We start from the raw sequence: 72089 nt of genomic DNA, 5'->3' as shown, positions 1-72089 counted from the left end.
AGCAACTCAGTGGATACGTTTCCAAATAGAGTTGGCCAACAAATGGAGTTTCAGCACAATAACATATTCAATCAAGGCAGCAAAGACTCAATAGAAGCACTAAACTCAACTGGAAAAAAATAAGCAATGGACTGATGCAAACAAGGCAGCAGAGAGTCAGCCTATGTGTGGACCAGAACCAACTAAACTTCCACATAAACAATCTGAACAGAATCATATATATTATGAATGCAGTGGAATAAGTGTAGTTCAGTCATTACAATCATTGGCCAGCAAATGAAGCAACAAAACAGAACAAAGCAATCAAAAAGCGGCAATTGCAAGTAGAAAACTCACACACACAGATTGAAACATGAGCAATATAAGGAGAAATGAAACTCGAGCAGTGAAAAATAAGGCACTATAGAACAATTTGCTAATGATCTAATAGCAAATTTAGAACACGAAACATATAACATGAACACAGAATAACTCAACTAACATAAGAAAACAACACACTCGTACTACTTCTATGAAATTCAGAACATAGAAACGAAATTACACAAAACCTAAGACAAAACAGAGGATTTTAAAACATTAAAGCTAGGTAATCAAATTGAAAATAAAACCTAACTGTGACATGCATCAAGTAGCAGAATAGAAATCTATACAGCGAGGAAATTGATTCAAGACCATTGAGAAAAAATATTTTCGAATCAATTTTAAGAAAAAAAAAATTATTGGAAGAGGAAGCACACAGATTCACGCACAGTAGCGAAAATAGACTCAAACAAGATCGCACCAGACAGAAATCAAAGACATATGAAATCAGAAATGGAGATAAGTGAAGAAACTTATCTTTGAAGACCTCCAAGCTCGAAATCGGCACTCTGATTACCACATGATGAGTGAGCCTCAGTGAATCTTCGACGGAAACTCCTCGCAAGGCTGTGAATCGTCAATCGTTCGGTGGAAAACCACCAAACAGGCAGCGGAAGACTGAGTTCCAATGGGGAACTCTCATTGGTTTAGGGTAACCTGACAAGGTTAATACCTTATCTAGGGTTTAGGGTTTGAGCTAACGAATGGAGGGGGGAGTAATCTCAACCACGATTTCATTCATCCTAGCACCTTTTATAGATTAAGGGTAGCCACAAAAACAGAAGGAAAAAGGAAACCGTCTAGGATCCTAATGACAAAGATGAAAAACAGGTCCTAATGGTGAGGATCCTGACAGCGAAATGATTGTCAACCTAAACTGTTGGTGGAACACATGAAGGGCCACGAGAGGGTTGTGAGTGAAACCCAGCGGCGTGAATCTGAACCCTAGTACAGGGTGCGCGTTTCAAAGGAAAATGAGAATCTCCTTTGCTTGGATTGTGCATAAAATGAAGTTGGGTTGCTGGTTGTAGGCCAAGCCGTTTGAAGCATCCTTGCTGCAGATTGTAATTTGGGCTACCACTTTGCAAACCCAAAAGGAGGACTGAAGACGTGAAGAAAGATTAATTCATGGGCTGAAATACGAATTAGGCTTCAATAAAGCCCACACATTAGACTCAAAATAAAATATTCACATATTTATTTAAGAACAATAATGAAAGAAATAGGCATAGGCATTGGCCCAAGCTAAAAAGCCCTTTAGGTGATATTCATCATGATGAAAATCTATGTTTTCTACATTACATAATTCGAAATACACTTATAAATTATACGATCTAGAAAATACTTTCACATCTAAAAATACATTTTAAATTTTATAATCATGTTTACAAATTTCACAATCTAAAAGTTTAAAGCACAAGTATTTTAACGTTAGATTATGGAAATATAAAAGAATAATAAACATAGAGTAAATTGAGCGGTTCTTAATACCCAAAGAATTTAATGTGGAAGCATATTTAGATTGAGATTGACCATTAGGAAAAAACAAATGATAAGATGATATTGGTATCTGGTGTTCAAAATGTAGAGCACTTGAAGTTTCTCTCTTGATTTTTTCTTCTGAAGGGGAGGAACAGAAAGAAATAGAAATATTATATGTGCTTTCAGTTCATATTCCTAATTTGGTCCCTTTAACAAATTAGAATATTATGGGTATCTACACTTAATGGTCCTAACACATTTAATTATTTATCACACACACATATATATGCATATATATATATATATATATATATATATATATATATATATGTATATTGTTATGAATTAATGGTCGTCCATTTATTTGATACAATTACTCATATGATTGATACTCATATGATTCATTACTCTTTATATAAATATTTTTATTAACTAATTAACTATTTGTATCTATAAATAAGACTCTTCCTATCAATAATACGACACACAAAAAAGTTACTCCATATTCTCTCATTCTCTATTATTCTCTCTGTTATTAGCTCTATTTTATAACACATTATCAGCACAAAGCTCCAACCAATTTAGGACTAGTGGAAGCTTTTTCCGTCTAACGATAGTGCTCTGCGTGTCTCAATCCAAGCTCTTTCTAATCCTTTCTTCATTTACAATTTTACCTTATATTCTTATTCTTGTGATAAGAATTGTTTGACTTTATCAATTTTCATCTTCGTCTTATTATTTTTATTTTTATTATGACAGTGATTATTATTATTATTATTATTATTACTGTTATGAATTAATGATTGTCCATTGATTTGATATATTTACTCATATGATTGATATTCATATGATTCATTACTCTTTATGTAAATATTTGTATTGACTACGCTGATTTGTTTCCTTTATGGAATACATGTTGTATCTATAAATAGGACTCTTCCTATCAATAATAAGACACAGATGAGTTACTCTCTATTCTCTCATTCTCTATTCTCTATTGTTTCTTCTCTTCTCTATTATCTATTATTCTCTCTGTTATTCGCTTTATTTCATAACACGTTATCAGCACGATGCTTCAACCAATTGAGGACTAGTGGAAACTTTTTCTCTCTAACGACAGTGCTCTGCGTGTCTCAATCCAGGCTCTTTCTAATCCTTTCTCAATTTATAATTTTACCTTATATTCTTCTTCTTGTGATAAGAATTGTTTAACTTTGTCAATTTTCATCTCCGTCTTATTATTTTTATTTTATTATGACAGTGATTATTATTATTATTATTTTGATGATGATTACTATTATTATTAATATTATTTTATGTGCTAGTTCTAAACACGCTAAATGTTGCAAAATTTGGATTTGTGACCCTTATATTACAAGGAAGAATTCCTCATATTGGATTTTAAATGTTGAAATATATTTAAATGCAATGGATATTGGGATACCATTAAATAAAGAAATAAAGCATCTAAGCAACTAATTTGCTCATGACAAAAATATTGTGAAAAGAGATTTCATAAATATTATGAATTTATTTCATGCCTATGTATGGTTGGCAGGACAAAGCAATAAAGCTTTTGATGAAAAATCATGAGATCTGCCTAATATGCTCCATTCCCATACGTGAATGCAGCAATAATATTATGAATTTATTTCATGCCTTTGTATGGCTGAACAAAGCAATGAGCTTTTGATAGAAAATCATGAAACCTGTCCAAATTGATTCTGCTCCAATCCCAAGAAGTGAATGCAGCAATATTTAATTTATATTTTCATGATCGTGATCGTGATATTGATTATGGACATGCTTATAAAGCAAATTTCAAAGACACATTTTTGTCACCAAAAGTGTGAAAATATATATTATCATTACGGTGGTGAAGGCCATTTGAGTTGTACTTATTGTACACCAAAGCATCTTACAAATAATGAGAAGAACATAGAAACACACTTTGCTTATGAAGATGGTGATTCTGATTATGGCCATATGGATGCTACTCATCTTAATTATTTTCTTTGCTAAAGCAAATGGAAACATTGATCACCTCATTGATTATGAGAGTGTTAAAAAAATCATATTGATATTTACGTTTATATGAAGAACGGATGTTGGCACTAGTACCAAAGGTTGTGTCTTATTGATAGTGCAACAACTTATACAATTCTCAAGAGTAATAAAATGTTCTCTTGTTTGATAGTGCAAGACATCAATGTTAGTATTATTTATAGTACTACAAATATATTTGAAGACTCTAGAAGAGTTATTATACTTCTACCAAGAAGTTGAATAGAAACTTATTAAGTTTCAATGATATTTGTCTAAATGGATATTATATTGAGACAAACAATGAAAAAGATATGAAATATCTTTATATCTCTATGATTGAGTTGAAAAAGAAAGTGTATTGGAGAAATTATCAACATTCTCTTATAGTTTGTACTATAAGTTTATTAGTACAATTGAAATGCATGTCATGGTAAACCAGAAGTTTACTAATCAAAATGATTGCCTTGTTTGACATGATCAATTATTATGATGCGAAAAAAATGGTTGAAAAACTCATGTGGACACGTTTGAAGCGTGGTAGACCTATTGGTTCCAAATATAAAATCTCTTGAATGAGAAAGGGAGCTAAAATGCAAAATGACCTAATCGAAAAGGTTGAAATCCCAAAAGATTCATTTGACATAATTAATTATTCAGTTCCAGAAGAAAATGGTTTGGAGTAAAACATATACTGCGTTACTTTAAGGGTACTACGAATATGAGCTTATTTCATCCAAATGATTCAAATTCATACGAATGGGTTATGTATATGCATGTTATTTTACATATTCTCACAATGTCACAATGGTTGATCACAAACAAGATGTTTGTTCACATGTGCTAGCACAATGGTTTCATGAAGGTATATGAAACAAACCATAGTAACAACATTGTCTAATCATACAGAGAATTATGAGGAAAGTTGTGAATATGTTTGGCTAAGGTCTATAATTCAACATGTGCAAGAAACTTATGACTATCTCCGACAAAGATGGAATCAACAACCATAGATGAAGACAATAGTGTATTGTTCAATTGAAAGGATGATATAGATATCCAAAAATTCATTCATGTGAAAATATGGCAAGTCTATTTATGAAGTTTTTGCCAAGAAGAACTTTTGAACAAATGATTCACAAGTTCGAACTCCGTCACCTTAATGATATAAGTTTACATGAGGGGAAGAAATATAATATGTGATGAACAATATTGTATTAAAGAATACAAAATTTTGTACTCTTTTTCCTTCACTAGGTTTTTTATCCCAAAGGATTTTTCCTAGTCAGGTTTTAACGAGGCACATTCTTTTATCAATGGACACTCAAGGGGGAGTGTTATGAATTAATGATTGTCCATTGATTTGATATATTTACTCATATGATTGATATTCATATGATTCATTACTCTTTATGTAAATATTTGTATTGACTACGTTGATTTGTTTCCTTTATGGAATACATGTTATATCTATAAATAGGACTCTTCCTATCAATAATAAGACACATATGAGTTACTCTTTATTCTCTCATTCTCTATTCTCTATTGTTTCTTCTCTTCTCTATTATCTATTATTCTCTCTGTTATTCGCTTTATTTCATAACAATTACTATTATTTTATGTACTAATTTTAAACATGTTAAATCTTGCAAATTTTGAATTTCTCATCCTCGATATTACAAGGAAGAATATTACTTATATTGGATTTTAAATGTTGAAATACATTTAGATGCAATGAGTCTTGAGATACCATTAAATAAAGAAATAAAGCATATAAGCAACTAATTTGCTCCTACGACAACAATATTGTGAAAAGAGATTTCACAAATATTATGAATTTATTTCATGTCTTTGTATGGCTGAATAAAGCAATGAAGTTTTTGATGAAAAATCATGAGATTCGCTCAATCTGCTTCATTCCCAAAAGTGAATGCAGCAATAAGTATTGTGAATTTATTTCATGCCTTTGTATGGCTGAACAAAGTAATGAGCTTTTGATAGAAAATCATGAAACATGCCCAATTGGTTCTGCTACATTCCTAGAAGTGAACGCAACAAAATTTTATTTATATTTTCATGATCGTGATATTGATTATGAACATGGTTATAAAGAAAATTTCAAAGACAAATTTTCGTCACCAGAAGTGACATAATAATGTGAAAGAGGGAAAACAAAAATGTGAAAGTATTGACAAATAAGATGAAAGTATATATTATCATTACGATGGTAAATGACATTTAAGTTCTACTTGTCGTATACCAAAGCATCTTACAAATAATGAGAAGAACATAGAAACACACTTTGCTTTATGAAGATGGTGATTCTAATTATGGCCATATGGATGCTACTCATCTTAATATTATTATTTTCTTTCGTAAACCAAATGGAAGCATTGATCACCTCATTGGTTATGAGAGTGTTAAACAAAAATTAAAAGAGAAGATTTTCTCATATTGATATTTATGTTTATAAGAAGAATGAATGTTGACACTAGCACCAATGATGATGATATGTCTTATTGATAGTGCAACAACTCATACAATTATCAAGAGTAATGAATTTTTCTCTTGTTTGGTAATGCGAGAAGTCAATGTGAGTATTATTTCTGGTATTATAAATATAATTAAAGGCTCCGGAAGAGCTATTGTACTTCTACCAAGAGGTACAAGATTGCATATTAAAAATGCATTTTATTCTCCTAAGTCTAATAGAAACTTATTAAGTTTCAAAGATATTCATCTAAATGGATATCATATTGAGACAAACAATTAAGGAGATATTGAATATCTTTATATCACTCGAATTGAGTCGAATATAAAATGTGTATTGGAGAAATTATTAGCCTTCTCTTATGACTTATACTACACAAATAGTAATGCAATTGAGACGCATGTCATTATAAGCTAGAAGCTTACAAATAGAAAATAATTTCTTGTTTGGCATGATCGATTAGGTCATCCTAGATATATCATGATGTGAAAAATAGTTGAAAAACTCATATGGACACCCACTTAAGAGTCAAGAAACTTCTTCAAACCAATGAATTCTTATGTACTATATGTTCACAAAAGTTGATAATAAGACCACCAGCAAAATTAAAAATGAGTCAATCTCAATTTTAGAACAAATACATGGTGATATTTATGGTCCAATACACCCACGATGTGTATAATTTATATATTTCATGGTTTTAATTGATGCAGCAACTAGATGGTAACATATTTGTTTATTATCAACTCGCAATCAAGTATTTGCAAAGTTATTAGTATAATTAAGATCCCACCTCCCAGATTATCCAAGTAAGAAAATGTGTTTTGATAATATTGGTGAAATTACATCTCATGTTTTTCATGAGTATTGTATATCAATTGGAATGGAATTTGAGAATCCAGTAGTACATGTTCATACTCAAAATAGACTTGTGGAATCATTACTAAAACGTCTAAAATTGGTTGCAAGACCATCACTTATGAGAGCTAATCTTCTGATGGCTACTTAGGGATATGCAATTTTGAATGTTGCATTATTGATTCGCATGAAACCAACAAGTTATCGCAAATAATCTCTTTCGCAGTTGGTTTTTGATCAATGACCTAATATTCTCATGTAAAAATTTTTGAGTGTGGTGTATATGTTTTCCCCACCAAAAGGGACTATGATGTGTCCTCAGAGATAATTGAGAATATATGTTGGATATAATTATCTCTCAATAATGAAATATCTTGAACTACCAACAAGAAACTTATTTACAGTTCGATTTTTCGATTGTCACTTTGATGAATAAGTTTTCCAACATTAGGGGGGAAGAAAACAATTAGAAAAAGGTATTGGTTGGAATGAATTATCATTATCTCGTCTTGATCCTTGTACAAAAGAATGTGAACTAGAAGTTCAAAGGATAATTCATTTTCAAAATTAGTCAATCAATTACCTTATGTTTTATTTTTTCCTAAAAAGGGTAACTAATATCAATTGCTAATGCTCCAAAGATAATTGATATTAATTCATAACACGCCTAAAGCGTGGAAGGCTTGTTAGTTCCAAAGACACGCTTGTAGCGTGGTAGACCTATTGGTTCCAAAGATAAAAACTCTTTAATGAGAAAGGGGGCTAAAATGCAAGATGACGTAAATGAAAATGTGGAAATCCCAAAAGATTCATTTGACATAATTAATTACTTGGTTCCAAAAGAACCTCAGGTACCTGAAATTGTTCAAAATAATGAAATCTCAATAAATCATGTCATGAATCATATAATATGGAACCAAAATAAAGTCAACATTGATGAAACTTTTACATATAATATAGTGATGAATGATATGAATGATAAGGAGGATCAATAACCAATGATTATTGAAGATTATTGACAAAGAAATGATTGGCCAAAATGAAAGTATGTAAAGAAGCCTAATTAGATTTGTTTGTTAAACGAAAGGTTTTTGGACATATAGTTCGCACACCTAAAGGTTGTTAGATAGTTCGCACAATTGGTTGCTCAAGGTTTTTCATAAAACCTTATATTGATTGGTGAAAAGACATATTTATTGGTATTGGATGCAACAACATTGCAATATTTGATTATCCTAGTTGCACAACAAGGTTTGCATTTACATCTAGATGATGTTACAGCCTATTTATACGGTTCTCTTGATAATCATATTTATATGAAAATCTTTGAAGGATTTTATTTGCCCAAAGCAAAATTCTAAAGAGGGTTATTCAATAAAATTGAACAAGCCCTTTCATTTATTAAAACAATCGAGACGTGTGTTGTATAACCGTCTTATTAAGTACTTATTAAATGAAGGATATAGAAATGATCATATTTGTTCTTGTATTTATATGAAAAGATCCAAAAATGAATTTGCCATAATTATTGTTTATGTATATGACATAAACATCATTGGAACTCCTAATGAGCTCACAAAGGCAATTGATTGCTTAAAGAAAGAATTTGAGATGAATGATCTTGAAAAGGCAAAATTTTTGTTTGAGATTACAAATTGAGTATTTAAATAAAGGTATTTTTTATACATCAAGAGCCTTATATAATTAAGGTGCGTAAAATGTTATATATAGACAAGTCATATCCATTATGCACTCTAATAGTTGTGACGTCGTTAGATGTTGATAAATACTCTTCTTAGACCTCAAGAAAATGATAAAGATCTTCTTGGTCCAGAAGTACCATATATTAGTGTTATAAGAGCACTAATGTATCTTGCTAATTATACTTGACGTGATATTACATTTGCTGTAAATTTGTTAAGCAAGATATACTTTTTCACCTACAAGAAGACAACAGATTGGAGTAAAAAATATACTTTGTTACCTTAACGGTACTACGAATATGGAATTATTTTATTCAAATGATTCAAAATTGGATCTATTAGATTACGCAAATGCATGTTATTTATTATATTCTCCTAATGTCACAATGGTTGATCACAAACAAGATATTTAGTCATACGTGGTAGGACAATGATTTCATGACGATATGTGAAAGAGAACATAAAAGCAACATTGTCAAAATCATGTTTAGTTAAGGTCTATAATTCAACATGTGTGACTAACTTATGGTCCATCCTTGAGAAGAATGGAATCAACAACCATATATGAAGAAAACAATGCATTGTTCAATTGAAAGGATGATGTAGAGATCCAAAAGATTTGTTTATGCGAAAAAGCAGATTTATTTACAAAGTCTTTGCCAAGGAAAACTTTCGAGCAATTGTTTCACAAGATTGGACTTCGTCATCTTGATGATGTAAGTTTACATTAGGGGGAGAAATAGAAGATGTAAAGAATGATATACTCTTTTTCCTTCACTTGGTTTTTATACCAAAAGGTTTTTGTAAGACCCAAGAAAATTAAATAGTTAATTAAGTAATTATTTAATAAATGCGGGTAGTATAAGCCTTTAAGGCATTTAATGCGGAGTGCTATGACGTGTAAAAGTACTAGCTCAAGTGGTCGAGAGTACTTAACTATGTGAGAGGACTTGGGTTCAAGTCCTATGTATGCCAATTGTATGTTATTTTGATTTGTGCATTATTTTAATGATATATTTGAATGTGAGTCGTGATAATATAATCCAGGTAAGGGGATTTGTTTTTTTGTGTTTCTATTGTAAATAATGTACACTGCATTGTATAATCCTTATTGTATGAAAATTCTCTTTGTCTGAACCACATTTCGCAAGTTTTTAGGTTTTTGCCCAGAAACCGCTTGGCGAGTATGCATATACCACTAGGCGACACATCGTTCTTAACCCAGTTTTGGGTTCTGTGGCATGAGCTACCTGGCGACGAGATTGAATCGTCAGGCGATGCACGGCGTTGACAATGTTTTATTGTGTTTTGTGAAATTGATGATATGTGGAACTTCCAATTGGGTTCCTATGCTTGTGTGGCTGCATAACATTGTGACATCCTTCTATGGTCTGGGGTGTTGTACAAATTATAATTCAATTGGGAACATGGGGGATTCATATTAGAATCAAAGAATAGCATAAAATTGTGGTTTGAGTATGATTAACATGCGATTGGAAGAAATCAGATAAGTAAGGAGCGATATTATAGAGCGAGGGTCTAACAAATCATGATTGAGTTAATTGGGTTGTTTGAAATTGGAGACTGGATCAAATTTTGGGGGTAGATGTTCTTCGCAGGTACGAAAAGTTGGGTTTTTTGGCCTGGCACTAGTATGCCGCCTTGCGGCGTCCCGCTTGCCACCAGGCGATGGTAGGGTGCATACCTAGTTATGTGCAATCACATGATGACGAGAGAAGAGGCAAAATTTGTGGTTAGGATTGGCTGGTAAATTGAATTGAGAGGAAATTCAGTGAGGCAAAGTGAGTAAGAGAAGTGAATAGGGGCCATAATAAACAAGGAAATGCAGGGAAATAAGTGAGGTGCAAAAGGCAAAGTGAATTAGATTTAGGAATGGAAATTGAGTGATGGTTTAATAATCTAAAATAGGACAATGAGAAGAGGATGGATAACTAAGCTGGAATGTGGGATTTTGGCTAGATGGAGTATATGAAATTGGGCATAGCATTTGAATAATGAAAGGTTGTGAAAAGAATTGGTTAGTTATTGGATCGCTAATTAGCTAAATTGATTACGAGGGTTGAATAAGAGATTGTTTCTGCTATAACATGATTGAGTCACGTTGCAACTATATAGTAGTGGTTAAATCACGTAGTTTGAGATGGTTGAATGTGGAGCATGAGCTATAGGTTGGAACCAGGGAAGATTTAATATAACAGATTAAGGAATACACAATGACTGTATAACTTAATTGGAAGGTAATTGAGGGAAAAGTGTTAATATCAATGCAGAGTAGTAGTAATAAACTATTTAATTGTAAGGCATTGGATTAGTGGTTTTATAGGTCTTGCTTGAGGGACTTGACCATTATTCTACTGGTATAGCGCCTGAAGGCACGGGTATGTCCGCCAGGCGATAGGCAATCAGGGAGGTGCGTTGTAACGAGTGGCGCTTGGCGACAAGGCGTGTTCCGCCAGGCGGCAGCCCTGCAACAGTGGGTATGGAATTGACTGGCGCCCGGCAGTAGAGAGGTCCCACCAGGCGGTTTGCACTGGTTTCGCCTAGCGGTGCTTGGGGTTGCTCCAGGCGATAATGCTGCTGACTATGTCTTGTGTGTGTTGTTTTATGCAATGATGCTTTACTTGGATCGAGAGATGTTGTGCCATGAGCGGGTAGGTTCATGGATGGTGGTGGACATGTGATGATATGAGCAGAGAGGTTCATATCCAGTTACTCTTGTGTTGGGATACGAGCGAGGTAGGTTCGTATGTTTCATGCTCACACTTGAGAGATGTTGCGTGCGGGGAGGTACGTAGTTGGTGGATCACATGTGTTGGACTACGGGTGGGCAGGTCCGTAGAGCAGGACTACGAGCATGGAGGTTCGTAGAGTAGGACTACGAGCGGGGAGGTTCATAGAGGCAGGACCACGAGCAGGTAGGTTCGTGCGAGCATCATATTCTTGAGACCAAGGCTAACTATTTGTGTGATTAAAAGATTGAAAGCCTTGGGGACTAAGGTCTTGGCTAGAACTAGTTAGAATGAATAAGATGGGTGTCTTATCTATATATTCTGTTATTTTACATGATTATTTCTAATTTTATCAGCTCACCCTTTCTGTTTGTGTTTGGCGATGATCATGTGATTCGTTACACGGGAGCAGATGATGATACAAGTGATGTTATGAATGCATAGACGACGAAGTGAGGGCTAGCTGGGATTAGAGCTAGGGATTTTTTTTACTATGAGTTCATTTGTGTTAAAGGATTTTGGAAGTTGTAACACTTTTACTACTACTACTTTATAAATGTTGGTGCGTTGTTTGAACATTTTTAAATATTCCTGCGTTTGGGAATAATAATATTGCGACGTTTTAATTTCTTTTTCCTTATTTATTTATTTAATTAAGTATTATTCCTTAGGGATGTTACAGTTTTTCCTAGTAAGGTTTTAATGAGACACATTCTCTTATCAATGGACACCCAAGGGGGAGTGTTATGAATTAATGGTCGTCTATTGATTTGATACAGTTACTCATATGATTCATTATTATTTATGTAAATATTTGTATTAACTATTTGATTTGTATCATTTATGGGTTACCACATTGTATTTATAAATAGGACTCTTCCTATCAATAATAAGACACAAAAATGTTACTTCCTATTCTTTCATTCTCTATTGTTCCTTATATTATTTATTCTTCTCTCTATTATTAGCTTTATTTTATAACATATATATATATATATATATATATATATAAAATTATAAATCTTCATAAATGTGTTAGACTTTATGAGCTCAAAATTATCATTATATGCCTTGAATATATTCAAAAGATCTCGTCCAATGATTACATCCGCATATAGAACCAAAACAATTTTAATTGTATTAATTGCAACTAAACCTAACAATGATCATTAATGTTGACATAAATAAATGACATGGACTCATCAAGAAATGTGTAGCATGAAATATTACGTGAATGTGACCTGTACACATCTATTTTCAACTAGTCCTTACTTTATCTCAATGAGATCAATATAATAACCTTAATATACAAAGTGTAATTTATGAATAATAAACCATATATTTATAAAACCAAATATGTCCAAAGACAATGTATGCATACATAAAATCAAACATAGAACACAAAACACACAAAGGTGACTAACTCCCACTAAACCAAAGATTCCTCAAAATGTGACACACTCATATGAGCAACTTGCTCATGAAAGACCTTGGGTGGAAGTCCCTTGGTAAGAGGATCTATCATCATGGAGTTTATCCCTAAGTGTTCTATGGAAATTTGTCCTATATGTAACCTTTCTTAACAACCTGGAACTTGATGTCAATGTGCTTTGACTTGTTCGAGCTCTTATTGTTGTCTAAATACAATATAATTGATTTGTTGTCACAATATAACTTAAGTGGTCTTTCAATTCCTTTCATAATGTGCAACCCTCTAACAAAATTCCTCAACCATATTCCTTGATTTGATGCCTCAAAGCACGTTACAAATTTTGTAGCCATAGTGGATAAAGTTGCAAGGCTTTGCTTGGCACTACACCAAGAAACTGCACCACCAACTAACATGAAAATGTAACCTGAAGTGGATCTAAAGCTATATTGCCATCCTACAAAATCTGAGAAAGAATACCCAATGATCTCCAATTTATTTGACCTCATTCAATTTGATTGAGGTTTCTTCCGGTCATCTGTATTAAAAAACATGACTTCCGATGTTTATGTTTGAGGGTGGGGATTCAAGGTTTGGTGATCAATTATCTAGGGTCTAAAGTCGATTTCAAATAGGGGGAACTGGTTTTTTGATTTGGTATAAAGTTGAGGGATGCCTCCATCAGCCTCCTACACCATCTCCTTAACCACAACTTGCTCTACAACCACTTCTAAGGTCGCCCTACTATCGACGACATTTTATTTTTGTTTATAAAGTTGAGGGATGAAATTAGTACATACTTTGAAGCAGAGATGAAGTACAATTTTAGTAAATAATGTGGGGACGAAAAACATATTTAAGCCAACTTTTGATATGTCTAGACATAGGGAACTAGTCCATCATATCTTGTATTAATTAGATTTCTAAGATGATATAGGTGACGAGTTTTTCAAAGAGATACACTCGGAACATACAACAATGTTGTGATCAACTTTCTCATTCATTCAACCTTCATATGGTACATTTACTTGAGTATCTCTTATTTGTACCACAATTCATCATAATGGGTCAATTATAAAAATGAACCTTGGCTCTAATACTAACTAAGTCTTTCAAGGGGGATTCATTGGAGAAATACAACAATAATGAGACATAAGTTCAACCCATAAAAGGGATTGACAACATCTCTAATCCAAAGCTTTAAGACAATAGATATATGAGTCTTCTTAGATGCTCAACTTTCTCATATATACCTAATGTGAGACCTAAATCACTTAGATTCCCAACATTAGGAAACTTTTATTTTGTCCAATTTATGGTACACGAGAAACATATGCATGTTTAAGCTTCTTTTGTACTTTGTTGGTTTTACTTTGTATTAGGTTCTGAAATTGTAACATCCCTAAGGAATATTACTAGATTTTAATAAATATAACAGAAAATAAAAAATAAAAACATTACCTCATTTAATATAATACATTTTCCCCAAAAACATGGGAACTTTAAAACAAAGATAGTAATTGTAACATAATTCAAAAGTTCACTATCGTTCTGTACAAAAGTAAATATAGTCCAGCATAATTAAAGTTACATCAAAAACCAAAAAATAAAAATGCTTCAAAAGCCCAAGTAGCCCATGCTCTCCGTCTTTAAGCATCTCCTGGCTTACCTGTCAAATCGTCTGCCCCCAGATAACAAATTATCTGATCATCGCCACACACACACAGATAGGGTGAGTTATGCAAAATATATAACATATACATGAAATGAATATGACGCCCACCCCAAAATAACATAAAGTACATATCATGCTTTTCAAATAACCCAAGCATGACCTCATAGTCCTTCATGAGTCATATACATGTACTAGGTCTTAGGACTTCCTTGTGCTCCCACGAATCTATCTTATTCGTGGTCCAACCCTATGAGCCTATCCCGCTCACAGTCTTGCCCTACAAACTCCTCGTCTGTAGTAAAACATCCAAGTCTCATACTCAGACCCTAGCACGCACGCAATCACCATACTATGGACTCCTCGCCCAATAGTAGCCGACGGGAACATAACAACTCCTTGCCCATCGTGCGCCCAACACATGCAATCACCATACTAAGGACTCCTCGCCCATTAGTAGCCGACGGAAACTCAACCAGTTCCATGCCCATCATGTGTCCAACCACCAAGCACATCCCAGACCCCTATTGGACATAGTCCTTCAAGCCCACACACCACAACACATGCATATACATCCTATACTTAAGAAAAGTAGTCATTTCACACACACCAGGTCACACAAACATGAGAAATTCACATAAACTCGTTTAAGCCAGGGACACTCGCCCAAGCTAAGCCCTCCGCTTCGCTTAGGCTAGTTCGCCTCGCCTGGGCGAGCTTAAAACAGTGACTACATCACGTTATCTCGCTTAGGCGAGATCCTCTCGCCTGGGCAAGTCACACATTCGCCCAAAATCACACCAAAACATCGCCTAGACGAGTATTCAACAAAACAGACAAGAACACACTTCGAGAACTCGCTTATGCGAGCCACTCTCGCCTAGGCGAGAGTGTCCATCGCTCAGAGCTCAAAACCTCTCGCCTGGGCGAGATATCGCGCTCAAAATGGTACAAATTTTCATCGTGATCTCGCTTAGGCGAGCAAGTCTCGCCTAAGCGAGATTGTGTTTCGTCCAAACCCCACCCTGGTCGTCTGAGCGAAATGCTCGACTCTGAACGCTGAATGGACTCCTGCAACTCTCGCCTGGGCAAGAAAGAGTCTCTTGGGCGAAACTTGCAGAGTTTCGCCACTGCTCAATCACAAAAACAACCAAACCATGTCCAAAATGCAATAGACACGAGATTAAGCATTCCATATCAACAATTTAACCTATCAATGTACATTTACCTCTAATGGATATACCAAAACCCGACAGTGAACCAATTATAATCATTCAAGCCCTGAAACCCTCACTTTAACCATAAAGATGCATAATATGGCTTTGCACACAATCTCAATCAACCAATTTCTGAGCCACAGCAGATGCTACACGAATTTTCCCTTTCAAACAGAAACCAATTATGGCCATAAACACAACACGCATACAATATGAATTACATGTAAATCCAGCACCCGTAACCTGAACTTCTTGATTCAATTTGGGGAAGAGAGAATGTTCCTTTGTTGCCTACTCTTTTGTTCCAATACCCTCCCAATTCAGCCTTCAATTCTCTTCTCACTCCCTCAGAATTCGTGCTCCTCTCAAAAGTCAATTACCAGCACTGCCAAAACCTTTCTTTTCCCTTAAAATGGCCTTTTATAGGTGTCTTAATTAAGGGTCTAAAAGGGTAAAACGAAAAATGGCTTAATTATGTCTTTAATTTCTTATTCATTGCTAACTAAGGTTTTTCAGCCCTTGGGCGACTCCTCCCTCAGATTTTTACCCTTGCCCTTTCAACTCCACTCCAAACTGGAATTAGCAAAAATAAAGCCTACTTTATGCCCAATAAGGTTTGAACCCGTGACCTTCCAAACATAAGGCCAAAGCACAACCACTATGCCAATTCATATTTTATGATATACCCAAATCAATATGTTTACAATACCAATTCCACACTCATACATATCATTAAAATCAATAATTAAACAACAACACATAATTGGCATACATAGGACTCAAACCCAAGTCTTCTCACACAATCAAAGTACTCTCAACCACTTGAGCTAGTACTTTTCCATGTCACATTAAACAATAATTAATGCCATAAAGGCGTTTCCTACCTGCATTTATGAATTAATTAATTTTCACAGGTCTTACAATTCCCCCACCTTTAAAAGTTTTTGTCCTCGAAAATAGGACTTACCAGCAAAGAGGTGAGGATAAGACTTCCTAATGAGATCCTCCATCTCCTAAGTCATCTCCTGAGTTGCCTCGTTCCAGAGGACCTTCACCGTCTTCAACTCCTTGCCTCTCAGTTTCTTGACCTGAGTATCCAATATGCGAACCGGTCCAACTGGCATAGTTAGATCCTCACGTACTTGCACCTCATCTGACTCCAAAACATGGTCTGGACTTGTAATGTATTTCCTCCACTGTGAGACGTGGAACAGATTATGCAAGTTGGATAGATGAGGTGGTAAAGCAATTTCATACGTCGCTGCTCCTATTCTCCGTGTAATCTGATAAGGCCCTATAAACCTCGGAGTCAACTTCCTTGATTTAAGAACCCTTCCGATACCTGTGGTTGGCGTCACCCGGAGAAATACATGGTCTCCTTCATCGAACTCAAGTGGTCGTCTCCTCTTATCTGCATAGGACTTTTGCCTACTCTGAGTTGCTTTCATCCGGTCTTGGATTAACTTGACCTTACTGGTCGTTTGTTGCAGAAATTCAGGACTAAGCACAAAGGCTTCACCATCCTGATACCAGCACAATGGAGTTCTACACCTCCTTCCATACAATGCTTCATAGGGCGCCATGCCAATACTAGAATGGTAACTATTATTGTAGGTAAACTCCACCAAAGGTAGCACATCATTCCAGTTTCCTATGTGATCCAACACACAAGACCTCAATAAGTCCTCTAGAGATTGGATGATCCGCTCAGACTGTCCATCCGTCTGAGGATCAAACGCTGAACTCATCCTCAATTGTGTACCCAAGGCCGCCTGCAATGATTGCCAAAACCGTGATGTGAATCTAGGTTCCTGGTCTGACACTATGCTTTCGGGTACCCCATGCAATCTTACCACCTCTCACACATACAACTCCGCTAACTTGTCCATCGACCACTTCTGATTCATAGGCAAGAAATGTGCACATTTTGTCAGTCTGTTTACTATCACCCAAACTGAATCATGGCCCTTCGTCGACCCTGGAAGATGTGTCACAAAATCCATAGAGATATTATCCCACTTCCATTGAGGTACGTCCAGTGATTGCAGTGTACCTCCCAGCCTTTGATTTTCAATTTTGGCCTTTTGACATACCAAACACTGAGCAACAAAGTCTGCTACATCTGCCTTCATACCATTCCACCAAAAGGACTCCTTCAAATCCTTATACATCTTAGTCATACCTGAATGTATGCTAAGACGGCTCTGGTGACCCTCCTTCAGTATCTGTCTCCTTAAATGAGGCCCTCCTAGTACACACACTCTACCTTTAAACCGTAGAATACCGTCCTCTCCCATCTGATAATCCTTCCCTTTTTCGGTGCCTAACCACCCCACAAATTGCTGCAGTTCCAAATCGTGTCCCTGAGCCACACGAATTTCATTCAAAAATTCATTAGTAACTCTTAGCAAGCTACATTGTATCGAGTCTTGCCCAAACTGCATCCCCAGATTCATATCTCGGAGTTTCTCAATCAACTCTATCTCCTTTATCATCATGCAAGATACATGTATCTTCTTCCGACTCAGAGCATCGGCTACAACATTTGCCTTGCCCGGATGGTAGAGCAATTCAAAATCATAGTCTTTTAAATACTCCATCCATCTGCGTTGCCTCATATTCAGCTCCTTCTGGTCAAACAAGTATTTCAAACTTTTGTGGTTGTTGAATACTCAGAATTGAGAGCCGTATAGATAGTGCCTCCAAGACTTAAGAGCAAACACTATGGCGGCTAGCTACAAGTCATGAGTCGATTAATTCTTCTCATGCACCTTCAGTTGACGAGAAGCATATGCCACGACCCTCTTTTCTTGCATTAATATACACCCCAGACCTTGATATGATGCATCGCAGTACACCTCAAACATCTTCTCGGTATCCAGAATCACCAGCACTAGAACGGTAGTCAAACATTTCTTCATTTCCTCAAAGCACTCTTCACACTGATCAGTCCAAGAGAATGGCTGATCTTTTCTTGTCAGCTATGTTAATGGGTTCACCTTCTTTGAGAACCCCTCCACGAACCTCCTGTAGTAACCTGCTAAGCCCAAGAAACTTCGCACCTCCGTCACTGTCTTAGGCCTTTCCCAGTTAAGCATCGTCTCAATCTTAGCCGGGTCTACTGCAATACCCTTAGCTGAGATGACATGTCCAAGAAGTTGTACCTCCTCTAGCAAAAATTCACACTTAGACAGCTTCCCATACAACTGGTGATCTCTGAGTATCTTCAATACAACCCTCAGGTGATCAGCATGTTCCTCCCGTGTCCTCGAGTAGATAAGAATGTCATCAATGAAGATGACAACAAACTTATCCAACCAAGGTCAGAAAATTCTATTCATGTAATCCATGAATACTGCCGGTGCATTCGTCACTCCAAATGGCATAACCACATATTCGTAGTGGTCGTATCGTGACCTGAATGCCGTCTTTTGCACATCCTCTGGCCGCACTAGAATTTGGTGGTATCCCGACCTCAAGTCAATTTTAGAGAACACCCTAGAGCCTTTCAACTGCTCTAGTAAGTCGTCTATCCTTGGTAGTGGATATTTGTTCTTAATAGTCAGCTTATTTAGCTGCCTATAATCCACACATAGTCGCGAGCTCCCGTCCTTCTTCTTCACTAACAAGACTGGAGCTCCCCAAGGTGACGCGCTCGGTCGAATGAATTGCTTCTCCAACAATTCCTCAATTTGCTTCTTGAGTTCATCAAGCTCAGCCGGTGCCATTCTGTATGGAGCCATAGACACCGGACCTACACCATGAATGAGATCAATGGTGAAGTCAATGTCTCGACTAGGCGGCAACCCTGACACTTCATCTGGAAACACATCCGCATATTCGTTAGCCACTGGTATAGATTGGATCACCTCCGCAGCACTTTTCTTTTCTGGCTTGGCCACCACCATAAAACACACAGGCCCATCTTGTAGTGCTTTCACAACTTCCCGAGTTGATATTAATTCTAACCCTTCATGTTCTGGAAACACCAAACTGCGCCGTCCATAATCAATTATGATGTGATTGTTAGACAACCAGTCCATCCCCAATATCACATCCAGTCCCTCCAAGGCCAGGCACACCAAGTTCACCTTGTATCTATGACCTGCCACCACCATTGAACACCCAACACAGACTGGACTGGTAGTTACCTGGCCCGAGGAAGGAGTTGAAACAAGCAACTCGCACCCCAAGTCACGTGTCACCAAACTCAATCGTCCCACATAAGCATTAGAGATAAAAGAATGGGTTATGCCAGAATCAAATAAAACTAATACATCATGCCCCATAAGTAAACAAGGTTGTAATATCAGGTTACCTGACTGAGTAGCCTCAGTAGATGTCATAGCAAAAACCCTCCCAACCGCCCTAGCTCGTTCAGCTGGCGAGGCCGCTGCTGGTTTCTTCACACCAGGACTCTTCTTCTCAGGGCAATTGTTTGCAAAATGACCCAATTTGTCGCATATGAAGCACTTGCGACGGTCATTGGATCCCCCTACACCACCAGTCAGTTGTGGACAATTTCTCTTCAAATGGGGTCCGCCACACTGATAGCAAGTGGGACCCTAAGACGTCTTCGGCTGCGCAGTTCATCACCGTGAAAATCTTTTCACACTTGCGAAGCCATGCTTTCGCTTCATCAGGAGAGGCTTTGCCAGTAAACTCAACTGGCTTATGGCGCAGAAAGTCCTCCACAGTTGGCACCCTAACTGGTGCAATCTTCGTCCTAGGTTGTGCCGCTACCGGTGGCTACATCGCATCCACCATCCGGTGAATCGCCTCAGCGATGTCATCAGCACCACTACTCCTCCTCCTCCTGTTAGCAGCCATAGCCTAGATACGCCACATTACAACTGTTAAAAATCAATCGCTTAGTCAAACAAAACCACACACTTTTTCACATTTAACACACAACATGCCACAAACAAACACATCGATAAGCTCACTTCCCACTAGCCCCAAAATATTTTAAAAATATTTTCAAAACTTTTGCTCTAATACCAATAGTAACATCCCTAAGGAATATTACTAGTTTTTAATAAATATAACAGAAAATAATAAAATAAAATAAAAAATCATTACCTCATTTAATATAATACCTTTTCCCCAAAAACATGGGAAATTTAAAACAAAGATAGTAATTGTAACATAATTCAAAAGTTCACTATCGTTTTATACAAAAGTAAATATAGTCCAGCATAATTAAAGTTACATCAAAAACCAAAAAATAAAAATGCTTCAAAAGCCCAAGTAGCCCATACTCTCCGTCTCTAAGCATCTCCTGGCTCACCTGTCAAATCGTCTGCTCCCGGATAACAAATTATCCGATCATCGCCACACACACAGAGATAGGGTGAGCTATGCAAAATATATAACATATACATGAAATGAATATGACGCCCACCCCAAAATAACATAAAGTACATATCATGCTTTTCAAATAACCCAACCATGACCTCATAGTCTTTCATGAGTCATATACATGTACTAGGTCTTGGGACTTCCTTGTGCTCCCACGAATCTATCTCATTTGTGGTCCAACCCTATGAGCCTATCCCGTTCATAGTCCTGCCCTACAGACTCCTCGTCTGTAGTAAAACATCCAAGTCTTATACTCGGACCCTGGCACGCACGCAATCACCATACTATGTACTCCCCGCCCAATAGTAGCTGACGGGAACATAACAACTCCTTGCCTATCGTGTGCCCGACACATGCAATCACCATACTAAGGACTCCTCGCCCATTAGTAGCCGACAGGAACTCAACCAGTTCCATGCCCATCATGTGTCCAACCACCAAGCACATCCCAGACCCCTATTAGACTTAGTCCTTCAAGCCCACACACCACAACACATGCATATACTTCCTATACTTAGGAAAAGTAGTCATTTCACACACACCAAGTCACACAAACATGAGAAATTCACATAAACTCGCTTAAGCCAGGGACACTCGCCCAAGCTAAGCCCTCCACTTCGCTTAGGCTAGTTCGCTTCGCCTGGGCGAGCTTAAAACAGGGACTACATCACGTTATCTCGCTTAGGCGAGATCCTCTCGCTTGGGCAAGTCACACATTCGCCCAAAATCACACCAAAACCTCGCCTAGACAAGTATTCAACAAAACACACAAGAACACACTTCGAGAACTCGCTTAGGCGAGCCACTCTCGCCTAGACGAGAGTTTCCATCGCTCAGAGCTCAAAACCTTTCGCCTGGGCGAGATATTGCGCTTAAAATGGTACAAATTTTCATCGTGATCTCGCTTAGGCGAGCCAGTCTCGTCTAAGTGAGACTGTGTTTCGCCCAAACCCCACCTTGGTCATCTGAGCGAAATGCTCGACTCTGAACGCTGATGGACTCCTGCAACTCTCGCCTTGGCGAGAAGGAGTCGCTTAGGCGAAACTTGCAGAGTTTTGCCACTGCTCAATCACAAAAACAACCAAACCATATCCAAAATGCAATAGACACGAGATTAAGCATTCCATATCAACAATTTAACCTATCAATGTACATTTACCTCCAATGGATATATCAAAACCCGATAGTGAACCAATTATAATCATTCAAGCCCTGAAACCCTCACTTTAACCATAAAGATGCATAATATGGCTTTGCACACAATCTCAATCAACCAATTTCTGAGCCACAGCAGATGCTACACGAATTTTCCCTTTCAAACAGAAACCAATTATGGCCATAAACACAACACGCATACAATATGAATTACACGTAAATCCAGCACCCATAACCTGAACTTCTTGATTCAATTTGGGGAAGAGAGAATGTTCCTTTATTGCCCACTCTTTTGTTCCAATACCCTCCCAATTCAGCCTTCAATTCTCTTCTCACTCCCTCAGAATTCGTGCTCCTCTCAAAAGCCAATTACCAGCACTGCCAAAACCTTTCTTTTCCCTTAAAATGGCCTTTTATAGGTGTCTTAATTAAGGGTCTAAAAGGGTAAAACGAAAAATGGCTTAATTATGTCTTTAATTTCTTATTCCTCAGATTTTTACCCTTACCCTTTCAACTCCACTCCAAACTGGAATTAGCAAAAATAAAGCCTACTTTATGCCCACCAAGGTTTGAACCCATGACCTCCCACACATAAGGCCAAAGCACAACCACTATGCCAATTCACATTTTATGATATACTTAAATCAATATAAGTTTACAATACCAATTCCACACTCATATATATCATTAAAATCAATAATTAAACAACAACATATAATTGGCATATATAGGACTCAAACCCAAGTCTTCTCACACAATCAAAGTACTCTCAACCACTTGAGCTAGTACTTTTCCACATCACATTAAACAATAATTAGTGCCATAAAGGTGCTTCCTACCCGCATTTATTAATTAATTAATTATTTAATTAATTAATTTTCACGGGTCTTACAGAAATAGTTAACAAAATTGATTTTAATTTGGGAACATAAATAGACTTGTTAGTATGGTTTAAACAAATCTTACTTTTAAGAGAGAATATTCACATTAATTGTGTGTACATTACTAATATATGATTTTTAAAATTGAGTATGAGGATAAGATCTCATTTTCGTTCTCATTCATTACGGTCCCATGCCCATTCTCATTTTAAATTACTACAACATTCGCAGTATATTATGTAGCATTAACAACTTATCTGTTTTATCTAGTTTTTAGTTTTGTTTCATTTGAAAAACTTTTTTTTACCACACAATTTCTCATTATCTCTTTCAATTATTTTTTAACTTGTTTAATAGTTACAAAATTTACTCAAATGCTATGATGCTCCAACATGATGATTGGAGCACGCTTCCCACTCCCAAAGTACTCCCAAAGTAGACATAGACACGAAGACAGGGCGGACACCTGCACAACGCGGTGTCCAGAGCTTTTCCATGGGTCAGACACGACCCAACTATGGGACATGTGCGAGATGACACCTCCTTGTATTTAGACACGAGAATCTAATTCGCATTTTAGAAAAAATATTCGCCAATCCAAAATTTTAGAGAAAAGGTTGGTATTTCTCAGAAAATAATGGGAAACCCAAAAAATTTAAAATAAGAAAGGAAATCAGGATAAAAAATAATCTTTGATATCTTCTATTAGAATAAAATGAAATCAAAATCACGAACAAAAATAAAATCAGTAAGAACAAATTATTCTATAAATTAGAGTAGCATGAGGCACTACAATCACAAGTAACAAAAAATAGAAGAAAGAATAAGGATTGGGAGCTCTTGAGTCGAGAGGAAACACAGTTGGGAAACTTGTTGCAGTTGCAGAATGAAGGAACGGAAAAAAAACTTCTGAAAAAGTGGAGAAAAGGTTCTAAAAAGGTAACTTTATAAAAAAAATTTATAATTTAAAGTAATATGCGGTTGCAGAACCAAGGAAAGGAGAAAGAACTTATTAAAAAGTGGAGAAAAAGTTCTGAAAAGGTAACTTTATAAACTTTTTTATTATAATTTAAAGTAATATCCTTCATAGTTTTTTACTATAGTTTTTCTTATACAGTGTATGATTGCATTTGTGAATGATTTTTTTTATTAACGTTGTTAGTTAGCATATATCGTTATTTAATGTTTTATTATATTTTATAATTTATTTATTATATTAAATTTAAAATTATGTAATTTAATTGTATAAGTGCACCTTAAATGGAACAATATATTTATCGTTGAAATTTTATCAGGTCAAATTAACTAGAAGAAAAATAACATTGGTTATGTTTTCAAGCTTTTTATTACTATGTTTTTTTATTCAAAACATCTTTATATAATGTTAACATATAAATTCAAATGAAAAAAAAAAAACAAGTTTAAAGTAAAATCAAAATAAAACTGCATAGCGTGAATAATTTTTTTTTATATTTAAACTTTTATTTTTTTATTTGAATTATATCTTTTTATTTTTTTAATATGTGTTCCATTTAAATTAAAATATTAGTTTTTTATAATAATATAATTATTGTTATATTGTATGTCCTTTTATTTTGAATTATATAATTTCTTTTTAATTTGTGATATTATTATTTTTTATATTCAAATAAATTAATCTAATATAAATTTTATTTTATTATAGGAAACTAAGATGAGTATACCTAGTCAAACTATTGAAAAAGAAGATGAAACAAAATCTTTGTGGATATATGTTACAAAGTTAAGAAAAACTATTGGTGGTGGAAATAATATGATTAAATGCAGTTTGTGTGATTTATCACTCAATGGATCTTACACTCGAGTAAGATCTTATTTACTAAAAGTTATGGGAGCATGAGTTAGAATTTATCCAAACGTGACTTCGTCAAAACTTGCTGAGTTTAGAAGATTAGATAATGAAGCAACATTGAAAATAGAAAATTCAAATAAGAAAAAGGTCTCTCTACCATCTATATCTGATGAACGAAAGCAGGTGAATAGTAGTGTTAATCCAAAACACAAAGGTCCTTTAGAAGCTTCTTTCAATATTCAAGCTAGAGATACTCTTGATTTGAAATTGCAATGATATTTTATTCTTCAGAACTTCCATTTCATCTAGCAAAAAATCCTCACTACAGGAGTGTATTTTCTTATGCTGCCAATACTTCTAATCTTAGTGGATATGTACCACCAACATATAATAAATTGAGAGGTCATTTACTTTCAAAAGAAAGAAGTCACGTAGAAAATCTTTTGTAACCCATAAGAGATTCATAGAATGATAAAGGTGTGACAATTGTTAGTGATGAGTGGACTGATCCTCAAAGAAGACCACTTATAAATTTTATGGTTGTCAATGAGAGTGGTCCAATGTTTTTTAGGTCAATAGATGGATATAGTGAGATAAAGGATAAATATTTTATTGCTAAACACATGAGAGATGTATTATGGAGGTTGGACCAAAAAATGTGGTACAAATTATAACTGATAATGCAGTTGTATGTAAGGCAGCAGGTATGCTTATAGAAGTAGAATTTCCTTCAATCTACTGGACTCCTTGTGTAGTGCATACATTGAATCTTGCATTGAAAAATATTTGTGCAGCAAAAAATTGTGAAAGAAATAGTGATACTTATAAAGAATGTTTTTGGATCACACAAATTGTTGATGATGCTACAATTATTAAAAAATTTATTGTGGGGCACTCTGTGAGATTGTCAATGTTCAATACCTTCAACTCATTGTAGTTGCTTTTTATTGCTTCAACCATATTTGCTTCAACCATTATCATTCTCAAAAGGTTTCAACGTTTGAAGAAAGGACTTCAAGAGATGGTTATTAGTGATGACTAATCTTCTTATAAATAGGACAATATGAACAGTGCAAAATTTGTGAAAGAAACTTTATTGATTGATAATTGGTTGATGAAGGTTGACTACATACTTGCTTTTACTACTTTTATTCATGATGTTTCCAAGAAAAACAGATACAGATATGGACACTCTTCACTTAGTTTATGAAATGTGGGACTCAGTGCTTGAAAATGTTAGAAAGATCATATTCCAACATGAAAGGAAGACAGAAGTTGAACATTCATCCTTTTTTAAGGCAGTAAATTCAATATTAATTGATCGTTGGACTAAGAGTCGCACATCTCTTCATTGCCTTGCTCATTCTTTAAATCCAAGGTAATTATGTAGTTAAATTACTTTATGACTATATTTTATTAAAATTTATAATATTATGTTAATATATCTTTATGTATTTTTAATATTGTAGATATTATAGTCATATATGGTTAAGTGAAGACTCACAAAGACGTGTCCCACATAAAGATTTGGAACTTACTCAAGAAAGGAAAAAATGTTTTAAGAGGTACTTTGATGATGTCGATTTGAGGAGACAAGTGAATATAGAGTTTGCAAACTTTTCAGGTAAATTGGGAGATTTTGCAGATGAGAAATCTTTAAGGGATAGAGGCAAAATGGATGCAAAATCATGGTGGATTATTCATGGATCTCATGCACCAATACTTCAAAATATAGCTCTTAAGCTACTTGGACAACCATGTTCTTCTTGCTGTGAAAGGAATTGGAGCGCCTACTCTTTTATACATTCTTTAAAAAGAAATAAGATGACACCTAAAAGGGCGGAAGATTTAGTATTTGTACACAGTAATCTTCATCTTCTTTCAAGAAACCTCTTAAAATACAGGAAAAGGAAACTATCATGTGGGATATTGTTGGGGATGACTTTTCATTTGACAGTGGAATTCTTGATATTGCTAGCCTATCTCTCGATGAACCAAAATTAGAAGTTGTATTTTTCGATGAAGATTAAAAGATATAAGACTCAAACATTATGATATTTTAAATGTTTCTTTTAGTTTTTTTGTTATGAAATATAATTATTAGACTTTAATATATATATATATATATATATATATATATATATATATATATATTGTCGTGTTCGTGTCTTATACTTTTTCAATTTTGTCGTATCTCTGTATCTGTGTTCGTATTTGTATATGTGTCTAGGCACCATAGCTCAAATGCTTATGTTACTTTCTCTCCATCAAAATTATGGTTATCAAACTCGCGAGTTAACTCGTTAACTCATCCGAGTTTACGTTTTTACTAATAGCTTTCGAGTTAACTCGGAAGCAAACTCGTTTTTGGAGTAAACTCGAATGTGAACTCGGTGAACTTGCTCAAACTCACAAGTTTAGTACCAAGTTGGCGAGTTCGAAGGAGAAGTTTTTTAAACTAAAAAATGGCGGCCATCATAGTCATTTAGTGTGAGAAAGTGAAGAACACTTATAGGATTTCACTTTTGCATATGCTTTTGTGTTTTTTTCTTGACTTAATCACCATGAGATCGCTTATATTTGATGCATTGTTGCTAACTTGTAGCTCGTTGCACTGCCATTTGGTCATTGTTCGATGCACTGGTGTTTGCTTACAACCCCGCACTGTTGCATCGGGTTTCGTAGTTTTGTGTAGGAGAAAGAGTACAATAATATAAGAAAAATATAAAAAATTATAATAATATTTCATTAAAAATTAAAAAGTTATTTATAAAATCATATAATAATAAAGTATTATATTAATTATAAATAATTTTAATTTTTTTATTTAAAGTAAATTCTTACCGGTTTACGAGTCGAGTCTACAATCCGAGTTTAGTAAGTTCCCACAAATTTACATAAATTCTTGAATTTGACAACCTTGATCACAGTCATAATTTGCATTTTCTTGTTTGCACAACTTTATTTAAAGAATATATTGTGTTCTTTTTTACTATTTTTATTTATAATTGTGTTTTAATTCATAAAAATCTATAACTCTCTATTTTTAATGTTTAATCATGTAAATATTTAGAACATATATCTTTTAATATTGAGTTTTTATTAATATTATATTTCTGTATATGACTTTTACCTTTTTCATAAAAAAGTTATATAATTAATAAGTAAAAATAGTAAGATAGCATGAAAATGTATAAATATATATTTTCCCACAAAAATGAAAATGAGATAAAAAATTTGTACTATTTAAGTAAAAATAAAAAAGTAAGGAGGATGACGACGTATTTGTTCAGAAACAAAAGAGTCGAAGTAGTTACTTTAACTGAATACATTATACTATACTAAAATGTGTATCCTTAAATATGTACAAAACGAGGTTAAACCATCAACCTAGTGTAAGGCGAACCTATGGTTCGAAGATGTAAGGCCCACTTTTCGTGCTGTCCTTTTTCTTAAGACTGCCCCTAACCTTTGGGACTTAGGACTGGCCCAAAGGGGAAAACCTGACCTAAATCTGCCCAAAACCCTAATGCTGGTGCTTTTTGCGTAAAACAAATTTTCGCACACCCTTGAGCTGCTGCTGCCGTCTCTACTAGGGTTTGGTCCTCCGTTCCGTTCGAGTTAGTTCAACCCCGTTGCTCCTGCACGTAAGTTTGTTCCATGACCTTAAACCCTCTCTAAGTTATTTTCGTGTTCTATGTTGGGGTTCACTGTAGTAAACCTAATCTCCCTTCTGTGCCACTATCTCCAGCTCTTCAATCTGCTCGTGGAGCTGCTGTAGTGGTGGGCTTAGGTGTCAAAGTTATTTGCTAGTTCATTCCAGGTAAGGAAAGTTAGGACCCTTGGTTGCTTGTGTTTTTCCGTTGTTTTGTCGTCATTTCGTGTTTGTATGGCTTGGTTATCGTTGTGTCCGATTTGGATTGAGTTAAAGCATGTTTTGGTTCGTGGTTTTGGCTGTTGTACGAGAAAACAGTGGCGAGTGCTGGTTTTCTCGCCCAAGCGAACTAGTCTCGCCTAGGCGAGATTATCAAAGGCTCGCCCAGGTTTTTGTTATTCGAATTGTCGCCTAGGCGACGTGCGTTCTTTTTTAGCGAGGAGTGCTCTCGCCTAGGCGAGAAGGGACTCGCCTGAGCGAGACCTCGCAGAGTCCCCTGTCCCCTCGTCGGGCCCTCACCTAGGCGAGATGGGATTCGCCTGAGCGAGAGGGTCCCTCTCGCCTAAGCAAGCCCTGTTAGCTTGAGCGAGGCAACGGGCAGGTTTTGATGTTGTTATTGAGTGGTTCACTGATGTGTGGCTTGTTTATCTGACCCAAATGCTTTACTAGAAGGGTTGCATAATGATGGCATGATTAATATGTTACATTTGAAATGGAAATGGCATGTTATTTGATTGGGTATGAATTGGAAAGCATGAGTTGTATGAATTGTTGATTATACATGATATTTATGTTATGGGAAATTCCTGATTGGTAGGTGGAACATGTTTAAAGTATGGGTAGGGCATAATTCCATGACTCTTGTAGTGAGAGATCTTAGTGGCGCCTCATCGATTGGACATAATTCCATGGACCCTCTTAAGGGGAGTCCTTGGTGGTGCCTCGACAAAAGGACGTAATTTTACGGGGGGTCGTGGTGGTGCCTTAGGGCCAGGGCGTAATTCCACGAAGGCCACGTGGTGGTACCTCCTGTAAGGGTATAATTCCGTGAAGGCCTCGCGGTGACGCCTCATTGCTAGGACATAATTCCACTGTCACGTGGTGGTGCCTCAATTACGTATCCGAATAGTTAAATCTTAGGGTTTTATATGGATGGGTACTTCACATGTGGGTGTTTGCTATGTATGTTTGAATGTGAAATGGTATGTTGAGTGCCTGATATGATGACTTCTTCGCTAGCTTACCCTTTTGCTTGCTTGTGTGTTATGCGTGGTCTCTTCCTTTACAATGATCATCAACCTTGTTGATGGGAGTAGATGTGAGAACCCTTGGCAGTGGTGATGATAATAGGGATGCTGCAACTTGATGGATTGGATGGGTATTGGACCCACTGCGGTGCCCATTACTGGATGATTTTATTAGTTATGTTTTTTTTTCTTGTCCGAACAAGACCTAGTATAATTATTTGTTTTTTCAGTGTATTTCTGTTTGGGCCGTGTGGAGCCCTTTTCTTGTAATCTGGGTATATTTGACGTATTGCCTTTATACCCTAAACCCCGAATATTCATGTATGTGATGTTTTATTAATTTGAGGTTATTCAGTTTTTGGAATGTTACGGAAGATGTTTTTAAATGTTTAGTAAAAGAGTTTATGTTTAGATTTGTTCTTTCAGCTCTTTTTTGTCAGAAGAAGGGGTAGTTATGTGTTTATCTTTTATATAATGTTGAATATAAAATACAATGGTGATCTTACTTTAAAATCTCATTCTATAAAAAAATTTATAATTTAATTTTTATTTAATTTTAAAAAGTATTCATTAAATAAATTTTAATTACTTAAAATTAAAGTATCAAATTAAAAATATTAATAATTGTTGTTTTAACTTAATGATAATGAAAATAAGAATAGTAATATTTCTAAAATCTTATCCTAAGTTTTTATTCAATTCAAGTGATAAATTTTCTTCTTATATTTATTCTCTTCTCTTGAAAATGCAAGTTCTTCTTTTTTATATTTTTTTGTCTTATGTTCATTCGCAAGATTTTAAGAGCTTTGATCGTTCCTATTTTGCATGTCATATATTTTGTTTTCCCACGTGCCTTTGTTTGTATTGTTTTTATCCAATTTGATTTCTATTTTCGTTTTTTCTCTCGGCAATCAATTAGGGTGTGAATAAATTTAAATTATATTGTAAAAAAAAGTATTAATGTTGATTTTTCTATTTTTTAAAAGAAAAATGTCTTTTTAACTCCTTTTACTAGACCATATGACTTTCTTTTATATAAAATTAAAGAATTTTTATTTTGGTTCCGATAACTTCTTTGTTTTTATCTTCTATGAAATTTGAAATCACTCTTAAACTTTTATAAAATGATTGAAGCTTGATTTTATTCCCAATAAAATGATTTACACCTCTTTTTTACGTTGTTAAAATTCATTTTAAGATAAACTAAAATAATGTTTAACACTGTCTTTTATGATTTTGGTACATTTTACTTTTGTAATTTCAAAAGTGGTGCAAGTTTTTAAATAATTTCTACGAAGGAAAAGTTGTAGTGAAATAATACGATTTCATTAAAAAGAAGACATGCCAGTATAAAAAAATTTGGGTATATCTGACTTAAAATCGTATAAAAATGGTAAAACTTTCCTATAAAAATAAAGTCATGTCACAATCATACAACTTTAATTAACCTACTTAAGCAAAGTATAAATTAAATTCGTGTCAATGGCACGACTTTAATTTTGGATTTTTTATAAAAAAGTCGTCTAAGACAGTGAATTTTTTGTTTTTTAAAAATAAAAAAGAATCACATTTTCAAATGTTGTTATTAAAAATTTTAAAAATTAAAAATTTAGTTGAGTAATTAATAGGAAAATATAGTAAATATGTAGATAAAAAAGAAAACGATTTCCTTAACTCGGAGGAAATTCTAATAGCCACTCCAAAACATTTGAACACCTGCTATCATATAACTCTGGAGGAAGTTGTAATAGCCACTTCAAACATAAAGAAAATCATAAACCGTGTATTCAACATCTATGGGAGACAAAAATGTTTATTTTATAATGGAGAAGACATACTCTTAAATAAGTATGCAAAAAATTTAAAATCTTGTAAGGATGATAGTGTACTATTTATGGGGACATATGAGGCCATAAAAGCCTTTGGTATTACAATATATATTTTCGACATTGTATACGAATTAGAACATCTCAAATGTTTTCTTTATTGTTCTGTTTATTACTTTTGATTAAAAAACACAATACTAACAAAAATAGTAAAAAGATTGACATGAAATATTACATTCTGAGTGACAATTTTACAAAACAAAAGTTATAATTATAGATTTAAGAAATGGAAATATTTTACTCCCTCGTGAATATATATATATATATATATATATATATATATATATATATATATATATATATATATATATATATATTTATAGTTAAAATTACTTTTCATTAGAAGTATTAACAAAATTTATAACTAAAGAATTGTTCGAATAGAGTTGTACGAGTGAAAATAGACAACTTCTACAAGGAAGAAAAATAAGAGATAAATTATATAGCTTAGGGAAATTATTATTTAACTTTTATGGCAATTTTTCTCTAATACTTGAGAGCAAACGAAAGTTATAGATAAAATTTGAATCCATCCCTTTTAAAGTAAAATAATAAATTTGTTGTAATAAACTTTTTCAGAAAAACAATTCAACAAAAGTTCTTAATTTAAAATTCACTTATATTAGCTTAAAAAAATAGATAAAGTAGGAGATATATCTCAAGTGTCTCTTTGTTGATACTAATATATTACAATATTTGGTAATTATCGCGTGTATGCCAAAAAGTGGAAGAAGAAAAAAATTGCTCTAAGAACCACAAAATCAGAAAAAGAAACATAGAAAACAATTAACTTACTAACTCACAATAAGTTACATCTTTGAGGTGAACTATTGTAGAAGGATGATACAAGTTAATGAGCCAATGAGGCTGAATACAAAACACTTTTCCAATCTTCTCTCTCAATGATATCAAACTATCAGGAGAGGAAATCACATGATGTTCACTCAGTTTTAGAACCAACTTCGGCAGAAGAGGTGTCCATATCATTCAGACCTAATTCTTCATTTTGTTCCCATGACCTCTCGTATTCCTCAACTGGACATTGCCAAACACAACCACAATACATCAAAAACTATGCATCACAGTCTAGATAACCACAATCATATTTTCACATACACCACATGAGACCCGTTCATCACATGTCTATGATGCCAAAGATATGGACAGTGAATGAAATCAGTATAACGATAGAAATGGAAAGGGGATAAAACAGATATTCACAAATTCAACTCAGAAAATGTCAACTTTATCTGCACAAAGTATAGCTTTATTTATGTCTGAGTTGGAAAACTTACATGCTAATTGTTTGTCCTCTTTCATATCATCAGTTGCAGGTGCTATAAAAGAATTGGCTAATGCATCATCAAGAATTAGAGTCCAAGCTTCTTCCAAACTAAGAAGCTGCATACAATGAAAGGATGCAGATAAGAAAAATTGGAATTAAGACCTTGAACCAATAAAAGTTTGAATGGGTTAAGTAAAATCCAAGCCTTCAAATTCAAATACAGGAATATGCAGTCTATTAGTGGTTGGTATTAGAGAAACATCCAACCAGTGATGTAGCTCAAAAGTAGCATGGAACATGACCACGGGTCTTTGTTGCTCAGAAAGGGACCCATCTTGTAGAATGCATTTGGTTAAAATTCCTTAAACCCTTTTCTCTTTGATATACAAAAGGAATCAACAGAAAACCCAAGTAACAAACCTAACAACCGAAAAAAACAGAAGAGATAACAAATAAGGGATAACAGGTATATATCCCTATTACACTTTGTTGTCCATCTCTTTTTTATGATAAAATTTATCAAAATGAAGTGTCAAAAGAGGAACAAAACAGGACAAAGTCTCCTCCTAAAGAGAACCAGCAATAAAAGACGACCATTTTAGAAATATGAAAGAATTTACAATGCCTGATGTTATGTATTGCACATCTTCCCTCTTTTTCCGGTCGGCCACAAAACATTGTGCAAAGAATAAATATAAAAAATTGCAATAATAACCTGATAAAGAGAATTATAAAGTGGAGAAATTTAAACCAACTCTCATAAATAGTCACGTGTTACCTTGTTTAGTCTTGTTTTGAAGTCTATCCACTTGCTTCTACTATTTTCATCAAGACTATCTCCAAAAGTAAAGCCATGGACCCTCTCAAGGCCTGAACATGCAAATCACATAAAATTATATTCTACATTGATACATTCTAGAAAAAGAATAAATAGTTTATAGGGTTAAATATGTTTGTAGCCTCTAAACTTGGACGCCTGGAATTCATCCATGTTCCAAATTTTGACACATTTTAGTCTCCAAACTTTAAAAATAAATGCATATAGTCATTTTAATTCAATAGCGTTAAAATTTTTTTGCATGCCATTTGAGCTAGAAAGTGTCAAACAATGTAAACAACTAAAATACCAGCTTGAAATATCATTTGACACATCAAAAAATTTAACGCAGTTAGGTTAGAAAGACTATATCTATTCATTTTTAAAGTTTGAAGACCAAATTGTGTTCAAGTTTGGGATAAAGATGAATTCCAATTTCGCATCAAAGTTTAAGGACTAAAACCATATTTAACCCTAAATTATATTAAAAACTAAATCACACCACAAGATCAAGAACATCATAAACATGATAAAAGAGAACAGTTTATAAACTCTACCCTTCCAAAACGGATACAAATTTGGCATTTAGAAGACTTTCAAAACATATTTGAGGTAGATTTTGGAATGAGAGAAACAAATAATGACGTTAAAGTGGTTTAAAATTGAAAGATCTATTGAAAAGAAAAATGTTTTCATCATTTTGTTACAATTGAAGCTGAACAAAGTGTATGGGTACTATGATGTCCTTTCCTTTCACAAAGATGACTCCTAGTCCTCCTATCTCATTAGGATGATGACTAGGTTATAGTTTATGTGATTGATAGAATGGATACTTACTTTCACCAATTCTTGTGATTAAACCTTCAACAGTTGTAACTATTCCTCCAAGGGTTCCGCTTGCCAGCTCCAAGTCAAGTTCCGGAACTTTTACACTTGCAGTATCAGACTAATCAAACCAAACTACTCAGTCAATAGATATAAAAGGTATAGATCTCAGATTGCATAATGTTTAAATGGTCTGGCCTACATGGGTACCATCATGACATTTTTCACAGGTTATCTTTACAAGCAAGACTGTATGGGTATCATTACAACTTTTGACATATTGAAAACAGAACATGTTCATGTTAACGTTTCTAAGTTATCTTTTGACGAATCATTTCAGCCTTCTGATAACCCCAAAATGCGAATTTAATTCCTTAAAATGCAATAGTTCCATGCAAGTGAGATGTCAAAATAAATTGAAGAATAAAGCAAAATTTTAAAGTGGGCACTGAAAGAGCTCTCATGATTAGTTTCTATACTTAGTTACTTTACACTTTCAGCAAAACAAGTTTGGAAGCTTACGTTTTTCCTGGGTTATAACCTCAATAACTAAAACCCAAAGTACCTTCTTTTTAATGAGATTTCTTTTACTGATCCCAATTTGCAGTAATTGCATACTAGAAGTAAGAAAATTACATGCTCCCTAAATGCAAGGATAAACTACAAGATCCATCATTCATCCCTTAACATATATAAATAAGAAAATACTGGATTGAGATTAGTTAAGATCACGAAAAGAATAACAGACCTTTATTACATCACGGCTAAGGTCATTGACATTCTTCACAGAAAGAGTAATTTTTTTCCCCTTTTCAGGAATTCGTCCACCAGGTTTCAACTGCAAGGTGAAAATTAATTATATTCCAGCCCTAAAAAGACAGCCACACTCAAGAATCAGCTTACCTCAGAGTTGCGGTAGCCACAGGCATCACATGTGGATGCCATAACAATTACTTCTTGAAAGTAAGGAATATCTGTCCATTGTTAAGCTCAACACTGGAAGAAATACCAAGAATTGTTCACGCAACAATATAGGATATAAAATTGGCACTTGGCATTGACACAATCATCAAGAAAGCAAATAAATATTATCTAGTTTTTACCCGATGTACATGTCAACATTGTAGACATATGTTTCATTTTGAAATTAATGTTGAGTAGATTAAATCCATAGTCAAGTTTCTGAAATTTGAAAGTAGATCATTTTCAGGATTTTTATTGAACACATGGTTATCCAAGAAATATTCAGCACCAAATCGATGACACTAAACTTCAAGTTTCAATTTAAATATATGAAACATAGAATCAAAACAGAAGTTGAAATAAAGAAAAACCATCCCCTATATTTTATACCATTTCAGTTTACTGCAGACCAAAAAAGTGACTAAAGCTCCAAATTTCAACTCGAATACAAAAACGGAATCAAAGAAAGATAATAGTTTATATAAGTTTATTTTACCCCACAAAGCTATGCACTCTTGCATACACAAAATATAAATCCTCTTTAACCCAATAAATTTTAAATTATAGTTGTGATCGAGTTTAAAATGACAGAATCCTTCTAAAGAAATGTAACATGATCAAACAATATCCCAAGGGAAATATTGAAAATGCCAAGAGGATACTGGTGACAAACATTCGAGTCTCACACTTAGAAGCACAGGCACCACAAGTAGATGGGAAAGTCATCACCTGTCAAGAAAAAGCAGCAATTTGGCACCGAGTGAACAAACAAACAAGGCCAAAGCTCAGTACAGATAACTATATAGTTCAGTAATTGTACCTCTTCCGGTGCAGTATATCGAAATAAGGCTTCAGCCATTTCGGCACTGTTACTCTGAGCAATGGCTCGATGGCCAGCTGTCGCACCTATTGATCCATGTGGTTCTCTCCTTACTTGATCAGTAGGCACAGCTTCTCCCCCTTCGGAAGCATCAACATGAGTTCTTTCAATCTGTGTGGAATCAACAACGTATCCCAATGATGCTTGTTGCTCAGGAGTTCTCTCATAAAACTTGATCGTCAAAGATGGATCAGATGACGGTGCAAACCTATTCAATGTGTTCTCCATTTACTTAAAATAGTACCAGATAGTGGACTAATATTACCAAGTATCAAATGACGGTACAAGTTTGCCTAACCAACAAAAATATGTTTGTCTTGACCAATTTAAAATAAGTTAAAAGATACAGTATGGTATGATTCAGAAAGGCATGCATCTAAACCAAAGTCACGCACAAGCACAAAGTGACTAAATTTGAGCCCATACATAGGTCCACACAATTTAAAAACTAAACTACACTCATTTCTTGAACAACAAATCCAGGAGGTTGCTCCCCATATTTTATCACTGAATGCCTTTTGTCATTTACTTGTATGTGAAGGATACCTAAGCCTCTACTTTTATAACATCTTCTCTATTAAAATACTTTTATTAATTTAAAAAAATCAACAAGGTATAATTGCTTACGGGTTTTCGATGAAGCTGTTTCCAGCAGGATCATCAAGAATAAAGGTGATAGCTGATTCTCCTGTTGCACAGGCTCGCAGTTTCACCAAGAACTGATCAATTGCTTCAGCTGTCTCTGGAGCCACTTTCTAGCAGGTAGAAAGCATAACAATAATTAAGTTATTTAAAGAGAAACTCATATTTCAAACAAAAATAGCCCAGAAACAAATAGTACTTTGCGTTCCTCTTGAAGGGCCTGAAGTTCATCAGCTGCTCTCATAAGTATCCCTTCCACCTATAATTACAGAGCAAAAGATATAGTTGAATAATTTGACTAACAAATTTTCAACAGTTCAATGTTCATGAATTTTCACAAAAGGAGCGTTACAGTTCTCTGATGCCTACAATTTACATTTCCAATTGTAGAAACTAAGAATAATATTCACGATGGGCATCATCATGGCTACAAAATACAGGGTGCATATGGAAACTGCCAAAGTTATGATATGATTGAGTCAGACCTAGAGCTTCAGAAATCTAAACTAAACCAAACAAACTAAAAATCAATAGACTAAAAGGATAGCAATCTCTTCTTTTTAATTCAGCAATTGTTTTGACCAAACAGAAAGGACACATTGACATCTTTATTCAGTAGATGACTATACACAGGAAGAGTAAATTTAGCCATTTTAAAATAAAAATGCAGTGTGAGAATGGAGATTTCCACTGACAAGAAATAACGGGTAACTCCCCGACCTACCCAGGAAAAAAAAATTGAACAAGCAAACCTGTCATTATCAGGAACGGAAAACAACAAAGTAAATTGAAATATGTATCAGAAGTACCGTTGACAGACTACCACGCTGAGCCTCTGGTGGAATCTCAAAATCCAGTTCAGGTATCTGCACAATCATACATATAAGTAAGGTCCCCTTTGAATAAATTTATTACAAAGTAGACAGTGAATTTTCCAATAATAGAGCTAGATTAGTCACTAAAATTTAGAATCAACATTTTAAATTGCTTCTTTCACAAAAAATATCTATCTTTCTAACTATCTAGATAGATAGCAAATAGATAAATAGGTAGGTAAATAATATGAGCTCAACTAAGACTATGTGGCTTAGCCCTAAGACTTCAAAGAGACAAGAACCACAGTGTCAATGAACTAAAGAATTTTCAAGATTACAATCTAAATATGAAACAGAGTACACAAGTTTAAATAGATATAAAGAAAATAAACAACAAATTTAAATACCTTAATGGTAGCAGATTCTGATTTAACCACTTGACGATTTAGCATCTACATTCAATAAACTTGTCAGACACTTGTATAAACAAATTATCATAACAGTAAACAAAAAAGACAAGCTTACAAATAAAAATAAAATAATCCCGAGTAAGCATACATAGGCCATAATTTATTCTATACGGCTATTTTATGGACGAGCTTATGTTTCATGCAATAAAACCTACTGGTTAGTGAAACATTAATTAGTATATGCATCAATGTTCTACCCAGGAAAATTTAAATTTTCATATTTCTTTCCCTATTTTGTATGACAAACATGCATATACTATTTTCAAAAAGCCTCCTAGCTTCATAATTAGATCTGTAATCCCAGTTTGACCATTTCCTTTATAAACATGGTGAGAAAAGGGGTAAGAAAAAACTGAACTAGGACTGCAGCATTCTTTCCAGATTCCACCACTGAGGTGCCTGTCTTACTTTATTCAGTAAAATGCTCACAATATACCAGTCATGCCAGTTGCAGTGTTTTTAATTGCAAAGATCAGAATAAGGTGCTAAGACTGGAAAAGTCACTGGCAGGAGGAAGGAGGCAGGATGCCTAAGAGAACAAAGTAAGACCATATTATTAAAAAAAGAAAGAGTTCATTATAGTGCCACACCAGAAAGTTCTTTTAAAATTTGAACGGATGTTACTATCCTATAGCCTCATTCAGAATGGCTTTTAGTTTTTCAGCACAGTTTTCAGTTGTAAATTTCAAAACAAAGACAATATTAGTAGTAGTGATGATGATTGTGTTGGCAGAAACAGTGATAGTAGTCGTAGCAATAATGATGATGGTCATAGCAATAGTAGAGGAGGTGTTTCAAAATTAAGTGAAAAAATATTCCAAGCTCCATTTTGGCTAAATGCATTTTGTTTTGAAAATTGCATTTGAACTGAAAACCCACAGTCACCCAAAATGGGGCTTACAATATTTTAATGTGTATATTAAAATTTTCACCAGATAGAATATGGAAGAAGACTGAAGAGCACAATCATGCTCTAACTCACCATTACTGTTTTTACTAAGCTTCTCATGATTAAGTTTTGCCATGCATTTGTATCATTGTATGCATGCTTATCATTGTATGCATGCTTATCAAAATTGAGATTTGGATTGATTTAGTGAGCTTGGTTGGACAGTACGAGAAAGCCAAAATTGGCCCTGAATCAATTTGTTTTGGGCCTATGTAGAACACACATTTTGTGATTCACTAGTTCTCTCTTGTGAGTCTCTGTCCATTTGGGTGTTGACTATGTTACTATGTTATTTATTGTTAACATTTTTTATGGTAAGCAAACTCTTACGAGTTTAAGACAAGTTTAAAAAGCCTCCACGTGCTTCTATGAACTCTTAAGTTTGACAATCTTGATTGCATGCCATCTTGCGTCAACTAGTTTCATATCATTACATGATAAATGTCTTTTACAATGTTCAACTCGATATTCTACCTAGGATAAGGAGGAGATTAGAAACTCGTAGATAGGGGATCTTAACTTGGATGGTAAGATCTTAGGATTTTACCTAAAATGCAAAATTATACATATATAGTATATATGCATAAGACTATCATAAACAAAGAAAATAACCTCTTAAATCACAGTATTAAAACAAAAGTACATTTAAAAACTATAACAATAGTAAGTCATAGTATCCAAATAGTATAATCAGAAATGTGGGAAAGAAATAGTTAATTCTATTTTTTTAGTTGACTAGAAAATTATGCTGTTGAACTTTCTTATAACTTAAGTTTAGGATTTAGGTTAACCACACAATACTTATTAAGTAAATTCTTCCAAGCCTTATGCGGAATTTATACTCACCCACTCACACCTATCACAATGAGGGTTCACCCACTCACACCTATCACAATGAGGGTTCACGAGGCTGCAAATTATGGTGGACCAGGGTTGTCCTTAATTAATGTGCATTAGAGCCGCCAACCCCTATTCCAAGGCCTATCAGTCCGGATTCGGCCAATGCAGGTGACCCAGAAACTGATTTAGGATTGGCTTTGTACCGTCATAGAATTTGAGATTAGTGCTATAATCAACCCCACAAAATTAACTTGTACGGTAAGGATTACTGAGCTGAAAATGTTGCTACAGCCAAAGGAAGGTGCAATAATAGAAGTTAAAGGTGGCACTAGTCTAGGAAACAATGGAATCAGAGTCAAGGTATGCAGTTGTGACAAAGAAAAGGTTGAACAGTGCAAGATGGAGAAGGTTACGAATGGGTTGGGAAGGGCTTCACAAATGAGAAGAAAGAAATTTTCCAGGGTGTGTTCAAATCATGGGACAGTATGATCCTACAAGGTAAATATTGATTCTAACACCAATGGTCGTCTAACTTAAACATGGTTGCTATTTAAGAGAAAGACATCGGCAAAAGTATGAAAAATCATCCTTCAAACTAGGGCAGTCACTAGTGTCAAGAACCTCAGCATGGACATTAACTGAATGGGAAGAAGATAGATGATAAAGAGTATTGCAGTACCTCCACCCATATCAGTATTGTATGTACCCTGATTACTACAACATGTTTTAGAATTCATCTAGGGGCCATATATGTTTTGTTATATCATTTATAATTAACATTTTGGGATGGGGAGTCGAAATTTGAATAAACCCAACCTTCTGCTCGCCTGATGGGATTGCCAAAGTGTAACGACAACCACGTGGTTGAATTTCACCAGCAAACTGTACTTCATTGTTCCTAACAGATAATAATCAATAACTTATGAGAAAGATTAAAGGAACCAATAACATTGAATGCCCGAGAGGAGGGCATAGACTAAAAGGCTTACCTCTCACCACAGTGTGGACATTCGAAAGCTGATAACAAAATCTGCAGAAAAGGTAAATGTGGCGAGTGTTATATTTAAGAAAACAAAAGGACAGACAAAACAAAAGAAACAGCAGATAAAAATAACAGTATGTAATATGATCCATTGTCTAATTTGTGAATCAATAATGATAATTCATTTAATTAAAATATGTAATAAAAAACATCAGGAAAAACAAAAAGTGAATGAGGCCTAAGCTTAAGGATAACAGAAATAAAGGTGAAATTTAACTACATATATGATATATCCCAATACCTATCAATGAAGGATCAAAAACAGTAACCACTTGCCAATCGCAAGAGCAAATGGAGCAAAAAACAAGACATACCTTTCTGAAGTGAGGAATTAAAGTCAATAAAAATCTTGTGATCCCCTGACAAAAACATGACAGAAATTCAGGTCAGGTAATAAAATTTAAAAACTTTGGATGAAGATACAATATTAAGGCTTAGGGTGTACTTGAATCATTTCTTGACTAATAAATAATTGTTTCCTTGATTTTAAACATGGCCATGGATAGAACAACACAAAAGATGAAACACACAAAAGTGTAAATATTCATTACACAATTATTACTCGGGTAACAATGTCGCTTGTAAATAAATGAAGAGCTAACTATTCAACTAGTCCTAGTCCATAATTAAGAGCTTAATTAAGTTCCCATTACATGAAACTTATATCAAAAATTTGATTACTAAAATAAACTAGAAAATGGTACACTGATCATTTTCTGCCAAAAGCTTATGCTAAACAAATAGTACTATTACAAGTCACTTTTACAAACTTGGGCAAAATGAAAACTACATTACCTCATAAACCCCAACTAAACGCATTGATGAATAAATTAAACACACCACCGGCTCATAAACAAGGTGCATGGTTTAGAACATGAGAAACTTCACCAACAAGTGCAAAATGAATGGTATAATGGATACAAATTAAACTCATTGACGCAGGAGAAGAAAAAAACAAGGTGCATTACTTAAACTTTGTCAACGTTGACCAAGTAATTACGAGGGAAGAGAAAAAAAAAAGAGTAAAAATGAAGGACCACAGCACATATTATATTAAAAGCAATGACGCAAAGAAGAAACAAAAATAACAAATGAGCAGGACATGAACTTCTAACGTTCACCAAGTAATTACGAAGAACGCCAAAAGAAGGAGTAAAAGTAATCGAGTATTGAATACAAATTAAACGCATTGACGTAGAGGAAGAAGAAAACCAAAGCGCATGCAAAGTAGCAACGAACATTCTGAATTCATTGAAAAGCCAAAGGAAAATCAAGCAGTGACGGAAAATGGGAGAAGCTTACGTTTTCACCACAGCGCATGCAAAGACTTTCGAGGCTGTAGAGAGGAGCGTCACCGTCATCAGCTGAAACGGCTTCCACAACCGATCCTACGTCCACGATTTGCTCGCTTTTCACATTCCCTTCCATTACTCAATTCCACGATTCACTTCGTGTTATTGTGGGAACCTTCAATTTCAACCAGTGACGAGAGTTCATGAACCGCTGCAAAAGGAGAATTCTGAGTATTAGTCTGTTTTGTGCTGGGGAAGAAGACGCTGGAAGGAACTAGGGTACACGTCATCGGGTTAAGTTATTCGGGTCGGGCCATTTTATGGCCAAGTACTTGTTCGAGCATTTTATGGCCCATACTTATTGGATTTTAATATTAAAACCTTAATACCAATTTTAATTTTATTGGAATTTTCAAACATGTCCCTAGTTCTTTAATTTTTTAAATAAATCCAATTAAGTTTAAGTTACAGGCGTTATTAGAACAACTAACAGAACGGTGAATACGATTGTATATGTGACACATTTTTAGACAACTTAAAAATTAATATTTAATTAATAGGATTAATTGAAAAAACTGAAGAAGAAAGTGATTGGGTTAAAGGAAAAACTTTTCAAAAGCCATGGTTAAAAAACCATCGTGCACCATGGAAGAAGAAAGCGATAAGGGTTTAGGGTTCTTGATAGGGTTTTGTCGTGGGTGAAGATTTTCTGCTGTAGTGGTGGAAGGTGCATTGATTTCTTCTCCCTGTCTTCGAATTTTCATTGTAATTTGGTTGTGTACTTAATGTGGTCCTTTAATTTGATCATGTGATTGTGATTGCAGAAATTGGGTTTCTTCGTCGAGGGTAGAACATCGGTTCACGATTTTGCCTCGTTATAATTTGGAAGGTTTTGTGCATTCGTAGTTAAAGGTGTGCTTTTAGTTTTTCGTTGTTCGAATTTGGGTTTTTATTTAGTGGTTGACGTTGTTGATATGTGTGTTGCCTACTGTTGTTGTGTCATTGTCTATGCGTTTTGTTTATTTGTGCTTTGTCAGGTTGTGGGTGATGGATTGTATTGTTGTTTAATGCCCACCATGCACTTGTTTTTTGTTTATGGTCCCCCATTTATAAATTGTCTTTGATTGATTTCGGGGGACATGAGTTGTAATATGTCTTGATTTTGTGGGCATGTGTTGTAATATGTCTTGATTTTTTGGGCATGTATATTTGACAGGGTAACTATTGTTTGTGTATATATAGGTTCAGATGTCAAACGATTTTTTTGAAATGGTGGTCCACCATGTGACCATTTTGTTAAATAATGGGTCATTAGAATATATTAGGGATATAAGTATGTGGTCTTGTGACCTAGATAGATGGAGTTACTTTGAGGTAGTAGATATAGTTAAGCAAATTGGATATGTGGCTATTAAGGAATTGTGGTATGTTATAGGTCTGGGTTCTTTGTTAGGTAAAAGGTTCCACCTGTTGTGCAATGACACTGGTGCAATGGACATCGTCCATATTGGCAAGCAATGGGGTCAAGTCCATTTATTTGTTATACACACAATATCTACAGCTAAGATTGTTGAAATGTTAGAGTATCCGGTGGAAGATAACATTCACGAGAATTATGAGGGGGAAGGTCAGGGTGGGGGTGGGGTTGATGGTGAGGTTGAGGGTGAAGTTCAGGGTAAGGTTGAGGTTGGGGTTGCTGCTAAGGTTCAGGGTGAGGTTGAGGGTGAATTTTAGGTAAGGTTGATGTTCAGGTTGAGGATGGGGTTATTTTTGTGGTTGATGGTGAAGTTCAGGGTGAGGTCGATGTACAAGTACGGGTTGAGGGTGGGGTTGAGGGTGTGAGTCAGGTTAAAGTTGAGGTTTAGGTTGGTGAAGATGTTCATGGTTCGAGTCATGTATTAGAGGGTAGTGTGGAGGTTGGAAGTCCTTCATGAAGAATATAAAAATGATGTTAGTGTGCCTTGTGGGAGTGCCTCCTGAAAGAGGGAAAAAGGGAAATCCAAGGCTGGTTTTGATAGAGAAGTAATAGATGAAGAGGATGAGGAAGTTAGTCATGATGATTCAAGTTGGTCTACTGGTGAGTGGGAGTCAGAAGAGTTAGGTAGTGTGTATGATAGTGATTCAGAGGATGACAGACAAAGTTATGGGCATTTTTCAACCTTTACCATGCTAAAAAACATGGATGATTATGAATGGGAGGTTGGAACATATTTTGGAAAGAAGGTTGAATTCATAAATGCGATTAGAACATATGGCGTGCATAATGGAAGAAGATTGAAGATCATGAAGAACGATAGAAAAATGGTTAATGTCAAATGCTTTGGGGTAAAAGGAAAATGTAATTGGTTTGCTTATTGTGGGTATATGTCCCCAATTAAGACATGGTAACTATGGAAAATTGATAGTAACCACATATGCAACAAAGAATTCAGTGTTGGTTTAATCACTTTTAAAAGGTTAAGCGGCAAGATTGAAAACTCAATAATAGAAAATTCAAATATGAAATCAGTTGATATACACAACAAGGTAGTTAGGAAATGGAATGTAGAAGTGTCTAATAATACATTTAGGAGGGTAAAAGTATTAGCAGCTGAACATATTGATGGTTCAAGAAAAGAACAATTTAAAAGGATTTATGACTATGCACACGAGATCATAAGATCAAATCTTGGATCTACCGCCAAGGTTAAGGTTGAAGAAAATAATGGACAACCTATATTCATGAGATTGTACATCTGTTTGAAAGCATGCAAAGACACTTTCAACTGTTGTCGTCCTATCATTGGATTAGATGGATGTTTTTTGAAAGCTAAATATAAAGGTGAATTGTTGGTAGCCATAGGAAGGGATGATAATAGGAATGGCAACGGGGCGAGGCGGGGACGGGTTTCGCTATCTCATTGTAACATCCCCGCCGAATATTAATAATTAATTAAAATAAAATAAGATATCATTAAATTGTATTTAATTATTCCTTTTACTAAAAAACGCAGGAAAAATTTTCATCTTTATTAATCGAGCCAAATGAAAACAAATTCCAGAACCAATAGTCAATTAAAAGAGTACAACTCCAAGTTCATATTTCACTGAAAACGAATGAGATAAATACAAGTCTTTAAAAAAATATCCCCATGTAAGGCTCTACTCTTCAACAACTCCACCTACAACATCCTTTACTCCCATATAACAAGTTACACGATCATCGTCAAACATAAACAGATAGGGTGAGCTCAAAATAAAAGAAAATAACGACAGTATAAAAGAAAACAACCCCACAAACCCTAATTTACTAACTTAATCAAACGACCCTCACAAAAAGTACCATCTTTGGTCACTAGCCCCCCATGGTCGTCACCGTGAGCATCCAGATTCTACACCCTCTAATGATTCCTCTAGTTGATACTTGCTGCCACGAGTGTCTACTCACCCCTCCGACTACAGGCCACCACCCATAGTCCACACGTGGGAATGATCTTGTTATGGACTACAATCCGCAACACCAAGTGCGGTTCCCCAATACGAATCGCAGTCTGTATTTGTCCCAAGACTACCAAACTCGTCGTCTAACACCGAAGATGCAATCTTCCAAGAACCATCCGTACGAGCCATGATCTCGCAAACTCACACTAGACTTCCACAACCACTAGGTTATAACCTCGAGTGGTCACATGTTACCCCAATACAAGCTACACTTGTAACTGGGCCCCCAACAAGTCATCTTCTCAAAGACCATAATCCAAAGTCTTGTACCAATCCTTAAACGAATCCACCAACATGTTCTGTGTCGCCTAGCGCGACCTCAACGTTGCTTGGTGAAAATGATGCAAGCCACCTGACGAAACTTCTCGCGCTTGGCGAAACTTCCAGCGCCGCCAGGCGCCAACCCTCTGAAATGGGGTTTATCCCAATTTCACAACTTCTGCCTCGTGGGTCATCCTGCACAGTCAGACGCCAGCTCTCGGGTTTTGCTCCAGAGTTCACTTTGTGGCCTATCGCCTGACGGTTTACACCATTACTCCAGGTGCCACACTAGTAAATAATAATTTACTAATTTTTGGCACTTCAAAATAGGTTCCAATGAACCTATTTACAAAAGACACTCAATTCACGCAAAACATGTATCTATGACAAGTAAATAAACTTTCATATCATCAAGTTTAACTCAAGTACACAATATCACATGGTCATACATAAAACACAACCACATAAATATTCACATTCCTGATTAGTATCCACCAGACACATCAATGCCTCTCCTATATGTGTATGTCAACACATGAACACCATATCCTTGCTTTCATAGATCCCAAAGAATCAAAATAAATTCATATAAAACCATCAAAATAAAGTGTTATACCCAACACACAATCCTGGACAACCAAACAATATACAAACCAGGAAAAACACATAATCATTGCCTCAAAATATCCACGGACAATAAAATAGTAATAAAATGAAACAATAATAATAAAAATAACAATAATAAAATCAAATGAAGCAATAATAATAATAATAATAAAACAATAATAATGATAATAAAATTAAAAATAAAATAAAACAAGGATAATAATTGTAAGGCCCAGTTTTCTGCCTTATTGTTTTAAGGGTTGCCCTTAACCTAATGGGCCTAAGGGTTGGCCCAAGGAGTGAAAACAGACCCTAATATGCACTAACAGTTCCATTTTTCCCTCACTTTCAGAAACAGTACACCTCTTGCCTCCGTGAGCAGCTTCAACGTTCTGCTAGGGTTTTGCCGTCAACCTCCTTCCAAGCTAGCTAATCGATTTCTTATATTCCTCTATTCCACGTAAGTGCTCTTAGCTCATCTTCGCCTTTTCCAAGCTGGTTTTCTGAGCCAACAACGATTCGTAGTGACAACTTTATGTTCTTCTATTTCCCCATTTTCAGCTCCTGAATCTACTCTTAGAGCTGTTGTGCTTAGCTGTTGAGTGTCAGAAATCCCTTTGCTAGCTATATCCAGGTAAAGGAAGCTAAGGTTTTTGGTTTTTTGTGATTTTTCTGCCGCTTTGCTTTTGCTTCGTGTTTGTATGGATTGGTTGCCATTGTATTTGATTTGGGATATGTTAATGCATGATTTGATTTGAATGTTTGGCTGTTGCACGAGAGAACAGTGGCGAGCACTGGTTTTCTCGCCCAAGCGAGTTAGTCTCGCCTAGGCGAGATTAATAGAGGCTCGCCCAAGACCTGCTACTCGAATTGTCGTTTAGGCGACGAGTATTCTTTTTGAGCGAGGAGTGATCTCGCCTAGGCGAGAAGGGGCTCGCCTGAGTGAGACCTCGCAGAGTTCGCTGCTCGACTACTCGAGTCCTCGCCTAGGCGAGATGGGGCTCGCCTGAGCGAAAGGACCTCCCTCGCCTAAGCGAGACCTGTTAGCCTGAGTGAGACTGGGGGCAGGTTTTGGTACTATTGTGGAATGGTTTACTGATGTGTTGATTGATTGTCTGATCTAAATGCTTTACTAGGAGGGTTTGAGGGATGATGCCATGATTGATATATGAGGTGGAGGTGGAAATGGTATCTTGCTTTATGGTGTATGAATTGGAAAGCATGATTTGTATGAGTAGTTGTTTATACATGACTTTAGTATTATGGGAACTTTCTGATGGGTTGGTGGATCATGTACAAAGCGTGAGTAGGGCGTAATTCCATGACTCTTGTAGTGAGGGCTAATGGTGGTGCCTCATCTGTAGGGCGTAATTCCACGGACCTTCCTAATGGGAGTCCCTGGTGGTGCCTCACCTAGTGGACTTAATTCCATGGACCTCGTGGTGAGAGTTCATGGTGGTGCCTCAACATAAGGACGTAATTCCACGCGAGTATCGTGGTGGTGCCTCAAGGTCAGGACGTAATTCCACGAAGGCCACGTGGTGGTGCCTCTTGTAAGGGTGTAATTCTGCAAAGGCCTCGCGGTGACGCCTCATTGTTAGGACGTAATTCCACTGCTTAGTGGTGGTGCCTCAGTTTACATATCCGGATAGTCAAGTCTTGTAGTTTTGAAGGGGTTTGGTATATCATGTGTGGGTTTTCCGTCATTTATGCTTGATTATATGATTGAATGATGATTATTATGATGTATGAATTTTGTGCACTAGCTTACCCTTTCGCTTGTTTGTATGGTTGTGTGTGTGGTTTTCCTCCTTTGCAATGATCATCAATTCTATTGATGTGAGCAGATGTGAGAATCCGTGGCAGTGGTAATGGCAATGAGGATGCTATGGACGGGTATGGGGCTCACTATGGAGCCATCAGCTGAAGAAGTTTTATTATCTAGATTTATCTTTATGTACAAGAACTTGTGTTTTGTTGACCCATTTTGATTAGGTTAGGCAGTGTAGTGCCTCCACTCTTTCGTTATGAACATGATTGGGGTATTGTGTACCTCCTTATCCTTTTTCCGCACTCCTTAGATATTTTTATATGTGTGACGCTTTATTAAATTGAATTCACCTATTTAGTTGGGGTGTTACAATAATAATAATAAAAATAATAGTAAAAGAAAATTAAATAATAATAAAAATAAAAATAATTATAAAATAAAAATTATAAAAATTATAAGAATAATAATAATAGTAATAATAATAATAAAATAATAATACAAAAATAATAATAATAATAATAGTAAAATAAAATAATAATAATAATAATAATATAAATAATAATAATATTAATAATAGTAATAATAATAAAAATAAAATAATAATAATAATAAAATAATAATAATAGTAATAATAATAATATAAAATAAAATAAACCTAATAATAATAATAATAATAAAAATAATAATAATAATAAAATGATAATAATAAGAATAAGAAATAATACTAAAAAAATAATAATAACAATAACAATAATAAAGTAAAATAAAAATAATAATAATAAATAATAATAATTTTGTCATATTTAAAAGAAAAACTCTAATCATCACACCAAACCAAAAGGAAGAATCATAATAATTATAGTAGTGATGAGGTCACAAAGAGAACTCAATACAACGAAAACCATAAGCACACGCATACTCTCTCTAAAATCACATACAACAAACATCAAGAGGTTAAACGATAAAAGAATTTGGTTCAGGAAAATGCTTTCATGCATCAATATATAATGTAATTGCATATAAATCACTAAAACAAAAAATGGCAGCTCCTAACCTGGATTTCTTGCTCATGTTGAGTTCCAAGTCCTTTCGTGATCATAACCGCATCCCACCTCTTTGGCTCCCACTATTTCTCACTCTAAATGGCCTCCCAATTACCAATAAACCAATTCATGTTTCATGATAATTTCTATGGATCTAGGATTATATTATTACGCCCCATGGTCCATCATATTATTAAAATAATAAAATAATTAAATTAACACCCTAATGTTGTACACAAAAGACGAACCTAAGTCCTTTCATAGCAACTAAGTACTCTGAACCATTTAAGCTAATATTATTCTTTGTCTTCTCTCTCTCCATATTGATTAACTTAGAGATTCCTACCCTCGCATTTATTAAATAAATATTTATTTATTTATTTAATTTTCTTGGGTCTTACACTCATACCCATACCCATCTCCATTGAAAAATTCATTCCCATACCCAAACCCAACGGGTATCAAATTTTTGTCCTATCCTCATCCCCACCAAGTAACAGGTATATACTTGTACCCATACCCGTACTTGCTTTCTTACTATTTCAATATTAATTAATTAATTTTTACAAAACAATAAAAAATTACGGCAAATGAAACATAATTAAATATTCAATATTAAGAGGAAGATTGTTTCTTCAATATCAAATATTTATAAATAAATTATATTATAATTGTATACATTTTAAATTAAAATACCAAATAAAATTTCATGAGAACCAAAACATCTATTAAATTTGCAACCATTAATGAATTGTAGTTGACAAAATTTATTTTTTTAAAAAAAAATATATATAAAAGAAAAACAAATATTCATATTAAAATATATGTTAAATGTATGTTTACTTCAATTTTTTAAATTATAATAAATCTCTTTTTTATACATTAATAAAACTTATAGTAAATCACTTGATCCAAATAACGCAAAGAACAAATATTAAACTAATAATAACAATAAAAGTTTAATATAGATATTGTATCTTTTGAATTTCAATATATGTTGAATGGTGATAAAAAGAAATTCATGGCAATTACATTAAAATTTTATATTATAGTAAATAAAAATTATATAGACAATTATAGTGAGAAAGTCACCGCATAATAATGAGTTAAAAATCAAAGATAATTATATAAAATATATCAAATTAGTATTTTATATTATAAAAATAAAAAAGAAATAAAAATATTAAAAAATGATTAAATGTGTGTCTTAGAAACAATTTGAGAGACTATTGTATGAAATCATACAAAGGAAATATATGATTAAGGGTATAATAAAATGAAAAATACTTTAGATATCTAAGAAAAATTTTCAAATATCAACATAGTCAATGGTTGAGAAATAACAAAAATTGTTTTAACGAAATAAAATAATTCTTCAAATGAAAATAATAATAATAATAATAATAGTGTAGAAAAGATAGTTTTTTTTCTATTACGTAGTAAATTAAAAGTTTATGTTATTGAACGCTTAAATTGAGAGTGTTAGACAGTCTCATGAGAAAATAAAATATACATTAAATAAAAATATTAAAATAAATAGAAATATTCAAATGTGAGACATAAAAACTATTTAATTAACATACATTATTTGAACATAATTGCATAAAAGTTATGATAAGATGAAAAATATATTGGAGATGCAAAAGACTTTTATGGCAAACCAAACAATTAGAAGAAATAGAAAATAGAAAGTGTATGTGTGTGTGTATATATAAGTTTACTTAATTGACTATGAATGGTTTAATAATTTAAACGAGGATGAGGATATGGCGGGGACGAGCATTTTTGCTGGTGTGGGAACAGGAACGGGGCAGAGATGTTCCTCCCCATACCCATCCCCATATGGAGTTGAAAAAGTCAGGGATTCCCCATACCTATACTCATACCTAGTCAATGCGGAGATTCCCCGTCAACACGGGGACGAGTTCGGGCAATATCCACGAGGAGGAGTTTATTTGTAATTCCTAGATGCTAATGACCAAATAAGGTCATGTAAGACCCGAGGAATTTAAATAATTAAATAAATAATTATTTAATAAATGCAGGTAATGGAAATCTTTATGGCATTTAATGTTGGGATTTTTGATGTGGAAAAGTACTAGTTCACATGGTTGAGAGTACTTGATTGTGTTAAGAGAACTTAGGTTCAAGTCTTGTGTTTGACATTTTTGTGTTATTTTAATTGCTTATTATTTTAATAATATGGTTGATCGTGAGTGATAATATAATCCTAAATGTATACTAAGTATTTTATTTTTGCTTTGGTGACGAATTTGAGTAGCGAAGATTTGGAGGTGAGTTCTACGAATATGGACACAGACAAAGGAATAATAAGACTTTAAGGACAAAATTAAGGAGAGGATCCCAATTTAATTTCGTTTTGATTTTTTTTAAATTAGTTTTAGGGCTGAAAAGTGAGGGGAACTAGGTTAATTTTGTGTGGCTGCCAACAAGAAAATTTTAGAACCTTAAGGAATTGAGTGAGGACAGTGTTGATGGTTGGGAGAAGGTCTCAAGAGTGGGGATCAACATGGGAGCAAGGAAGAACATTAGTGGAGCATTTTAGCAGGATTTCTAGGTAGGGGAAGCTGAGTTTGATTTTTGTGTTTGAAGCTTGATCTTGTTTCCTTCTTTTTATCTTGTGATGGTTGATGAGTGAGGCTTTAAAAGTGTATACATAGTTTCTTTTTGTTCTGTGTGTGGTTATGTTTAAAGAATTATGGATGTTGAAACTTTGTTGCTGAGAATGTTTTTCCTGTTCCTGTGGCTTGAGTAATGTCGTGGGGGATTGGGTTATTGATTTCCATGAAACATTGGTGTGCATTTACTACTATTTTTCTTGTATGCATAAGGTCTATTTTCCTCTAGTTTTCACATGTACAACCAAGAACCCGCCTCTTCTTTTCGTTAGAGGTGCAATCACATACTTTTGGTTTCTCTTTAAATAAGTCGACTTGAGTCAATATACGTGGGTGATGCCCAGCTTCAATAGGGTCCGTGTTGGGTTTCAAGTTAAGAATTGTTGCAGCGTTGGCTTCCTTTCTTCCTCTTTATACGTATAAGAATATGGAAATGTGGTGCATGGACTTTTGTTTCACACTTTCGCAACTTTCACATGATGTAGTTACTCCCATTGGCCATTATATATATATATATATATATATATATATATATAGATATTGGTTTTGGTATTATAAACAATTAAAGTATACTTATTATATATATATATATATATATAATATAAAAGGTTAAGAAATTTAATCCATCTTGAGGGGACTGCAATGGGGTATTCAAAAATTTTGAATATTGATGTTACTACGATTAAACATATATATTTGTATTCTAGAATTGTGTGCCTTGAATGTTGGTTCATTAGAACCTGTGTTTTGGAATACATAAACAAGAAAGTTTGCGTTATTGGTATAGCGCCTGGCGGGGGGGGGGGATTGGACTGCCAGGTGATAGCTACCAACAGGCGATCGGGAACTTGGTTTCGCCTAGCGACGAGTATGAAGCGCCAGGCGGTTCTGGGTGCAGAGTTGGATTGCGCCGAGGATTCTACACAGCTTTAGATGGAGGTCTTGAGGCGATGATTTGTTGGGGGCCTAGTTACGAGCAAAGCTTGTATTGGGGTAACATTAGGTCACTTGAGGTTGTAGCCTGGTGGTTTGTTGCTCGTATAGATGGATTCCGGAAGATTGCCCTCCTCGGTATTAGCCGACGAGTTTGGTAGTCTTGGGACAAATACAGAATGAGGTTCGTATTGAGGAACTCCAGTTAGTGTTGCAGATTGTGGCAATGACAAGATCATTCCCACGTGTGGACTATAGGTGGTGACCTGTAGTCGGAGGGGTGAGTAGACACTCGTGGCAGCAAGTATCGACCAATGTAATCATCAAATGGTGTAGAATCAAGAGGCGTCCAAAAGAATATGTGAATGTTAGGTTTGACGGTTGGGGTTTTCATTGGAGTCATGGGTTTTAAATCATTACTTTATTTTATATCGTATTTCTTTTTATTTAAGCTCACCCTATATGTTTGTGTTTGACAATGATCATGTAACTTGTTACATGGGAGCATATTATGTTCCAGGAAGTGCTAGTGAGACTTAGCGTCAGAGCGGAGTAGTGTGGGGATATTTTTATTTCTACAGTTTTATATTATTTTTCTGTAATCTAGATTAAATTTTGGATTTGGAGATGTAAGGTTGAATTAAATTTTATGTTTTCAACATTTTGGTGCTTATAATAAAGCTTTTATTTCCCGCGTTTTGGGAAATGTGTTGAATAAATGATATCTTTTATTTATTTATTATTAATTTTATTTAAATAAATAATATCCAGCTAGGACGTTACAAATAGCATGGGCTGTTGTTGAAGTAGAAAGCAAGGAAACCTGGACTTGATTCATGGATTTGTTTATTGAGGATCTTGGTGGACCACATGTTCTTGGTTTGTGTACATTCATCTCATACCAACAAAAGGTACTTTCTTTTCAAACCATTTAAATTTTTTTGTAACCATGATTGACATTCACTAATGTACTAATTCTTGTATAGGGTCTCATGTAAGCTATATAAAGACACTTCTTCTTGGAGCTAGTCAAAGATTTTGTGTTTGCCATTTATACACTAACTTTAGGAAAAAATTTCCTAGTGCAAATCTGATGCGGTTGATGTGGAAGGCAACTAAATGCATTTACCCATAGGCATGGGAAAGAGAAATGATGAAGATCAAAGACATATACGATGAGACATTCAAATATCTTATTCAAATTCCCCTAAGGCAAGTTTTAGTTGTTGCTATATTTTCTAAGTTAAATTTCGTGTTGCACCATTATGTTTTGATAAATACATGTGAATTTCTTTCAACAGGTAGTGGTCAAGATCAAGGTTTACTCAAACAAATTTGTGTGACATAGTGGTGACTAACATGAGTGAATCATTTAACAGTCTTATTGTTACATCAAGGAGTAAGCCCATAATAACAATGCTTGAGGAAATTCGGGCATACATCACGCGAAGATGGGCTAAGAATAGATTGAAGATAAGTACACATGAAGGTTCTGTTTGTCCAAGAATATTGGCTAGATTTAAAGAAGAACCTGCAAATTCACCACATTGGCTTCCAAGATACTTCAATAATCATTTTTTCACAATTATGTTGTTCCTTAGTATCCAGATCCACCCTTTTCTGATTTGACATAGGTTTACCCTTTGAACTTGTTTTCATTTTAGGATTTGGACATAATATCTACATAGTGTAAAGAGGTCAATAGTTTTGATTTCTCAATTCAATAGAGTCCTTCATGAACATGAGAAACTCATTCTGATGTGTACATTTAAGCAATATACATAAGAAATTTGTGGTGTGCATGTTTGTATGTTGTAATCACATGGGTGTCTAATAAGTGAAGTTTTTGGTAATTTGTCAAAGTCACACCAGAGTTCATATAACTGAACTACAAATTGCCCCACTAGTAGGACCGCTGCTGAAGTTTTACTTCCTCTACAAAAAATTGTGTGCTCCTCTCGTCAAAGACAAGTACTCTATGAATGTTTGCCTTAGATTAAGCATCTTCTAATGCCTTTGTTGTCATCTTATTGTGCTTTGAGCTTGAACTTTCAGTTTGCATGTCACCAAGATCTTATACACAGTTTGTAATGAAATACTTTACTCTTCTCTTTGTTTTGTACATGTTTTACAGTAGGCACATGCATGAGACAAAAAAAATTGTATTTGTTTATTATGATAAAAACTTAGGTTTTAATGACTAAAGTAATTAAAACTTGCATCTTATAGAGTTTGACTTCTCGTTGCCTTAACATAATCATCCCAAAAACATCTATGAACACCCTTGTTAAGCAAAGTTAAATGGGATCCTCTCTTACACTTTTAGATTGTTACAAATGGTTCTTAGACACTTTTGTAAACTTCTACTTATATTCTTATCACTTATCACATTGATTTTAAAATACTTATCACTTTGATTTTAAAATGTAATTGACATCCAATGAAAACTTCTTCAATAGAATGCTTTTTATTATGAATGAGGAAGAAAACACCAACAATGAATTAATAAACAATGGTGGTGTAAGGTGTTGTATACACTATTGTAATTGTGGGTCTGTTACAATGAGAAAAATGTATCTATACATCAATAACCACTATAAAGACACAAAGAGGAGAAACAAAATGCAACACTACCTATATATAATTTAACATCTTTAAAAACAAAAATGTGATGTTTAGTATAAAAAAATGATTACATAATACAAGCATAAAAAAGACTTCATTCAATATTTATAAATATATTGAAAAGAATGTTTCCTATTTTCATTTGTTAATAGGTTCATTGGCTAAATGACAAAACATATCCAAAGATTTCTCTAAAAAAGTGTTAAAATTTAATATGAGTTCTTATTAATTTAAAATTATAGAACTCAAAAAGAGGTTGGGCACAACCAAGGAAAGGTGATCAGAAGATCTGCTAGAAGTTTTATGGGTGTATGTACCCCTTAATCAACCACCAACAAAACCCTTTTCAACCAAAGTTATGACACTAATGCCATGATATTGGTTGAAATAGCGGAGGCTTCCTCTTGGCAAGCACAATATGAGAAGAAAAACAATGACGATTGCCTCTATATCAACCTAGACTTGCTATGCAAGAAGCGGGAAAAAGCTCAGACACGAGAAGTAGCTACTAAGCGCATGACAACAAGAAAATATAACTCTAAGGTCAAATCGAGGACATTTTAGAAAGGAGACTTGGTTTGGCGGATAACAAGCAACACAAAGAAAATGTAGGGGAAGTTCTCAGCCAATTGGGAAGGATGAAAACCCTTGATATTTGCCTTCATTGCCTTACTCAACGATGGTGCTTGAACTACCTTAAAAGTTTGTTGCTAATCGAATGCTCATGACTCTCACTATAATGAATGTATTTGGGCCTAGGATAAGGGGTGAACTACACAATTGGCTTGAAGCTAGTTGTCTTATTGGAAACATTGAGTATGAGTTGGGATGGCAACAAGTTGGGTACGAGTAGTGTCTACGCATTGTCCAACCAATCTATACAAGTTTTCCTTTTTATCGGTTGAATATCCATAAAAAAAAATAGTCTCTCCATGTTTGAGAAAGTGGTTGCATAAAGTTGACAATCCACTTCAAACAATGTGTTGGCATGGCAACCAAATGTCCCCTCAAAGCGTTGTTCGTGTCAACATACCTTTTGCATTGATTTGGGCAATTCATGCACGAGTAATAAAGTTCTTCATCTTGGAGTAACATCTTTATAAAGCCACCGAACCATCCAATGCTTTGTAAGCAAGTGTTCCCTAAAACTACTAGTCATGTTAGCATACCTTTCATAGTGATGTTGATAGGTCATGCATGCGTGTTAGACTCCTTCATCTTTGAGTGACATTATTACATTATTCCAAAGTCGCCCCAAGTACTCAATGCTTGATAGACAATCATCTTGTTGAAGTGTTATTCATGTCAACACAACTCATAGGCTTTAGACAATGTGACATCATAATGATATGTCTTGTGTTAGGCATATATGAATTACATCTATTCATTAGGTATATGTTGCATGTTGTTTGCGCTTTAATGGACTCATCTATTATTTAATTTGGTGTTTAACACTTTTTGTTCATTTGTTCTTCTGACGTTTTCTTCATATGTGATTACTTCAACTTGTTTTCTTCAAGCCTATTATATACTCATCTTTTAAAGAATGAGTCGATTAGTGAAGTCATATATCAAAACAAGGTGTCCTCTAATACATGGTTATCTAACACTTCAAGTGCCTATTGTTGACTTGTCTATAATTCTATAATGCATGTTTACAAGTTCGTCTAATATTGTGTTCCGGGCTTGAACCTTTAGTTTGCATCTCATCAAGATCTTATACATAGTTTGTGATCAAATATTCTATTTTTCTTTTTATGGTAAAAACTTATGTTTCTATATGGTCGAAGGGGTACTCTCAAGTCCTAGATAGCTTGTCCTGTGTCACTTCTATTTCTTGTCAGTTTAGTCTCCAAATAATCCCTTTTGTCCAAAGCCGCTCGGATGGTACCTGCAGAAGGCACTTTGATGCTTAAGTTAAAAAGTGTCTAAGTGTAAGGGTATTAAATGCGATAATGAATGTAACTAAATACCTTACTTGGACCTTCTATTTATACTACTTGTAATGGGTTTTCACTTACCACCAACCTAATTACGGCCCAATCATACCTTAATACGATTACTAAGCTGATTTATGTTAACCTCATTGTAGATTGGTTAGTTGCGTCGATGAGGACTACCAATCGGCCTACATTTTTTCAAAGAGTATTAAATGAGTTGGAGAGCAATGGATAGCGTTGGATTCTGCTACGACGGTGACAACCCCGTTGGATCTTTCACAGTTTTTCTAGTTAACAAAGGTTTTGCCGAGTTGATTATGCTTTAGCTTATTTCTTGTTTTTAGGCTTTGTATGATTCTGCCGACCAACCAATCAGTGACTAATGTTAAATTGGGACACTTAATAGCTTTGACTGATTAGGTGATTGGTCCATACTATACAACTTAGGTGTTAATGACTAAAAAAGAAAAAGAAAAAATTAAAAGTTGCATCTTGTAGAGCTTGAGTTCCCTTTGCCTTAACATAATCATCCTAGAAACATCCATGAACAAGTTATAATCAAAATTAAGTGAGATTCTCTCTTACACTTGTATATTGTTACAAATGGTTCTTCTATAATTTTGTATGCTTCTACTTAGATTCTTATCACATTGATTTTATAATGTCATTGACATCCAATGAAAACTCCTTTCATGAAATATTTTTTACTATGAATGAGGAAGAAAACATCAATATGCAATAAAAATAACTTAAAAGGTCAAACAATGAATTAATAAACAATGGTGGTGTAAGGTGTTTTATGCACTATTGTAATTGAGGGTCTATTACAATGATAAAAATGTATCTATACATCAATAACCACTATAAAGTTCACCATCATTAAAAACAAAATTCACTTATTTTTATAAAGTCTTAATATAATTATTATTTTTACGTAAACTAAATAAATAATTATTTGAAATTTTAAGCTGATAAAAATAATAGAAGTTAAGTAAAAATATGTAATAAGGAAGAAAAATATCGCAGCCACTGGGAGCGAGATGAAGAACTGGTGGTGGAAGTTACAGCAACGCAACGCGATATCCACATTGCGAATTGCTTAACGCATTTTATGACCTTCCAATTCGGATTCTTTCTCTTCTCTGTGCTCTGAACTTCAACCACCGTTGTTTCATGGACTCTCTTTCTCTCTCTCTCACTCACCGCAACAAAACGATATGGGTCTCAGCCTAAACCCCAACAGACTCAGATATTGCGTGCCTCTTCACACCCCTCATTCCTTCACCAATTCACCTGTTTCTCTTTCTCCATCTTCTGGTCACTTCTCTTCTTTCCTTTTAAATCATCATCTTATTCTTGTATGGTTATATATTTCTTGTGTCTTGTTACCACAGTTAGTTTATCACAAACTAAGGAATGAGATTTTATGTATTCATTCAATCTATTGATTTTTACAGTGTTTATTTTAAAATTTAGAATAAGGATTAGAAATTATACTGTATTGTTGATTGTTACTATAATTATCTTAAAGTTTAGATCAACCATTAATTCTGATTATGTAGAATTTACAGAATCGTGATTGTGAATTTTTTTTTTTGTAATTATTTTAAAATTCTTCGTAAAAATTATGTCCTAATGCACAGAAATTGAAACTGAGAAAGACTTAACAATCGTGAAGGTAGTAAAATCATTTTTATTTTTTATTTTGATAGAGTGTAATGTTATTAACATGTTACTTACTTCAGATTATGTTTGTAATTCGTTTCTGTTGGTTTAAAATTTGGGTGAAATATGGTGCAGCTGGAGCCAAGGAGAATTTTTTCAACTTCACGAAGTTGTCTTTGCCGTCGACATTTTATGAGGAAGGAGAAGCTTTGCAGAAAGATTTTGGAAGGGTTTATGCATTTTCGGCCTTGGGTACCTTGGAAAATGATTCATTAGGAAGAGAAGAAACTGGGGTACGTACGACATAATTCTCTATTATGAGTGTTGTGATTTTCTTATTATATTGGGATTTGACTCCTTATGGTGTATGTGTTCTTGATTTGAATTGTAGTATTTGATAACTCAACTCTCTTTAAATTAGTGGTGATTGTATCCTTACTTTTTCACTTTAGAAGTGTCGAGTCCATTATATTGATGGCCAACATAGGTCTTATGAGATGCTAATTTCCCAGGTAAGCAAAGGGAAGATGTCAATGAGTAGTGTACATGGCATGTTTGATAATACCCAAATGCCTTTTGGAGAGGTATCTACTGTCTCAAAGAAGTTCGAGTCATTCACGCCACAGCATTTCCATTTATTAATGAAGAACCTTGGTGTTTTAGAAGAGACTTTTGCCGATTCTGAAGCACAGAGGTTGGAAAAGGCTATTAGATTGCAACTAGAGAAGCTTGGTGCTCTCGAGTTTTTCAATGTTTGTCTATCAAGATCACTTGGAAGCTCATTTGTGTCAGACTATGCTGATAAAGTACCTAACAAGGGCAAAAGTGTTGTCCCGTCTAGCAAGAAAAAGGAAAATAAAACTAGAAGAAAGAGAGAAATTGATGTCAAAGCAGTTTCATCACAGTCATTGGCTTTAAAAGCTAATCAGGAAGATCTATTAGGATTCTCATTTTCAGTTGTGAAAAGAGCAACAAATAGTAAAAGTAAAAGAGTGATGGTTGCTAAAAGGGAGGCAGAGATGGCAAAAGGTGTAAAGGTTAGTGTATGATCTAAGAAATAGAGAGATTCTGTTCCGTGATTGTAAATTACATAAATACTGAAATTCTTTACTACTCTAGGTGCTAGCTGAGTTAGAGAAAATTAGGACAGCTATAGAAGAGGATACCAAGCGAGTAGTGAGCTTGAATCACTGGGCTGAAGCATCTGGAGTTGATGAGAAGGTGCTACCACAGCTATTGCATCATGGTTATTATTGCCGGGATGAACTCATACGGAGTTCTCGTTCCTTAGTTCTATTTCTTGCCAGAAAATACAGGGGTATGGGAATAGCTTTGGATGATTTACTTCAGGTTAGTTCCAAATGTCATTATGCATGATTGATTATATACATAATGTGCCATTTGTTGACGAGGACATGTTTCTATTTGTCTTTTATCTATTTGTGCACTCATTGTGTGTAGTTGTAAATTATATCTCAAGAACCCAACTTACCTGATTAAGAGCCGACATTTATGGAGCCAACAATGAACAATTTCTGAGAGTTAAAATTGAAGCAAATAAGTCAAGATATATGCATGTGTATACTGTGGGTGAGGAAGGGGATGGGTGGAATGTATATTGAGTTGATTGTATCAGTTCATTGAAAGAAAGGACACGCATAGAGGCATTTCCCTTCTTGATGGTTACATCTATACTTATTCCAGTGCACCAACAATTTATCACCTCTAATTTTGAAGACAATTATTACATGTGATCTTTTATTATATTCTCATTTAGTGATAAACCGCTCTGATCTTAAATTCTTACCACTGTGCATTGAAGGATATAGACCCAAAATATCCCATACTAGGAAGGAAGTGGGGGAAACCAATTTCATAAATACTCCATCAAACATCCCATAGTAGGATATAGACCCAAAACATCATAGGATTTAAGTCCTCTCCACCCGAAATGTCATTCTACTACACATGATGAATCTAATGATTTTTTTAGTTTCTGTCAGTTTTATCACTTAGAAATTAGAATCAATGTCTCATGCTTTTCTTTATTGTTACCAGAGATAAAACAAATTTACAATACATAAATGGGTGAAAACCTCGTCTTATAAGTCTTTGTAGAGTTAAGTTTAAAGTTCATTTTTAATATGGTATCAAAATTAGGTTAAAAGTCTATCCTAGTGACATTTGTTATTTGTTGGATCTATTCTGCCATTTACTATTGGACTACCCATAAATATTTAGTTTCAAGCTTAAGATGTATATACCTTGGTGTGATGGGGATGTTGGAGATCTCACATCTGCTAGAGATAAGGTAAATTTATAATATATAATAAGTGGGTACAAACCTCATCTTATAAGACGGGTTTATATGGTTGAGTTCTATGATGCAAGATACGATACGTGTATCGGATATGACACGTATCTGATACGTTGATACGTTTATTTTCAAAATAATAGGATACAATACGTGATAGATACATGATATATGAATATTGAAAAGTGTACAATAATTCTTACAAACATAATAAATATATGATTGTTAATGTGTGAATCCAAATTTCCTAATTAGAGACCAATTATTTTGGTAGCCAAAACCTGGTAACTAATGTTAGTGACCAATTTAAAAATCAATTCATAATTGAAACTGTTTTAATTACCAATTTAAAGACCAATTATACTTTTTTGGAACTATTTTAGTTGTCAATTAGGTCACTATATAGTGACTAATTATTTTTTGTCACTAAAATTGGTCACTATTCAAAGATTTTATTGTAATGTACTATGATTTTATAAATTAAATACTTCCTCATAAATTAAATACTTCCTCATAAATTAAATACTTCATAAGTATTGTTAAAGTATCCTAAAGTATCGGACACGGATACATGATCCAAGTTGAAGTATCGGTGCATTATAGGTTGAGTTAGATTTAAAGTTCGCTTCTTAATAATTTCTTATTGAACATTTTGTAAATATATGATAACAAAAGGACAACTGAAATTTGCATGGTGCTTCCATCATTGGTACTTTGATCAAAGTTTTTTGTGAAGTTGACTGAAGTGGAAATGTAGAATTATAATGTTACTATCAAGACCTGCATGAATCCTATTTAGATTAGATTTTCATTGACCCATGCGTTTTCTTCACATTTCATAGGCAGGATATGTAGGTGTTCTCCAAGGAGCTGAGAGATTTGACAGTACAAGGGGATATAAATTCTCAACCTATGTGCAGTACTGGATAAGGAAATCAATTTTAAGAGTGGTGGAACGATATTCTCGAGGAATCATAATTCCTGTATGTTCTTTTGCTTAAGAGATTGTTTCTTAGTACCAGTTTCTTCCAAGACAACCTAAATTTTGATCCCGTGTTCTTTTAATCATTATTATTCTTTTAGTGGTCATTAAACAGGGCAATAAAGCAAATCCAGAAAGCTCGAAAAGTCTTGAAAAGTACACAGAAGAAATGCCCAGATGATTATGAAATTGCAAAGATGACAGGTCTTTCACTAGATAAAATCAAATCAGCAAGCAATTGTCTGAGAATAGTTGCTTCAATTGATCAGAAGGTGGGGAATTGCCTTAGTATAGAATATAATGTAAGACTACTATTCTCCCTGTCTTTACCTCTCTTACCTGCAACCTGTTTGTTTTTATTGTGTTATGATCTGAGTGGTGGTATTTTGTTTTTAATCATCATTGGCTGTGTTGTGTAAGAAGAAAGATGCAAAGCGTTATAAATGTCTGGGAGTATGAAAAAGGCTTCTACCTTTAAGAAAAAGAAGGAAAATGGAAGATAAATTACCTGCCCAGTTTATCACATCAATTAACTAAAACAGAAAAACATGCTCTCTTGTGTGCATCCAATGTCCATGAGAACTTCATTTTCTTCCATATTATCAATTTTATTTTTTCTCACGGCATTTTGTTGATCGTGCATGTTGGTATTTTCATGTTTTGAGCATGCTTTCCCCAAGTCAAGGTTGAAGTGCTGCTGCCGCAATTTGAGAGATGTATAATTTTCAAGTCACCAATGTTACCTCACTTGTATAACTCAATCAGTTTTTTGTTTAATTTTTTTATACCCATCGAGAGTCATAAAGCATACAAAATTCTTATTTGGGTAGGTGGGTTCAAAGTTTCCATCACTGTTTTTAACTTAATCTGCAACCAGTAATAAGATTTGAAGGCTTTAACCTGTGCGGGAATACTAAATTTTGAAGAACAATTATCTTGTAATCTTATGTCAAGTATAAACTGTTTTGTGGATTAATGCTATAGGAACTTCTGCCCGATACAACAATCGAGAGCCCTGAAAATGCTGTCCTGAAGCAACATATGAAAAAAGACGTACATGATCTCCTGAAAGGCTTGAACTCAAGGGAAAGGCAAGTATTAACCCTACGCTTTGGCCTTATTGATAACCAGCCCAAGTCTCTGCAGGATATAGGGACCCTTTTCAAAGTTAGCAAAGAGAGGATAAGAAAAATAGAGAAAATCGCTCTAACAAAGTTAAGAAATGAGACCACCACCTCAGAGTTGCATTATTATTTGGATCTGTAGTACATATATATACATATATTATCTTTAGGTTCTGGTAAGCTTAAATAGTTTCTTGGTTTCATCTGGCAATGAAGGATGTGTACAAACTCTTGGTCCTGAATTGGTTGGATGAGATATGTGTAAAGTTTGGCACCCTCTTGACCTTGTGTTTCTCAACAATTCATTACACAGAGAAAGGTGTCGACAACAGAGAAAAGCTGCATGAAGTTAATGATCTCTTCTGTGGTTATCCTTCAAATCATGTGATAATGCTTATATGCTTGATCTTGATTTGGCCTTGAGAATGAATGACAGAATATTTGTGCTGGTCTATTATGTATATTCAAAATACATGTCATATAATGGTATATTTGTAAAAAGTATTACATTCTTTTTTTCATATTTACCATCTATTTAATCTATGCTCACTTAATTCCACTTCAAAATATGTCTGATGAATGGATGAGATAGATTGAATAGTTTCTCTTTTACAAAGTTTTCATTGCCTATTAAAATAATTTTTAATGAAGGTTATAAGAAGGGAAAAAAATGTAATTAAAGTATATTACATTAATACCTCATGGTATTCTTGAATTACATTTATAGTCATTTTTAAATTGACCTCCCTAATAAAGGAATGTGGTAACTGGGTGTTGCGGTGGGACACCGAAAAAAAAAAAAGAATTAAGGAATTCTAGAAAAAAAAAAAGAAAAATCACTCAGAAAAAAATGTTAATTTGTTAAACTAAATTCTTGAATTTGGGAGTTTATTTCAAGAAACGTATTAATATTCTACAATGTTGATTACAAAGATAATTATTTATAATTAATTAGTATACTATTTATATTTTTTAAATATTTCTCTTATCCTAAAATAATTATAACATTAATTTAAACAATCATTAATATGTGTTTTATTATTTTATGATTAAATTGGGCATAAGTATTATATAAGAGAAATGCTAATATTGCATTTCCATATTATATTATATTATATAAGGATGTATATCTCCTTTCTAAAAGAGAATAATTCTTGGTAAAAATAAAAAGTATTTGTGTAACGATAATATTCAAATTTCTATTATTTTAGAATTCATGCATGGTGAAGAAAATGATAGAGGTACATATCCAAACCAATTCATTAATATATATTTATCTATTTTTTTATTTATTGTTTTTTTATTACATTAAATTTTATACATTTTTTATTTAAAATAAAATTAAAATAACAAGTTTCCCAACTATTTTATAATTAAAAAATGTCAAATCTAATTAACTCATTGTCTATTTTTAAATATTATTATAACCTTTTAATTACAAAATAAAGCTTGATTTTAGTAGTTCTAAGCTATTTACTTCAAATTATTATCACTATTATTATTTTTAAATTTTAAAAAAATTAATATTTGAAAAAAAAATTTAAGTGTGAGCTACTTGAGATAACATTTAAATATGAACTTTAGTGTCATCACAATTGTTTGGTTGGAAAAGCATGCAGTAGAACCAAAAATACACTATAACTAAAATATATAAAGTTTAATCATAAGAACCTAAAGGATAAGAGGATGATGAAATGGGTTACCTACTATAAATTGTTTGGAGCATTTCTTCTTTTTCTAGCTACACCCCTATAAAATGTTTTATCCCATATTACCCTAAATAAAATATATTAAAAATCTTAAATTTCTTTCCTCTTTCTTCACACAACGTTTCTTATTGACCTTTACTATGTCGTCTTCGTCATCTTCCTCGTCCATTATCAATTTCATCTTTATCATCTTCACATAATTATTTTTGGATTGGCCAATCTGGAATGCACTCCCATATTCGATAATGCATACCATATTGTTTAATATGAAACTAAATTTCTGGATTGGTCAATCAAATATGCATCAGATTCGAGAGTGTATACCTGATTACCCAATCCATTATGTAAATTTAGATATTGGATTGGCCAACTTGAATTGCATTTTCAAATCCGACCAGATTGGCTAATCCAGTATGAAAATGTAAATATTGAATTGGTCTACATTATTGGAGTTGGTTGCTTTTCTTCGAAGGATTTTTGGACATGGAAACATTAGGAGATTGTATTAGCAACATATGAAACTGTTATGGTATCGTAGCATGCGGAAGCACAAGATCGTGACAACTGGAAATTAAAGAGAAACAAGTAAAAGAGCAAGAGAAATAACACACAAGGATTTACGTGGAAAACCTCTTTTGAATGTAAGAGAAAAAATCACGGGACGATAATGAACAAAGTTCCACTATGAAAAAGAGTACAAAGCTCTTGAATGGGAACAAGAATCCTCACAAAAATACACTCAGGTGTATATTACAAAGTGTGTCTCTCTAAATGTTTTTCTATATTCTTTTTCAAGTTATGGAGATATTATTTATAGGCTTCAAAACTGAACCAGTTAATAAGCCATATGAAAAGTCTTCAGAAACTGCACTCGTAAATAGGTCATATGAATGCTCTTCAAAACTTAAGCAGTAAATAGGCCATATGAAGAGTCTTCAAAACTTAAGTAGGGTAATGATTAATAATTAGTGCTTAAGTAACGTGTAGTATTAGGAATTGAATGAGAACCACATATTTTAACAATCTCCACCTTGGTTCGAATTCTACAAGTGTTCATCGTTCGATAAAGCCCCAAAGGGCATTCAAGTGCTGTATAGACCAACCAAGTCCAAACAATGTTCAAACTTGGTAATTGGAAGTGGCTTGGTAAGCATGTCTGCTGGATTATCAGAAGTGTGAATCTTTTCAACCATATTTTTTCTAACAACAACAACATCTCTAATAAAGTGATGTTTTATTTTGATGTGTTTGGTCTTGTCGTGATAACGATTATTCTTGGTTAAATGAATAACACTTTGACTATCACAAAACATAGTAAGAACTTTCTGTGTTAGACCAAGTTCATTTACCAAACCTCGGAGCCAAATAGCCTCCTTCACTCCCTCTAGGGTTGGAATATACTCTACTTCGGTTGTAGATAATGCAACAATAAATTGAAGTGTAGCTTTCCAACTGATAACACTATTACAAAGGGTAAAGATGTAACCTTAGAAAGATCTTCTTCGATCAAGATCACCAGCATAATCCGAGTCAACATATCCTACAACATTATCAGTTGTAACCATTTTTTTGTCAAATACCAAGCCAATATGAGAAGTACCTTTTAGATACCGAAAAATCCATTTTACAACACTCCAGTGTTTCTTGCCCGGATTATGCATATACTGGCTTACCATGCTAACAGCATATGCAAGGTCTGACCTGGTGCATATCATGACATACATAAGACTGCCAATAACATTAGCATAAGGAACATGTGACATATGCTCCATATCTTCCTTTGTATCTGGGCAAAAATCTAAGGATAACTTGAAATGTGCAGCAAGTGGAGTAGAAACAGGTTTACAATCATTCATATTAAACCTATCAAGTACTTTCTTAATATACCTTTGTTGAGATAAAAACAATTTACCAGCTTGACGGTCCCTGCAAATCTCCATACCAAGAATTTTCTTTGCTACACCTAATTCTTTCATTTCAAACTCATTGCTTAGTTGAGTTTTTAATTTCCTAATAGAAAACTTGTCACATGATGCAATTAACATATCATCAACATATAGTAACAAATATATGAAAGATCCATCTTGGAATGTTTGGAAATAAATACAATCATCAAATTGACTCCTGCAGTAACCTTGCCCAATCATGAAAGAATCAAACCTCTTGTACCATTACTTGGGTGCTTACTTGAGGCCATATAAAGATTTATTCAAATGACAAACAAAATGCTTCTTTTCCAAGAACAATAAATCCCTCTCGTTGTTCCATGTAAATTTCTTCTTCCAGCTCTCCATGTAAAAATGTTATCTTTACATCTAGCTGCTCTAACTCCAAATCAAACAAAGCAACAAAAGCAAGCAAAAGACGAATGGAAGTATGACTAATCGTGCTTTGCATCTTGCATTTTCAATCCCGGGAATGGATCCATTTGCACTTTAATGGTCGTTTGTCTTTAGGCAGTTCTGTCAGAGTCCAAGTATTATTTTTATAAAGACTCTGAATTTCTTCATTCATAGCCCCTAGCCACTGAGAAGACTCAACACAAGAAACAACTTCAGTGTAGCTGACAGGCTCAACACCATCATTAACCTCTTGTGCAATTGATAATACATAGGCAGTTAAATAATTATTAATGTATTTGGCTGGCTTTATGATTTGTCTTCTAGCTTTGTCCCGAACAATAGAATAATCATCTCCTTGTTGTTGAATAGGAGAAGTGGTTCTATCATCACACTCACCATCATCATGATGATCATCAATATTGGATTCATTTGTAGAGGAAGATGGGACATCAATACTAGGAACTGCAAATTTGAATTCAAACTCTACCTTGTCATTAGTACCCTGTATATTCCCTATATTGGTAGAAGAAGACACAAAAGACTGTTTTCCAGAAGATAATAATGCATCCTCATTAAAAATTACATCTCCACTAAGAATTAGCTTTTGAGACTTTGATTCAGAGCACCATAAACGATACCCCTTAGATTCAAATGCATAACCTAGAAATATGCACTCAATAGCTCTTGGAGCTAATTTTCCATTATTAATATGTGCATATGTAGGACATCCGAAAATTCTTAAATTAGAATAGTCAACATGATTACCTGACAAAATCTCTTCTGGAACTTTGAAGTCAAGTGCTGAATGTGGAGAACGATTGACCAAATAGCATGCAGTAGATACTGCCTCGGTCCAAAGATCATGTCGATGCCATAGCCCAACATTTGAGAGCATACAACGAGCTCTCTCAAGTAGAATTCTGTTCATTCGTTCTGCAACACCATTTTGTTGGGGATTCCTTGGAATGGTTTTGTGTCTAGCAATACCATGATTTGTACATAACTCATTAAAGTCACCACTACAAAACTCTAATCCATTATCTGTTCTAAGATTCTTTACTTTCTTCCTTGTCTGAGTTTCAACAAGAGTTTTTCACTTCTTGAATGTGGGAAAAGTCTCATTTTTATGTCGCAAAAAATATACCCAGACCTTACGGGAAAAGTCATCAATGATAGTCATCATATAACGACGTCCTCCATAGGAAGGAACTTTAGAAGGCCCCCCAAAGATCAGAGTGAATATAATCAAGAATACCTTTTGTACTATGAGTTACTGTAGAGAAACTAACCTTTTTTTGTTTCCCAAAAGCACAATGTTTGCAAAACTCCAACTTATCAATGACATGCTTACCAAGATATCCATGTTTGCTTAGAAGATGCATGCATTTTTCACTCATATGACCTAGGCGCATGTGCCATAATTTAGTGACATCATTTTCAGCCATAGAAGATGATACAGCTACTGAACCTGTTACAACAGTCCCTTGCAGGACATATAAGCTTCCAATTCGGTTAGCTTTCAAGAGAACAAGAGAACCTTTTGATACCTTAGAACTCCACCTTCAGCTGAGTACTTGCACCCGAGAGATTCAAGAGTGCCAAGTGAAATTAAGTTTCGCTTTAATTCAGGTATATAGTGAACATCAGACAAAGTCCTAACGACACCATCATCAGTCTTGATCTGAATTGTACCTATTCCTGCAATCTTGCATTGGGCATCATTACCCATTAAAACAACACCACAATCAACAGATTCAAAAGTAGTGAATAAGTCCTTATAGGGACACATATGAAAAGTACATCCAGAATCAATGATCCATTTTGTTTTACTCCTCTTATTAGAAGAGACAACAGACAAAGTAATGTCACCGTCAAAGTCAGCTTCAATATTGGCAGCTTCAGGGGATTGTGTGGCTTTTCCTTTTTCTTGTTTTTCTTCAAGATAAAACAATAATAAATCTCGTGTCCAGGTTTCTTGCAATAGCGACAAAATTTGTTGGATTTGCGTCCCCTGGACTTGGATCTGAACTTTTTGTCACTTGTACTCCTTCTTTCTTGAGTTCTACCTCTGACACTTAAACCATCACCCTTCTCCATAGAATGAACATCGAGATGAAATTTTTCTTTGGACAATAAATTAGATTTAACATCTTCAAAGGATAAGGTATCATTATTTCCGTACAACATAATTTCTTTGAAGTGTTTGTAGGTAGAAGGTAGAGAGACAACCAACAAAACAACTTTATCTTCATCATCAATTTTAATATCAATATTTTCTAGATCCAAAAGGATAGAATTAACTCATTAAGATGAGATTGAATAGGAGTACCTTCAACCATTCGAATGGTATATAAGCGTTCTTTGAGACGAAGCTTATTTACAAGGCTTTTAGTCATGTATAAAGACTCTAACTTTAGCCATAATTCAGCAGTGGTTGTTTTATTTGCTACTTCACGGAGAACCTCCTTTGATAAGGAGAGTTGGATTGATGACAGCGCCTTTTCATCCAGCTCCTCTCACTACTCATCAGTCATGGAAGCTGGCTTATTTTCTATTCCATCTAAAGCCTTCTTTAATCCACTAAGGGTTAGAATGACCCTCATTTGGACTCGCCAAATAGAAAAACTAATCTTGCCATCAAACTTCTCAATGTTAAATTTTGTAGACATTTTGGAATTTCCAACCAAGAGCTCTGATACCACTTGTTATGGTATCGTAGCATGCGAAAGCACGGGATCGTGACAATTGGAAATTAAAGGGAAGCAAGTAAAAGAGCAAGAGAAATAACACACAAGGATTTACGTGGAAAACCTCTTTTGAATTTAAGAGGAAAAATCACGGGACGATAATGAACAAAGTTCCACTATGAAAAAGAGTACAAAGTTCTTGAATGGGAACAAGAATCCTCACCAAAATACACTCAGGTGTATATTACAAAGTGCGTCTCTCTAAATGTTTTTCTATATTCTTTTTCAAGTCATGGAGATATTATTTATGGGCTTCAAAACTTGACCAGTTAATAAGCTATATGAAAAGGCTTCAGAAACTGTACTCGTATTAGGAATTGAATGAGAACGTGTGGTATTAGGAATTGAATGAGAACCACATATTCTAACAGAAACAAATGAAACCCATGATTTGCACACATCTAATGTGCTTGAGAGGCCAAAATTTATTTACAATGAGAATATCAAAAAGTATGTGATGTGGAGGCATATTGGTGATGCCAACTACACCAAAGCAGTTGTTGGAGTAGCATACAACGAGAGCTCCAACTTTGTTCAAAAGTGAGGGCACATATTATATGATCACTTTAGGCTGCACAAGATGGGTGCAAGTGAGGCATTGGCTCATGTAGCTGAGCCCATTTTGGGGCTTGCATAACAACCCATGCATAACTAACCCAAATAAAAAAAAAAAACAACAAAAAAACATGCACTTCTGGATTGGACAATCCAATATGCATTATCGGATCCGAATGTGTATATCCAATTACCCAATCCGATATATAAAATTACACATCAAATTGGTCAATCCAATATGCATTACTAAATCTAAAAATGCATACCGGATTGACCAATTCGATATGTAAATTTACAAATTGGGTAATCCGGTATACACTTCCGAATTCAATAATGCATACTGGATTGACCAATCCGGTATGTATTACCAGATCTAAGAGTGCGTTCTGGATTGACAAATCCGAAAACACTTTTGTGAAGAAGATGAAGATGAAATTGGTGATGGATGAGAAAGATGTTGGAGATGACAACATGAAGGTCAGGAAGAACGTCCGTGTTAAGAAAGAGAAAAA

At 34.4% G+C, this 72089-nt stretch overlaps 2 protein-coding genes and 1 long non-coding RNA gene across 4 annotated transcripts; 2 read left to right on the top strand and 1 right to left on the bottom strand.

Moving 5' to 3' along the window:
- Positions 1–32782: 32782 nt before the first annotated feature.
- LOC114195681 (zinc finger protein ZPR1-like) lies at positions 32783–43106 on the bottom strand. Its single transcript, XM_028086227.1, has 16 exons — positions 42852–43106; positions 41864–41908; positions 41497–41537; positions 41324–41405; positions 38656–38700; positions 38243–38299; positions 37633–37692; positions 37419–37546; positions 36732–36999; positions 36574–36640; positions 35852–35922; positions 35697–35786; positions 34961–35069; positions 34085–34176; positions 33317–33422; positions 32783–33056 (listed from the first exon to the last, which is right to left on the bottom strand). The coding sequence occupies exons 1-16, from the start codon at positions 42975–42977 to the stop codon at positions 32962–32964; spliced, it is 1482 nt and encodes a 493-aa protein (XP_027942028.1). The 5' UTR covers positions 42978–43106; the 3' UTR covers positions 32783–32961.
- A 382-nt stretch (positions 43107–43488) lies between these two features.
- LOC114195682 lies at positions 43489–49254 on the top strand. Its single transcript, XR_003606527.1, has 3 exons — positions 43489–43568; positions 43666–43753; positions 49036–49254. It is a non-coding gene; the product is annotated as an uncharacterized LOC114195682 (long non-coding RNA).
- Positions 49255–59151: 9897 nt separating this feature from the next.
- Positions 59152–64773, top strand: LOC114194778 (RNA polymerase sigma factor sigC). Of its 2 annotated transcripts, none has more exons than XR_003606442.1 (7): positions 59152–59456; positions 59940–60097; positions 60317–60841; positions 60924–61154; positions 62961–63101; positions 63216–63402; positions 64085–64143. XR_003606442.1 is itself a non-coding variant. In XM_028085195.1 (7 exons), exons 1-7 carry the CDS (start codon positions 59357–59359, stop codon positions 64364–64366), a joined length of 1638 nt encoding a protein of 545 aa, XP_027940996.1. In that variant the 5' UTR covers positions 59152–59356; the 3' UTR covers positions 64367–64773. The 2 variants fall into 2 exon arrangements, 1 of the variants encoding a protein (XP_027940996.1); XM_028085195.1 differs by having other exon boundaries at positions 63202–63402; positions 64085–64773.
- The last annotated feature ends 7316 nt before the right edge of the window (positions 64774–72089 follow it).

This window comes from Vigna unguiculata, chromosome 8, assembly GCF_004118075.2.
Source record: "Vigna unguiculata cultivar IT97K-499-35 chromosome 8, ASM411807v1, whole genome shotgun sequence".
Taxonomy (NCBI): domain Eukaryota; kingdom Viridiplantae; phylum Streptophyta; class Magnoliopsida; order Fabales; family Fabaceae; genus Vigna; species Vigna unguiculata.
Note: the sequence above shows the minus strand (reverse complement) of the source record. Positions and strands in the feature narration are given on the sequence as shown.

Coding starts and splice junctions, on each gene's coding strand:
- LOC114194778 (XM_028085195.1), top strand. CDS start 59,357: ATGGGTCTCAGCCTAAACCCCAACAGACTCAGATATTGCGTGCCTCTT. Junction 59,457..59,939: donor TTCTCTTTCTCCATCTTCTG/GTCACTTCTCTT, acceptor AATATGGTGCAG/CTGGAGCCAAGGAGAATTTT. Junction 63,403..64,084: donor GCCTTAGTATAGAATATAAT/GTAAGACTACTA, acceptor TTAATGCTATAG/GAACTTCTGCCCGATACAAC.
- LOC114195681 (XM_028086227.1), bottom strand. CDS start 42,977: ATGGAAGGGAATGTGAAAAGCGAGCAAATCGTGGACGTAGGATCGGTT. Junction 38,701..41,323: donor TCCCATCAGGCGAGCAGAAG/GTTGGGTTTATT, acceptor TATTGAATGTAG/ATGCTAAATCGTCAAGTGGT. Junction 33,423..34,084: donor TCAAAACAAGACTAAACAAG/GTAACACGTGAC, acceptor CATTGTATGCAG/CTTCTTAGTTTGGAAGAAGC.